The sequence below is a fragment of the Leuresthes tenuis genome, unplaced genomic scaffold (genome assembly GCF_036924035.1).
Source record: "Leuresthes tenuis unplaced genomic scaffold, fLeuTen1.0.hap1 SCAF_8, whole genome shotgun sequence".
Lineage (NCBI taxonomy): Eukaryota > Metazoa > Chordata > Actinopteri > Atheriniformes > Atherinopsidae > Leuresthes > Leuresthes tenuis.
The window spans coordinates 12,822,874-12,891,434 of NW_027325362.1; the positions used below are offsets into that span (position 1 = coordinate 12,822,874).

The 68,561-nt window shown below is 39.1% G+C and overlaps 8 protein-coding genes and 1 long non-coding RNA gene across 10 annotated transcripts; 4 read left to right on the plus strand and 5 right to left on the minus strand.

The window, feature by feature from the left end:
- Window positions 1-11,500: 11,500 nt before the first annotated feature.
- Window positions 11,501-12,885, minus strand: mia (MIA SH3 domain containing). Its single transcript, XM_072390358.1, has 4 exons — window positions 12,681-12,885; window positions 12,376-12,515; window positions 12,000-12,110; window positions 11,501-11,887 (listed from the first exon to the last, which is right to left on the minus strand). Exons 1-4 carry the CDS (start codon window positions 12,793-12,795, stop codon window positions 11,864-11,866), a joined length of 390 nt encoding a protein of 129 aa, XP_072246459.1. The 5' UTR covers window positions 12,796-12,885; the 3' UTR covers window positions 11,501-11,863.
- Window positions 12,886-14,502: 1,617 nt separating this feature from the next.
- gtpbp2a (GTP binding protein 2a) lies at window positions 14,503-23,084 on the plus strand. Its single transcript, XM_072390884.1, has 12 exons — window positions 14,503-14,884; window positions 15,691-15,717; window positions 16,071-16,255; window positions 16,491-16,599; window positions 16,682-16,879; window positions 17,050-17,224; window positions 19,531-19,750; window positions 19,894-20,029; window positions 20,104-20,162; window positions 20,258-20,429; window positions 20,631-20,795; window positions 21,036-23,084. The coding sequence occupies exons 1-12, from the start codon at window positions 14,684-14,686 to the stop codon at window positions 21,216-21,218; spliced, it is 1,830 nt and encodes a 609-aa protein (XP_072246985.1). The 5' UTR covers window positions 14,503-14,683; the 3' UTR covers window positions 21,219-23,084.
- Window positions 23,085-23,895: 811 nt separating this feature from the next.
- Window positions 23,896-29,182, minus strand: polh (polymerase (DNA directed), eta). 2 transcript variants are annotated; one of them, XM_072390885.1, is made up of 10 exons: window positions 28,896-29,182; window positions 28,162-28,296; window positions 27,823-28,076; window positions 27,543-27,721; window positions 27,362-27,465; window positions 27,105-27,224; window positions 25,781-25,904; window positions 25,491-25,556; window positions 25,211-25,383; window positions 23,896-25,116 (listed from the first exon to the last, which is right to left on the minus strand). In XM_072390885.1, exons 1-10 carry the CDS (start codon window positions 29,030-29,032, stop codon window positions 24,159-24,161), a joined length of 2,250 nt encoding a protein of 749 aa, XP_072246986.1. In that variant the 5' UTR covers window positions 29,033-29,182; the 3' UTR covers window positions 23,896-24,158. The 2 variants fall into 2 exon arrangements, with proteins under 2 accessions (XP_072246986.1, XP_072246987.1); XM_072390886.1 differs by lacking the exon at window positions 28,896-29,182 and having other exon boundaries at window positions 28,152-28,241.
- A 1,646-nt stretch (window positions 29,183-30,828) lies between these two features.
- On the plus strand, window positions 30,829-31,768 carry LOC140312581 (uncharacterized). The gene is made up of 3 exons (XR_011916985.1): window positions 30,829-30,855; window positions 30,961-30,995; window positions 31,704-31,768. It is a non-coding gene; the product is annotated as an uncharacterized lncRNA (long non-coding RNA).
- A 2,255-nt stretch (window positions 31,769-34,023) lies between these two features.
- LOC140312580 (polymeric immunoglobulin receptor-like) lies at window positions 34,024-35,928 on the plus strand. The gene is made up of 4 exons (XM_072390359.1): window positions 34,024-34,209; window positions 34,409-34,729; window positions 34,917-35,210; window positions 35,318-35,928. The coding sequence occupies exons 1-4, from the start codon at window positions 34,164-34,166 to the stop codon at window positions 35,395-35,397; spliced, it is 741 nt and encodes a 246-aa protein (XP_072246460.1). The 5' UTR covers window positions 34,024-34,163; the 3' UTR covers window positions 35,398-35,928.
- A 4,594-nt stretch (window positions 35,929-40,522) lies between these two features.
- On the minus strand, window positions 40,523-47,560 carry LOC140312979 (histone-lysine N-methyltransferase SETDB1-B-like). The gene is made up of 8 exons (XM_072390887.1): window positions 47,393-47,560; window positions 45,406-45,483; window positions 44,664-45,080; window positions 44,359-44,532; window positions 43,412-43,613; window positions 43,214-43,287; window positions 42,324-42,514; window positions 40,523-41,565 (listed from the first exon to the last, which is right to left on the minus strand). The coding sequence occupies exons 1-8, from the start codon at window positions 47,400-47,402 to the stop codon at window positions 41,452-41,454; spliced, it is 1,260 nt and encodes a 419-aa protein (XP_072246988.1). The 5' UTR covers window positions 47,403-47,560; the 3' UTR covers window positions 40,523-41,451.
- A 3,768-nt stretch (window positions 47,561-51,328) lies between these two features.
- vdac2 (voltage-dependent anion channel 2) lies at window positions 51,329-56,182 on the plus strand. The gene is made up of 9 exons (XM_072390888.1): window positions 51,329-51,446; window positions 52,628-52,699; window positions 52,790-52,839; window positions 53,339-53,491; window positions 53,580-53,632; window positions 54,295-54,522; window positions 54,754-54,904; window positions 55,036-55,093; window positions 55,200-56,182. The coding sequence occupies exons 2-9, from the start codon at window positions 52,633-52,635 to the stop codon at window positions 55,289-55,291; spliced, it is 852 nt and encodes a 283-aa protein (XP_072246989.1). The 5' UTR covers window positions 51,329-51,446; window positions 52,628-52,632; the 3' UTR covers window positions 55,292-56,182.
- Window positions 56,183-58,762: 2,580 nt separating this feature from the next.
- Window positions 58,763-63,073, minus strand: LOC140312982 (uncharacterized). Its single transcript, XM_072390889.1, has 3 exons — window positions 60,969-63,073; window positions 60,765-60,889; window positions 58,763-60,471 (listed from the first exon to the last, which is right to left on the minus strand). Exons 1-3 carry the CDS (start codon window positions 61,896-61,898, stop codon window positions 59,187-59,189), a joined length of 2,340 nt encoding a protein of 779 aa, XP_072246990.1. The 5' UTR covers window positions 61,899-63,073; the 3' UTR covers window positions 58,763-59,186.
- Window positions 63,074-63,160: 87 nt separating this feature from the next.
- comtd1 (catechol-O-methyltransferase domain containing 1) lies at window positions 63,161-67,144 on the minus strand. Its single transcript, XM_072390890.1, has 7 exons — window positions 67,037-67,144; window positions 66,829-66,947; window positions 64,968-65,073; window positions 64,223-64,341; window positions 63,722-63,776; window positions 63,505-63,638; window positions 63,161-63,419 (listed from the first exon to the last, which is right to left on the minus strand). Exons 1-7 carry the CDS (start codon window positions 67,077-67,079, stop codon window positions 63,267-63,269), a joined length of 729 nt encoding a protein of 242 aa, XP_072246991.1. The 5' UTR covers window positions 67,080-67,144; the 3' UTR covers window positions 63,161-63,266.
- Between the last annotated feature and the right edge of the window lie 1,417 nt (window positions 67,145-68,561).

Sequence of the window (68,561 nt, forward strand, 5' to 3'; positions counted from 1 at the left end):
ATTGAGCCACATTCTACTCATGTTTGATGTACATGCGAACTTCATTAAAACAAAATGCTTTTCACTGTGAAAAAAACAGAAAAAGAAGAAATAATTAGTGAAACACGTTATTCAGCTTATAACAGCTACATATGACTAATAGATGACTGATGCATGTGTCCACAGATTAATCATGTACCTGAAATGAATTACTGCAGTGTAAACCAGAACCTCAGGTTGTGAGGTGGACAGGGGACCCATATTTTGGTACCACAATGAAATATGGATAAATGCTCCCTTTTATTCCATCAGTGTGATGTATGTAATGATCAAATTTATTCTGCTTTCACAAGAGGAAATGTTTGCAGGTGTCACGTGTTGATGGTGGAGGCGAGGAAGGAGGACCCAGGTGCAGACACTGACCGGGAGCCAGGAGGCAAAAATGAAACTAAACTATTCATTTTACAGACGCTGAAAAGCCAGAAATACATAAAACTAAAACATGGGGAAAAAAATTAAACTGCTGAGAAAAACGTAAATGGACTAGACTGACAAAACAGACACAAGGACCTAGGAGTCGCAAGGTTCAGTGTCTGGATGGGGAAATATGTGCTGTAATAACAGTGGAGTGTTGTTTTCCCAGAGACTGAAAAAACAATATATTGCTGCAGCCTGTAGCCATGCAGTGCTCACGCAGCTTTCCTCAGAAACAGCAGCGGAGGTGTAAGACATGCCACCTGGTTGGATATTCAGAGCGTATTCTGATTAAAAATTTAGTCTAATTGGAAAAGAAAAAACAACAGCGCGAGCACAGATTGTGCATAATCACAATAATTATTCCCCTCTGTGTATTACTTACTTTGAGGTGAGTATTCAGTTCCTCTAATGAATGCATCACCTTGGAGGGAATAAAAGGACATGTAAATTAGCCTTAGAGATGAATCACATTTAAGAGGGAGAGGATGGAAAAGATATTCACTCTGATTTGATTAATTAACAAACTCATTGTGACTTTGAAGGAAGTAGCACCTTTCACAGATGGCCAAAAAAACATTTTCTTGTGTGTTATAAAATCGCAGGGTTTTCCTATTAGTTGCCAGTCATATGTTTCTCATTATGACATTTTATGTTCCTTGGGTCGTGTGGCTTATCAGCTCAAAAGATTTAGAGTATGGATGATGACAGGAGGACCTTTGTTCTAAAGATCTGAGATTCACTCCATTGAGAGATCATTGTTAGCTCTTATCTCAAGGAGAAAAATACAAAACAATGATTGACACAAGAAAAAAATTAAAGAGAGCCCAGCTTAAGTAATTACTTTGATCTCTGGGGAAACCTGGGATATTGCATCTTATCTGGGTAGATGCCGGTCAGTCGTGCGAGTGTCTTTGCCCACTCTAACCTGACACAGCATGTGTCGTGTCATTTCAGTCTTTTCCAGGTTGAACACAGATCTTAAAGTTGTTTCAATACCAGTTGATAATAAGTCCTCCTCTAAAAGAGGACTTATTACCTGAAGCGAGTTTATGAACTAGAATGAATCTTGTTTTTTTTAACCCATTGTTAGATTAGGTTTAGACCTCAGAGTTGGGCACCAAAACTACTAAGTTTTGATTAGAAAAAGTTGTGGCCTGCTTAAAAATTCTAAATCTGATTCTGACAACGCAACTTTTAAACCCTACAGGTCCATACTGTTGCTTTGTCACAGGTTGGGAGTACCAACACTTAAATTTTATAAAATGTAGACTCTCTATGGTATTTTGGTACCAAACTGCTATAATTTCATTGCTGTCTGCTGTATTCTCAGAATAGCAGCTTGGAAACTGTGTTTTGCTCCTGAGTTTGTAGTAGAAAGTACACAGCAATGTTGAATTGCTGTGTTTTTTTGAATTGCAATGTTGAAAAATTGTAATTTCACTGTAACCTATTTGCCACCAGGCTCTGCTCTTTGTCACATAATGGGCTGCTTTGAGAAGAGCAAAAGCAATCAGTGATATTAGGGGATGCTCTGAAGTTTGCAGCAAGTTTGTGTGTAAACAGTTCTCATCACTGAGACAGCGCTCAGCGTGTGCTCAGAAATGATGTCGATGTCATAACTGCAGTAGTTCAATTGCTATTATTAATGTATCATGCTGAGTGCCCCCAACATACCAGAACCAAACACCTCAAACTAATTTCTTTCTGATGATCTCGAATGGACACTTGAAAACAATTACCCCAAAGTAAAAAAAAATTCTGATTAATCCTCCAGAGCTGGACCTGGTCCTTATCTACACAGAGTTCTGCCAACTTTTCCATTTGCTTTCATACGCTCATTAAGTCCTCAACAAAGTCAGCCATTTCCAATCTGATGTGTGAGCAATTATCAGCTCTAGTCGGGTGTGACATTTAACAGTGCAGAGTTAGACAATACTAGCCTTTTTAGAATCTAAAGAAACACTCTGAACTTTAAGGCACACCAGGAAACAATCCCACTTTAGCTGAAATTAGTGTTAACCCCATTGAGCTCCATGCATGGCATATGCATACACAATCACACCTAACTGGAAACTGAAATTCTACAAAGGAAGGTCGTCCTTCCCATAAGTTTTCAGACATTATAGATACAGTGTGCATGCAACCTTAAAGTACACATTTCAGATCTACATTTATTCAAAAATCTAAATAATAGGCTGGGAGAATGTCTGCAAAGCTAAGAGTAGCTCAATAAAGTCAACAAATGTTAGGAATGGAGTGTAAAATGCTAAACATTAGCCCATCAGCTTATGATAAGTTTTTCAATAAGACTAATTTGTAATGTGTCTGTGACCACAGGAGGGGGCAGGCCAAGTGACCTTGGCAGGATATGATGACAAAGCGGTTGTATCAAGCAAACAGCAGACACAGCAGTCTTTCTGTGTGTGTGGGCTCTGCTGCTCTTTCCATTTCAAAAGGACATTAGGGCTAATGGTCATGGTATCTTAGAGATTTCCAAGCCTCTTTCCAGTGCAGTCCTATGGACCTTCATAGTCCATTAGGAAAGCAAACACTGGATGTTTTTTCCGAGGCCACACAAGGCACAGAGGGAACATGGCAGCACTAAAAAAGATGTACAATGATGTACATGTACAATGTGTTTCAGGCATCTAATGCTCAAAGTTCTGATTTTAATGGTGCAAACCTGCAGTCAAAGTAATAGCTAGGAAAGAATAAATCAAAAACAGGATATGTTTGGGAGAAAAAAAAGACAGATTCAAGGAGTCACAATTTGCATTTACCATAATTCTTTTAATAATCAGTTATTGGCAGCAAATATTAGAATGACTGCACAGAAACCCTTTGTTAGAAAACCCATTGTATCGGCACATGACTGTTATGCATGCACCTTTTCCATGTTGCTTTGCCGAGAAGGGGTGTTAGGATTATGCCCTCGGTGCGTAAGCACAGCAAACATAAGATGTTGCAGTGACTCTCATGGAAACATGCAGTTCAACACCTCCTCTCAGACTCTTAACACAGAGGTGAGACCCAGCATCGTTTGATCCAGTCTGGGATTACTGATGGCTACAGTTCATTTTCACAGAGTTGACAGCATCCAAGCGATAAGCCTGCTATTATGTCTACTGACTGTGAAATCAGCACAGCTTAGCAGTTTAGTCCAGTGCTGATTAATTTACTCAGCAGCCTCATGTATTTAATCCAGTAGAGGTCATTTGTTTGAATATAGTTTTTTAGTTTTCCCATCACAACTTTACTGACCAGAGCCAATACATTATTTGAATTGATAAAAGCTGTTTACCTCCAATATAACCAATGAGCTGTGCAATGGGTGATGTGTACTGCTTCCTTCAACACCTCCCTCACAGATCCATCATGTCATTGTAAAAACAGGCTGTGAGCAGTGCATGTAATAAACCCTGTATTGGTCGCTCCATGAGGGTCAATAAATGAACAAGCTGAAATGCATTTAGAGATCCTGAATGGGCATCTCAGTGGTTCTTCTATCCCTGCTATTTGTGAGGATACTCCAAGCAATCAATGCAAGGGCCATTAGGCTTAACCAACCTGGTTTGTCTTTTAACTGTCCGCAAGCTTTCTGGGACAGCTTGCCTACCTGTAAAAGGTTGGTGGCAGGTGGTTTACACAAAACAGGATGTTTAAAATTTCACATTGATGTACATGGAGTGACGCAGATCGCCCCTTAAAACATCAGATGTGCGTGTATTCATGTGCTCATGCTCCACCATTTGTTGTGATTTCATTTAGCAAATGGAGCAACACTTGACTGTTTTTCCCATGATGAGAAGTGCTGTCACAACAGTTTTTTTTTTATTTTCTTTTTTATCACAGTCAGTCATTTTATTCTCTGGCAACAACCTTTGGGCAGCTGCGAGACTGAGATATGGGACTTGAAAGAAAGCTAATAGATGAAGCACAGCTGTATGCAGCATCCCCGTGCAGCACATCAAGATCTGACATTCAGAATGAGAGCTATGCTATGTTTTATAAGCCGACCAGAGAGATAGTTCTTCGATAATCATAAGTCATCACTTTTAAGTGACAGTGACAGTGGAGCTATGCAGTTTAAAAGAATGTGTTTTTCTGTAAGTATGTTTATTATATTCTAATCACTGTTCATTGGAAATGTATATTGAATTACGAGTTACTTTGTTGTGTGGGAACAACCAACATTATCTAAAAGTCATAAGCTAATGGAGAATATTCCTCCCACTCATGCACAACAAATCCCATTTTTCTTGCCGTCAAATTTCTCAAATAATGAATTAATCCAACAGACACCATAAATATCCCTATATGAGAATCCACATAAGGACATTTTGCTACCCTTACACATGTGATTGTGCACAAAAACACACAGCAACACGTGATTTTATTTCACCACTTAATTGCCTTACTTAGCCGTGCTGCTTTTGTAATGGGTAATTGGTTGTCATGACAAACACTCAGTCTATTCATAGCCCACAGACTTGAGTAAAAAAAAAAAACCTCTGTAAAAACATTTCAACACAGGATGTGAAAGATTTCTGATGGAAGCTTTCCTTGATATATAGTGAGAAAGAAAGGAAATGATTGCATGTTTTCTCTCTCTCTCTCCATCTCCTCCATTAATAATGCATTGGCCTGATGTAGGAGCATTCCTCAGGACAAAATGAAATGACTATAAGTTACATAATGTACATAAAAACAGTCTTTCACACCTAAAACATCTAAAAGACAAGTTTTATGAAAGCAAACTAAAAGGCTTGATCCCTTTTCAGTCTTTATGTACTGATTTATATACTGATATGAATATATAAACATTCAAAGTGAAACATTTTCATCAGTATCATGCTAATTTTATAAAAACACAGTGGGAAGCATCATTCTCCGAATGTCACATTGTTCCCAAACATGAGAAGTACTTACACATGAGACATTTGTGACCTCAAAGTCAAGGAATGAGTCAATCTGATCTGACATATGAAATACCACACTCTGTTGATGTGTTGAAAGTACTGGTGCCACAGGGTTTGAGCAGCCCAACCTTAACGTCAACCTGGTTATCTGGGGCAGGAATCGTTACCCTGGTAACCGGGGAGGCTGGTCTGTAGACGTAGGTTAAAGGAGCACATCTCCTTCAAGTAAAGTTTTTTGCTTTCCGTGACACAAGAACTCAATGCAATGTTAACAAGTCATGGTAATTTCACATGTTTATGTGAGTCATGTCAGATCATTGCAGATCCTAGCTGTGTACGCTACACTGTAGCTGACAGCATTGCGTCCCCAAAGCCTGACCTTCCCAGTAATGCAGCTATATGGTATACCCCTGCAAATCTGTGTATAGACTCATCAATTTAATACATGCACATACTGCCCTGTCCTATGGTACAGAACATCCCCTCTCTCTGTGTTGCAGTGATTTAAAAAAAAGAGGCTGTTAAATATCAGTCAGTTCCTTACATTCCACCTGAGTTACACCCAGCAATTTGTGTTTTCAAATCATATTAAGAAACTCAACACAGCACCACAGAAACCCCAGAAGCCCTTTGGGAGGTCCAAGAGCAGATCGACTGAGACTCACAATTGCAAATGTTTAAAAGCTCCCAATGATGTGGAACACTTGCGTGGGCTGCAACATAAACTCAACTATTGATCCAACAAAGAAGCATAAATCAAGTTTAAACCAGCCTGTGTTTTAACAGTGCTTAAAAGTGAGAAACTGGAAGGAAACCCATACAAACATGGTGAGATAATGTTTTAGAGTCACATTGCTATAGATATCATACCAATTTACCAGATACATTTACATATTCTAAACATTCGTTTCCATCTAAAAAAGTTAAAGATACATAATTGTGAGGGTGTAAAGGCTCAGGGCTTGTTTGTCGTTTCAAGAATACATGGCATTGTAGGACATACAAAATCCTCACACCTTTTTTTGTGCTTTACACAGCTAAAAGGTGTTATGCAGCGCTTGAATTGAACATTTTTCTTTTTCTTTTCTTTTTTTTACATTCAGGTGAAAAGATATAGAAATATTTATGCAAACATGCAAAAATATTATAAAAGGCAATCAATAAAGGCAGCAGTGTGACTAACAAGATAAACCTTAGTTTATTTATGTCATTTGGTGCTGTACATACTATCTAATTATCTAATTGAGCAATATATTGGACGTCCTTTGAATATGCAACATTCAAAATATGTCAAAAGGATAAAATCTCTTGATTTGCATTTGCAAATTCTGGGCTAATATCCTCACAGCGCAATTAATTTCCTGTTTTTTGCCATTCAGTTGAATGACCTTGAAACCTAACAGAACTTAACTAGCCAAAAAGGGATTGTTACACATTTCCCCTATTGACCGATTGACATCACAAAAATGCAAACAAACCTCCACCTGAATATTTCTGGTAACCATAGTGACAGGCAAAACAAAGAGGTAAAAAAAAGAAAAGGAAGTTAGTTTTCACAGATGGAGAAGGTGATAACAGGGTTGTTCTTGAGAAACAGGTTTATTCAGATGTGACAGAAATGTGAGTGAAAGTTGAGTTGAGAAGAAATGTAAAAATCCATCATTACTAAAACTGTCCTCTTCCACTTGGCAATCCTTTACATGCACAATCAATCCTTGCTGGAGACATTAAGACAATTTCATTGGAATATGCATGCACACTGACCCTAAAGATGATTGAGCAGTGAACTTATTTTACCTGTAGTTGTTCGTCTTTTGTCGCAAAATGTATGGTCTCTGATATCTTCTTTTCCTCGATATTGGAATTAGGCAAACATTAAGTAATTGAGTCCTGGATTCTTTGGAAGGTGGAACTCACAAGAAATTAAATCAGCTGTTTCTTTTGTGTGGTTGTGTGTGAGAGGTAATGGGGGAATTACACTAGCTTGTGCAATCAAATGAGTCAGAGATATAACATAGAAACAGAGAGTGAACAGCAGTGAAGGAGAAATACTAGCAGAAAGAATTTTTGTTGTAGTTGCACTTTTCCTCTCAGTGAAACACATCCATTGTCACCTACCCTTTGAATATGGCAACAACCCACATAACAGGCCAGCTGATTGGGCCCACACTATAAACACAAATGTAGACTGACAAATGTATTTTGACGTGTCAACTACATTAATCAGATGAGGAGGAAGGTGCTAATCCTCAGGCTTCAACAGTGACTGATTCATTTGGACGTATTGATTGATCAGTTCAAACAAACAGTGATCTGGCATTTTCTGAAGAAAATTAGAGACAACAAACTACATTGTTCAAGCACCTCAAAGACACTACAGATTAAGTTCGATTTGGCCTCTAGTCACAAGTAGGCACACAAAGCAAAGAGTCTTCATCACATTTGAGAATAGCAAATTAGTTTTCTGTTTTGTTATTGTCCTGAGCAAATACTTTTTTGCCCAAGAGAACAAATCCATATGGTCATGGAATGAAATTAGCTGCTTCAATCAAAATTATTCAACCTGAGTCAATCAATGTCTGGGGAGCAATACAGCATGTTAGCCCATCCAACGTCCCTCTTCTCAATATTATCTTTTTCAGACCCACCCCAGTTCTGTTCAGCCTAACATTATGGAATTTTTCAAAGGCTAGACTAAGACATTATTTCAGCACAGTGCTCTGGGGTGTTTTTATTTATCCTAGTTATCCACACACACAAATGCTTATGGAATTATCTTTTACTGATTATCACACACAGAGATGGGCCAGACATGAGTTCTGGTTTTATGAAATACAAGACCGTGTAAAATAAAAGACATGTCAGTCTCAGATGCTAACCAGACCTACTTCTCTGTCAGCTCCACGGGGCGCTGTGCTTCTGGCTATAGAGGTGTGGGAGTGAGCAAGACATTGGATAGGAAGAAAAACTGTAACCTGCATGTGGTGGCTGCTTCTTTAAGCTTTAACACAGAAAATGCACATCTACTCCAGAGCATAGACGTACATCAATCTCCTCTGACACAGTATCTCGGCCCGTCACCATGGTAACACACAAAAGCAACAGCTGTCTTCAGTAAGATTGACTGAACTTATTATGTATTTTTCATACAAAAACCTACACATGTGCACTCAACTTCAATTGGTAATCAGTTGAAAAAAGCTGAGCTCTAGACCTCTATGGAACAGCGATGATAACAACCACTGAATTCAGCTGTCAGTTGCTCTGTGGATATTGATGATAATGATCCCACTTTCTTTCCAGTATGACCACATTTATAAGACAGAATTCATTTTCAAAATGGCGTCTCCTCCACTGCTTTATCAGACTCCTTAGACGTGCCCCAGGCATGTTCCTCCTGAGTGACATTTTGTGGTAGAACATTTGATGCAGGTTATCATTGATTTTAGCAAAGAGAGGACAGGAAGAGATTGATTGCATGCGTGACAGCCCTAGTTCCTAAACTTGTAAGCATACCTTTCTAGGAATGCCTCAGGTCAGTCTGGCATAAACTAATGAAAATGACCTGTTAGCAGTGGCCTCAAAAATCCCAGCATTCAGCTGTCATCTACCAGTTGCCCAGTGATGGCAGAGAAATTTAGTTGCAGGCTCAGAGGAACATGGCTGAGCATTCCCTTATCAAACTGAATTTGAAATGTCTTTCATAATCCAATGTTTCAAATGAGGAAGATTTTAAGATGTGATATTCACAATCATATCTGTGTGTGTGTGTCGTGACACAAAAATATGGAATACTGGTGATTAAAAACCAATCAAAAAAAGATTCAAATGATCCTTTGGAAAGAGCCTTAACAGTGACAATATGTTGGCCATGTTTAATCAAGACAGTTCTTCAGGAGCTGTGTGTGTGAGTGCGACTGATCCATGCAGTTTGCTTATATAATCTCCTGTCTCGTTTAACTTATATTACATTTATATTATTCTCATAAGAACATATAGTATATGATAAAAGACGTGAATATATAATATTTTAAGAAGGTCTCTAGAGTTTTAACAAAGGAAGTGATACAAAGCAGCCTTTGGAAGCTTTTAAGGAGGTCTGGTCAAAGCAGTGAATGATACATGTGCAAAAAAACAACTAGATTGTGTCCATTTTATGATTAAAACAGAGAGTACATAAACAAGGACACCAAAACAGGTCCACAGATAGCTTTTATGAAATCCACCTGTCTTACTCCAATGGCGCTGGAGATTTTGATCCTGATTACTGTGGTAATGAGATCAGTCAATCATTCGATCAATTGCTGTCCCAAACACTCAAAAAGTAAGCCTCATAATCAAATACGAAAGAACACTGACTTCAAGGAATTACAATGTCGATAAACTCATGTGGTTGAAAGAAAGGAAGCTGAGTAATGTCTGAAGAAAGAGTAATGCTTCAGATGTGTATCTAAAAGCTAAAGCCTTTAAAGTTACACATTAGATTAACTGATCTTGTTCAATTGTTGGTTCCCCTTATATCAATTTTGGTGTTGCAATGCAGCCTGTATGATTTTTCAGATATAGCTTCCAGGCAAATGGGAATTGTAGATGATGAATTGATTTTAATTCACTTTGTGTCATAATTTGTACGTTTGTTCTTGCCCTTCGCCATATTTCGACTTTCCACTACTTCCCTGTCACCTGAAGCCGTTTTACACTTGTCCTGCAGAAATACTCTTTTTTCTGCCATTTCCATACTTCTTCTTCAACTTGTTCCCATTAGCAATGCCGCTTCTTATACTTGTCCAGCTTCACTCACCCACTGTCAGTTTTTCAGAGTCCTTTTTTGGGTCTTTGTGCTCTAGCCTCTATCTGTACCAGAGACTGCCAGTTGTACCTGTCTGTCGACTTGTAAGCCTGTGACTGTATATCATTAACATCACTCGGCTCATGTTCCTGCCTGATTCTGTGTCTGGACTCTGACCTTCTTTCCTGTGCTCTGGATGACAATAATGGCACCTCTGTGCACTTATTTCTCTTAGATTTCACAGATTACATCTGTCATGAGATAGAAAAGCAGAATACTTCATTCATTGCTCAATGAACCACATGGCAAATCATCATTTTTGTGTGACATTATTTAAAGGTTAAAAGCGTCAAGCAACCTTTATATTCTGATAAGAAGACCCTATTAGCATCACATAGTGGATTTGATTCAGTTCTTTGCATCGTATCAGGAAAAATATTTTACAATCCCTCTGTCAAAAAGGTTGGGATGCTGTATAAAATGTGCATTAAAAACAAACTGCAATGATTTTCACATGTCATAAACCAATACATTATTCATATTAGCACAGAGAAAGCATCAATAGCTGAAAATGAAAATACTATTTCACTGAAAATGTTCTTCACTGTGTAGGATCCTCTCCTTTTAACAAAGTCCCTCAAAATCTGGGAACTGTGGAGACTTATCACTTGACCCTTCAGAGAAAAATATTGTCCCTGTTTCTCTTATATGGGATTCTAGTTACTCAACTGTACTGGGTTATCTTTGCCATGTTTTGCCTTTTCATGATGCTTTAGCTTGGTGAACAGTCTGGACTGCAGACAGGCCAGTCCAGCACCCAAACTCTTCTACCACAAAGCATTGTCGTTGTAATAGATGCAATAGGTGGATCAGCATTGTCCGGCTGAAAGGGCTTCCCTTAAAAAAGAAGTAATCTGGATGGGAGCATACGTTGCTCTAAAACCTGTACTTATATTTCTGCAGAGATCAACGCTGATCAACTCAACGTGCATTTTTGGACAGTGAACTGTGTTCACAGACGAGGACTTCTGGAAGTGTTCCTGAATGCATGCAGAGAAGACAGACAGCTGATAAAGTTGTGTCTGTTTTTAAAGCAGTGCTAACTGGTGGCCTGAAGATCATGGGCATCCATTTCTGATGTTTGACCATGTCCCTTGTATACAAATAATCCTCCAAATTCCCTGAATGTTTTAAAGCTATCATACACTGCATATGGTGGAATATTCAAAGTTTCTCCCACCAAAATAATTTTTGAGACAAGGTTGTAGCAAGTTGAAGATAAGCTATTATTTTTTATTGAAATAGTAAAATGTCCAAATTTCAATATTTTATTTTATGTTTTCTGTGTTCTACTGTGTTTTTAATCTCTATTATACACATTATCCCATTTCTTTTTTTAATTCAAGTTGTACAATGAAACACATCCAAAAACACCAAAACAGCATCTAGGAAACCAGTTCTTGTCTTTTCATTTAAACTTGACCAAGGTTTATTTAGCAAAAGATCTTGAGCAACACACATGACTAGGTAACTGAAAATTGGGTGTATTTAAGCTATGGGGGGGCTAAAAGATTGAAAAATTCCTGCTGAAGGCAATCAAATATGGTATAAATGCACACTGTCTGAAACTTGGACTCGACAAAGCAACTGTCTGTCCTTTATAAAAGCAAGCATCACGAAAAGGAAGATTAGAGAAGCCTTAATCACAGTAGAAGTCCATTTCCTAAAAGAGAGGGAAAGCATAATGTTGGCAACTCCTTACTAGTCCAGAAAATTATTTTAGAATTAAATTATTCATCTTAAAAATATCTGATAGAAGACACAAATATACTCACAGTTGTTTGCATATCAATTGTGTTGTCGCTGAACTTATTTGTCTCCTTCACCACAGTTGCAGGGAAATATCCGATTCTGCCCATCTGGTCTACATAGCGCTCACTGTAAACCTGCCCATGAAAATAACATGAACTATGTAGCAAATTAACATGCAGCACATTGCATGTTTTTGTATGCCCCCTCTATGCTCAACTTGATCATATCAAGCTCATTCACATTAATTGAAAACGGATAATTAACTAAGCGTATTCAAAGACATTCCGAGACATTTTGCTCTATCAAGGCAGCATGGAAAATTGTTTATACAAGCTTTAACACATTCTCTATACCTTTTGTAAGTGCTACTTTCAAATGGGACAAGAACTATGAACATACACTTCCAGACCAGAAGACTCCAGTGCCCTCTGCTGGTATGAGTTTAGAATACACATAGACAGTCTGACCCTTCTTGATGTTGATGAATCTGCAGTCCGGAGCTATGAAGTCATCCAAAGCTGTGGCCATGGAAAGAACATCTAATAGAGCAAAAACAAACAAAAAAGCTAAAGGAAGTTTAAGCATATGGCCTACAATTTTTAAAATGTTATCTTGGACATGCATTTTATTTTCTCTATCTTATTGCAGGACAGTTTTCAGGATACAGTCTACATACTGCGCAATGCCTTAATGTTCTCACTTACTTGAACATTCAGCATCTCCACAGATCTTGCTGTCTGCAAGTTTATCCATGAGGATGGCCCTTGCCGTCTCATGTAGTAGTCCCACACAAAGCAGAATCACCAGTGGATGACTCATGTTGACCGAAGGAGCAGAACCATGGGAAAGCTATACGGGAAGGAATGAAGGAGCTTGAGGCTATAAAATCCCCAAAACTCTTCTTTCAGCCAGGCTGAAACCCGTGCATCAGAGGCTGTCTGACCAATCAGTGTTAAGTTTCAGAAATGTCTACAACTATTCATCCCCCACAAGGGAGTTGGCTGACTTTTCTCAGATCTCATTCTCTTTGCAAAGACAAGTAGTCACAGTTTATGTGAACTCTGTTTATGTGAACAAATTCAGATGCAATTCAAAATGGGAAGTGATCTGGAAAATGTTTTTGCTTGTGTGGCAAACAAAGGAGCTAAAATGGCTATCTTAGATGGAATAAACTGTAGGTCAAACATAAAAAAATGTTTTAAAAAATACAATTAATAAGATATATTATAAACAACTGAAAATATTACAATAGTAGCAGAGACAGGCATATACGTTGTGTACTGTAAGTAAGTGTTAGAACCAATTGAGCAAACAGTTCATTAACATAGCAGTCTGGAGATGATTTTAGGAGTAAAATACAAATTAATAACTATGTAGAAAAAAAAAGTTGAACCAGTTTAAGTTAAAACTTTTGCAAAATTAGTTAGACAGTACAACATAAGCCAACATCAGCCAAGATTATTTTGTAGTTCATATATATTTATATATATATAGATATATAGAGATATAAATTACTTTCTTGCAATCCAACGAGTTGTTTTCTTAAAAAATTGTTTCAGTTCTGTACTTCTCTCTCTCTGCTTTGTGGAAAGCAATTCTTTTGTGTTTTTTTTTCCCGATGGGCAATTCCAAAGAGGAGCCTTTTAAAAACTTTAACAACTGACATCACCGTGTCTTAACTAATGATGACTGTGAACAAGCGTCGTGCTTGGTGTGCCTTTAATATTTTTTTTCACTTCCAAATGTTCCATCTTTGCATTCAGTTCATCCCCTGCTTATCTGTGAAATAAACTGTTACCAAACTCCCCTTGCACCCTAACCGATAACTTCGCTGTCCTCTCCAGGGGCCCAGTGGAGCTCAGTTCAATAAGGAAGACTTATCCTTAAGACACGCCACAGCTTGAACTCCAGATGGTCAAGAAAAGCTCCACTTTATCTGTTTTTGTTTTCTTTGCCTTTATTTAGAGGTTTTATTTAGAGGACGGTGACAAAAACAAGCAAAAAAAAGGTCATGCTCATACTGTTGCACGATGAGCTTAATCGAAGATAACTGTTTAGAAATTCATGACTAGGCTAAAGTGGCTAATGTTAACAGGGATTAAAACAATTTTTAACAGAAAGATTACAGGACTATTTCAAATTGTCACTGAAAACGTTATTTGTAATATTGAAAATGAATCTACAAAGGAGTCACTGAAGCCTATTAATGCCAAACTTTTCATGTCACAAGAGAACGTAGGTTTTCGATTTTGTGAAATCTATTCTTAACAAACATTTCATGTTCGTTGTAAACAAATACGTAATTCCTTTTTCGTCTGATGCAAAGGCTTGCAAAGCGATTTGCGTTTGTATCGATGCCGAAAACACCTCGATTGCTAGCTGGGCGGAGTTTAAACATACATTAATTCAAGTTCAAAACAGAAATCAAAGAGGACCGCTCACTCGCGCACTGCCGTTGAACAAATCACACACATCCTCTTGCTGACGTAAGCGCACTGTAGCTCAAAGCTACAGCCTCGGACGGTGGTGTTATTGTTCGGTTTCATTGGGCTTTGTTTTGCTTTATAGGGGATATGAGCTACCATTAGCTGGATATTTTGACATAAATATCAGCACATACATGTCTGACCCGGGGTATATTTCGATATTATAGCAAACCTTTTAGGCAGGTAGTAGTAAGTTAATAAGTTAGGTCCCAAAGAAGCCGATGGATGCGCGGGTATCGGAGTTGTTTGGATCAGGAAATGGACACAGCTCCTGTTCTCAAGGTGTTGCGTCAAACAACAAAACGGGGAATGGCTATGGACCTGCTTCGAAAAAGGCATTTGCGAAGAACAACAAGAAAGCAAAAGCCCGATGCTCTCGTAACTTCAAACCAAGCAACAACACCCCATATCTACCTCCGGAGGTAGGACTGAAATTACGCTCCAAACCACAGCTAGCGCAGTCAAGCCTTTGTTGTTCTCGAAAGACGACAAAGTCTGGCAACATAACCATTGTTTTAATTGCATGACGTGTAAAACTAATGATAGATTTGTCAAAGGCTCTCTTGTCACCGGGGTTAGCGGATTTGTGTCTGTAGTGACACGTAGCAGGTCGGCGAGGGAAGATGAGGTGGTCCTGTTAGGCTGAGATTAGGAAGATCTGCCATTTGTTACAGACTTATAATATGCCATTCACTTGTGTTTCCCAGCACAAGACCGAGTGTGTGTGAAGTGAAAGACCACTTGATGTTTTGGTGGCTAATATTTAGCTAGCTAGCAGAAGCGGAACAGCTGTGTGTGTTTGTAAATAGGGGGGCGGGTGTACGGGGAGTGACGCTCTGTCAACTCTCAGGAAATAAGTGTGTTGCTGTGCATTGCGATGACATTTAGATTCTTTTCAGTCGTTCGAACTTCAACTCGCGCAACAAGCTCACGCATATCTAAAAAGTTGCAAGCCAGTTTGTCCCACATCCTAATAAATCTTGAGCGTATTCACAACGGCTGTCGCGCATATGTGTGCTTTGCCTAATAACACAGACAGTGGCTGCGTATTAAGGCTAACTAAGCAGCTGGTCACTTTGTATTGCTGTCAGTGAGTGCCTACCTATTCACAGCACAAGCTTAGTGCTCATTCAGTCACATTGCTCTTCTTTTTTGTCTTTAAACAAATCGTCAGCCTGTTGTCACCTCTGTGCTGTCTGACTGCTGTTGTTTCTCTCCTGTCTCCTAGGCTGAAGAGGGGAATATAGAGTACAAGGTAAGCAAGTACGGCTGCGAGTATGCTCCCATTTCCCTCAAAGAGATGCGGTTGCATCATACTGTGGCCATTAGATGTTATTGCCACATTGTTATAGTCAGTCAGCAACGTGTAGGTACAATGTCAGAGCATATAAGTGCAGCCTCCCCCATGGAAATTCAACACCGCTGTGGATTAGCAAGAACACTTTTAGTACCTGAACAGCTGCTTCCCAGCATCAACCTTTTTTAATCATCCAAGTCCTACAGTAATCCTGTTTAACTTTGGTTACTTGGATCATAATTAGTTGACTACTTACTAGACCTGTTCAACTTTCGGCAGTTTGGGTTTCTAAATGAATTGCTTTGTTCTAGCTGAAGCTGGTGAACCCCACGCAATACCGCTTTGAGCACCTGGCGACACAAATGAAATGGCGGCTGCAGGAGGGTCGAGGTGAAGCTGTCTATCAAATAGGTGTCGAGGATAATGGCATGTTGGTGGGACTGTCAGAGGAGGACATGAGGGCATCGCTGAAGACGCTCCACAAGCTGGCAGAGAAGTAAGTCCAGGAAGTGTCTTTTTGCTTTTTGTTACTTGTGTCATCCTGATTTGAAAGTGACTTTAACACGTCTTCCCTCTTTAACCCAAACTAAATTAAGTGGAAATTAAAGCTTAGCAAAGGAATTAGAGATGTTTGTCTCCAGTATGAAACAAATTGACTCCATTCTGTATTTTTGCAATGCAGTTCAAATACTACAATTTACTGTTGTCGTCTTTTTTTTTTTTTCGGACAGAGTTGGAGCTGACATTACTGTCCTGAGAGAGCGGGAGGTTGATTATGACTCTGACGTGCCTCGCAAGATTGCTGAAGTTCTCATTCGGAAGGTGCCAGATGACCAGCAGGTTAGTTTGGCTCCTGTAAAGGCGTCCGGTCTGTTTCACACTTTTGTTGATATTTTTTTCCCCTTTGCTGTTTTTCCTTAAGTTCTTAGACCTGCGAGTGGCGGTGCTGGGTAATGTGGACTCGGGCAAGTCCACCCTGTTGGGTGTTTTGACACAGGGCGAGCTGGACAATGGACGGGGAAGAGCGAGGCTCAACCTCTTCAGGCATCTGCATGAGATCCAGACTGGACGCACCTCGAGCATCAGCTTTGAGATCCTCGGTTTTAACAGTAAAGGAGAGGTGAGGGAAACTCCTCTGCCACAGAATAAATAACGTGCAATCAAGGTTTTTTTGTTTACGTGATTATAGTTACAAAAAAGCTGTTTAAACACCTGGTTTCTGGAGCTTTCAGTAAAATACTGCTTCTGCAGCTAACGTTGATGAATGTTTTACCCTTATTTTTTTTCTAGGTTGTGAATTACAGCGAGTCTCGGACAGCAGAGGAGATCTGTGAGAGTGCCTCTAAAATGATCACATTCATTGACCTGGCGGGTCACCACAAGTACCTGAAAACCACCATTTTTGGCCTCACCAGCTACTGTCCAGATTTCGCAATGCTGGTCGTCAGCGCAAACACCGGCATGGGTGAGCACTAATAGATGAAGCTCCGAGCATACATAACAAACCAGCCGTCCAAATACATCTCCCCCCCGTGTCTGCTTGGCACTGCGAGTCCCAAAATATATCAAGATAGCATCTGATCACAGCAAAGCCAGGTGACACACAGCGCCTGACCCGAATCTAAACCTGATTCTGCAAATGAATTAGTAAGCAAGTCCCAAATACTTGCAGGCATTGGCCTTTTTGAATTGAGGCTTGTTGTTCACCAGGCTCGATTAGTGTGGTTTTCTTTAGAGTAAAGAGATCATTTACACTCAGTTTCTCAGTCATTTAAAGTCTCCACACATTCAAAGTTGAAAACTAGTAACTTTGCCCCAATGTTTGTCAGTGTTTTTTTAAAATTCTTAAATCGTGTGCATTGCTTCAGGCTTTATAGTTACAATGATGCAAAAATCACTCCAGGTCATAATGGGATAAAGAGGAAAATGCAAATAAGTCTTCTGATGTAAAAAGAATAAAACAATAGTTTACATATTCTTTTGTTTTGTATAAACAACAAATAGGACTGTGAGCAGGGAGCTTGGATCCAGCAACGACGTACCCTGAGCTGATGATGCTAACGGAACGGGCAGCTATCCGCTTTACTTCCAAAAGGCTTTTGTTGCTGTAAACTCACATTTCAATGTAGCTTGCAGCAGTTTGTGGTTAAAATACTTCCGAACAAGGAGACACTGCAGGCTCAGATAGTTCTGCCATTTTGACTCACATTATCTCCGTCTCTGCAAAGTTGAAGGTGAGGCTTTGACAGACACCATGAGGGGACAGAGATAAGGCATTTAAAAAAAATAAAAATGCAGTGGCAAGCAGACTGGTACAGTATATGAAACCCGAGACAACACTCAGAGGCTCAGAGTGGAGTTATATGTGAACTATATTAAGCCTCTGTCAATGTAAGGCACGTCTTGATGAACAAATCATAAAAGATTATGATATGCTTGAGAAACTGTTGTTCAGTTCTTTAGATTTACAATACTATAGCACTAAGCAAAAGGAGTTATGTAAGTATTGTATCTGCTTATGTCGGTCCGTAAACAGAGTTTTTATTCTATTTCATCAATTGATTTTGAAATCCATATATGAGAAAAAAAACTCAACATTTATTGCTTGATATCCTGTTAAAGCCTGTACATTCAGCTGCTTAAATTCCTTTTTGCTTTCTGTTCTCGGTACACTGCAGACGTTGCTGTGTTTATGTCTGCTGTGGGAAAGGTTGTGCTGTGGAAAAACGGGGGTCAAGAATGCACACCGTGTTAGCTATGCCATAGACGGGATAGGACATGCTGCCTGGAACCCAAGAGCTACAGCTTTAATTATGAAACGGGGTAATGGATAGGTGTAATTCATAGGGCTCGTCTTCAGCTCCGGCTGACCGGCCAAAAAAAAGCCAAACAGCAAGTGGTCTTTTTGTATTGCGTTGTGATGTTTTGGTATTTCACTCTACTGTGAAACATTCATATGACAATTAACCAGCTCTACCTTTGAAAATGCTCAGGGAGAAAATCATTTTTTCTCATGTTTATTTACCTTCGATCTGCTTAAAAGGAAAAAAAACACAAACTGCTGCCCAGAATTCAGGGTATTTAAAATCTCTGCTACACTGTAATACATCCTATGGGCCAGTACCATCAGCATTTTTGGTGATGTAGCACAAGTCGAGACCCATATCACAACTGTGATATAACGTACTAAACATATCTCTGGAATACAAGAGCCAGCTTTGTTTACAAAGAAACTTAACCCACCAGGCATACATCCAAGACACTGTCGTCTGTGGGAGACATCCCTTAGTTTAGAAGAGTTATTGCTTTGCACCGTAAACAACCCAAACATTGAGGATACTGATACTGTATAGGCTTGAATATTCCCTGCACTGCTATCCCATCTGTCTCATTCAATGACATAACACTCGCACGTCATGGGAAAATCTACCTGGCCTTATCGGTCTGTGTGCCTGATCTTCTGCTGCAATTTACTGCCAGCATATAGATAAGAAAGGTTATCTTGGGTCCCAACAGTGTCTGAATTGATTTGGACGAGTCGTTTGACATGGAGCAAGAGGCCAATCTTATGTGCTTCTGTAGGAGACTTGATCTTTTACTGCTTGTTTAATGCAACCTACCCCACAAAAGAGCACCAGATAAACATTGTCTTTGCATGCTTGAGAGTTTGTTTTAGTTTTTTCTTTTTGTAGTGACCTCATGCAGTAAAAGGTAAGATGAAACTAACTGCACTGCTGTGCCCTACTTTCTGTGCTTCCCACCCTCTTCCAGCTGGTACAACACGGGAGCATCTCGGCCTCGCCATGGCCCTGAAGGTGCCCATCTTCATTGTTATCAGTAAAGTGGACCTCTGCACACGGTCCACTGTGGAGCGCACGGTGCGGCAGTTGGAGCGCGTCTTGAAGCAGCCGGGCTGCAACAAAGTGCCCATGGTTGTAAGCAGCACAGATGATGCCGTCACAGCAGCACAGCAGTTTGCCCAGTCACCCAAGTATGACACTTATATAAGTACATGAGCCTGTTTCAGTGTATTAAGTTTTTACATTGTTAGTCAGAACACTTAAGAGCAGAGGCTAGAACCCAGGTGGTTGTGTCTTTGATACCCGTTTTCTGTGTTTGCTCTCTTCCTGGCAGTATCACACCTATCTTCACCTTGTCCAGTGTAACTGGTGAGAGTTTGGACCTGCTCAAGGTCTTCTTCAACATCATCCCTCCTCTCAGCAACAGCAAGGAGCAGGAAGAGCTTATGCAGCAACTAACCGAGTTTCAGGTAAGTCTGAGTTGAAGTACGCGATCAGCTGGCTATGATTTGGACGTCATTCGCACCCGTGTCCATCATTACAGGTGGATGAGATCTACACAGTTCCAGAGGTTGGGACAGTGGTGGGAGGTACTCTGTACAGGTCAGTGTGTTGAAAGCCTCATTTCATTCAAGATGCAATATTTTGTTTCTTAAGCTCTGTACCTCTCTGACCCTCTTGTCTCTTCCATCATTCAGCGGCATTTGCCGTGAGGGAGATAGTCTTGTAGTAGGGCCCACAGACTCAGGCCAGTTCCACGAGTTGACTATCGGCAGCATCCAAAGGAATCGATCAGCATGCAGAGTACTCAGGGCTGGCCAGGCTGCTACGCTTGCCCTGGGAAACTTCGACAGATCATTACTTCGCAAGGTCAGACTCTTTATGTTCTGCTACAGTGTGTACCTCACTTTTAACGGAATCGGTCTGATTTTGTACTCGATACTTGATGCTGGATATTTAATGTTCTGGTGATACCATAATACATTTATGCATTTTAAATTCACGGTTTCAATCCCAACCACATTATCATGTTACACACACTGAAGTCTTACCTATGTTTCAACACCGCAGGGCATGGTGATGGTGAGTCCAGAGATGGATCCGACTATCTGCTGGATGTTTGAAGCAGAGATTGTGCTCCTCTTCCATGCCAAGACCTTCCACAAGGGCTTCCAGGTTACTGTTCACATTGGTAATGTGCGACAGACCGCCACAGTGGAAGCTGTTTATGGCAAGGTTCGTTCAACCAAAGTAAAATGGAATCATTTGAATCAGTTTCTGTTTAATTGGTATAATTTTGGCTCAAGCAACGCTCATTTGTGAACATGTTTTATCTTATAAAGGAAAAATCCATGGGTTACCTTGATTTCTAAGAATTAAGAACAACATGAAACAACACTATTTAATTCCTCCGTACTTTACCTCGATTCGTAATGCAGCCTTTGCTTGAATCCTCTTCTGATCTCTGCACCACAGGAGGAGCTGAGGACAGGCGAGAAAGCAGTGGTCCTCTTCAAGTTCATCAAGCACCCAGAATATCTCAAAGTTGGGGCTAAGGTGCTCTTCAGGGAGGGAGCAACTAAAGGTATCGGTCACGTCACCAAGTTGAAGCCCCTGGCCCAGTACCAGCCATCCCATGTGGAAGATGAGGAAGCCTAAAATGTAGTTCCACGACCACAGCGTAAAACACCGTCCCGCCCCGAAAACAAGGTGCTTTATAAACGGCTTCCTGCTTTCTCAAGAAGCCGCCCTGCCCTGTCCATGCACAGTAAATCCCTTCTACAGGACTGTGGTTTTACCTTTTTCCTTTTTTTTTTCCCCCACCAAGCCTTGTTATCACATGTCCTCTTCGGCCTTTTGAATAACTGCTGATATTTTAACCTGCTTTCTGGTGTTGAGTTTTAAAGAGTGTCACCTTTTCTTGGCACTGCTCAAAGGAAGCCCCTCAGCTGTCTGCACAGCACGCTAACTCAGCAACATCGACCAAAGTGATTTTCAAAGCAAAGCGCAGATCAGTAAGTAGCAAATGGGACATTTTCACATCTACGTTGAGGTGCTGCCTGCTAAGTTTACACCTAAATGTACTCCGAATTCAAAATCGATTCGCACACTCATTTGCACTGAACTTCAAATGTTGATGTACCTTTTAGCAGATAACTTTTCGCTAAGTAGGAGATGCTTTGACTTGAAGGTGTAATCGGTATCATCTCTGTGATACATAATCAATAACCCACAGCAGCTAGTCTGTGTTACCAGCATAGTGCCTAAAAAAAACCTTGGATCTTGCTGTTTGAATACTTCTGGATCAGATTGTCTTAGTGACTGCTTTTGCGTTATGTGTGAGAAGAGCAAAAGCAACGAGACGCATTTGTGTCAGGCGCAGCTCGTCAGTCAGGGAGAAGCTTTGCTTCAAGCTGTGCTGCAGACAAGGGCGCTTTTAGATTGTGATGGGGGTGAAATGGGTACGGAAGTATGCAAAGGAAGAACTTGACCTAGTTCGTATGCCAAAATCCCTCACATAGGCAATCACCGTTTATCTGTCACATTTGTCAGTGAGACTTATTTTTTTAGTCACAAATAATGCCTCACGGAAGTGCAGCGTGATTGTAACTATCTCGCTGGCTATCTTTCAAGTGCTTTAGTTACTCAGGTCAGCGTAGATCTTGTATTAGACGGCATTCCACCTTCACAGAACCACTCCAGCAGAGGTGTCTGTTGCTGATTTTGGAGAGTTGGGGGATTTGAAGAAGAAAAAAAAAAAAAGAGAAAAAAAAAAAACCAGACCACGTTGTTTGTCCCAAAGGTGTGTGTTTGATTGTGCCTACTGATGCAGCTTTGTTTAAAAGCAATGATAACGGAGGTACCTTTTGTTGTCTCTTCACTTAAGTTACTGATGTCACAGGTTTAGACGTGGTTTAACACAGTGCCTAGTGGAACTACCATTTGAGTAGCCTTCCAGTACAGCCCAAAGTTTTACAACTTAGGAACGAACATCTACTTAAGTTGGTGCTATCATTCGAAACAGGTTTTGTTATTTAAAAGAAAAAAATTTGAAGGTGAATATTGATTCATAGTTTTAGCCTCACCGTGTGTCTTACTACTGCATGTTGACCGGATTTCTATACACGTTACACTTTTACTCTGTGGTCTTTGTAGCCCCTGCAGCATCAGTACAGTTTATATGCAAAAGACAGGGACTTTAGGATTACATTTCAACCAAATTCTTTTATAAGCATCTATGAAGAGTTCAGGAGTCAGTTTGTTTTAATGCATTAGTTGTATTTTATAGATTTCTAGAAGTTTCCGATTTTACAGTTGACTCACATCTTTTCACTGTTGCAGTTTGAGACGCGGGCACATCTTCACTATATTCAAAACCCAAGTTGAGGGCCTTTTTTTCTCTCTCTCTCCTTTGAATCGAAAATGTAATATTTTGATCATTTGTTGGGTAAAATGCAATATTTATGTACAGATCCAATTCGTGTGTCATGGTGTACATGAATAAAACTTTTATTACCTCCTCAACAGTCATTTTTGTTTTGTTTATTTGAATGAAACCAAAAAAAAAAAAGCTCAACCATGTCATCGTGCACTGTGTTCGCATTACGGCTCTCGTATCACAGAGACCCATGACTCACTACAAAAGGTGGGGTTTAGAAGAGGCAACATTTCTCTTTTTATTGTTTTGCCCCTCCCTATTCTATACCCCGTCTGATGCAATATAGTGCAAGAATGATTTGGGTCAGGTCAGGCTCATGTACTGCTCATGAAGCACTAAATTAATCAAGCTTTTTGACCAACGTTTGCCTTAACATCAAATGTTTTTATAGGTCCACAAATTTGTACTGCACTAAATATTGGTTTGACTGGAAAAGTGAAGGAAGTTCCTAAATCAGCCCAAACTACTATGCTGTTAACAAAGTCTCCCCAGTTAAAAACTCCATTCAATAAGCCTCTTATCTGTGAACCAGATGATGGTAGTGATGGTTCAGTAATATTAGACAAAAAGGTGCAAAATACTTCAACTGGAGAAACCTTAGTGAAATTTCCATATTACATCCTGCGAGTGACTGGTGCTCAGTTTGTCTGATTAGCTTAAACACCAAAGCGAGTTTAATACAGTTGTGCCTAAATACTCGCCAATACAGTTCAAATTTAACCGTATTTTGAAGAAAATTATTGTCATTATTTCGAGTAATTAAGAAGCTTCATACCAAGTGAGGACTGCTTTTTTGACAATTCACCACTGCCACCTGCTGGTCAGTCAGAATATTACAACAATGTAATGTACACTGTTAAGTTTTGTTTTTTGTTTTTTTTTAATCAAAAAGCAGGTTTAAAGTATCACGTTCCCCTTTATAATTTAAAACATAGGTGAACTAAATTAGATAAATAGAAACTTTCTTTCATTTGTACACATTGTTTTTAAAATACAATGACACCAGTGACTTAGAAAAAAACATTTATTGTACATAGCTAAGATGGCTTTTCATTCTTCGAGTGAATACAAGATCACTCCGTCTTTAAATATGTTTGATTTATACAAACATAATTACAAATTATCAACATAAACAGCAAATGCAGGCCTGTCTAAAATCTTCAGTTCTTCTTGAAAAAAGAATCCAGGGTACCCGTATTTGCGCCTTGGGAGCGGGGTCTTTTCGGCGCAGGTCCTGACTGGCCCCGGGTTTTTGTCTTTCCCCGGGAGGACTGGATTGTGCCCCCTGCTCCTACCCTAAGAGGAGTAAGAGAGGCACTGGAGGAGGGAGATACCAAGGAGGCAGAGGGGATGGCTGCTGAATTTGTGGACGAAGAGAGTGAATTTTGGAGGTCCACAGCGAAGTGATAGTCATTGTGTTCAGGCATTTCCCAGACCAGCACCTCCCGACCACAGCGGTCGCAGCTTAACATGTCTTCTCCAGCCACATTGGGAGGATGGTGATCGAGCTCCGCTTCCTGCCTTTCCTCTTCACATGGCGTCTGACAAGATGTGAACTCTGAGCTACGCTGCGATTGTAGCCTAGATGCAACAGCATCAGAGTCTTTATGATCATCTTTACCCATGAGCACAGAATTTTGTCCACATTCAGGTTTGTCCAATGATGACACTGAGACCTGTGAGTTTCTTTCAAGGTTCTTCTTATGGAAGAAAGAGGAGATGCCAGAGGAAGGGCTTGCTGCGCCCTTTTTAGAGTGAGAAAAACTTTTAGAAGAGGATGCAGGGGAGCTGATTTCTGTATCGGTGTCAGATCCTTTGTCATGGGTAGAGGGTGGGGGGACTTCTTTGGCACCTACACCATCATCTTCCTCCTCTTCATGCTTTCGACCCTGTTTTTGTTTCTCAGCCGCCTTGTGAAAGAAGGACCGAATGGTGCCGGGTTGTTTGCACGGAGAGCCATTTTTCAGTTCGGAACGTGGCTGAATAGATGACTGAGAGGGGGAGAAAACACTCTGAGATGAAGTAACATCACTGCAGAGAAAGCCAGCGATCCCTCCAGCTGATGGCGCATCGTTGAATTTGCTGGCTGAGAGGTGTAGCAGGGTGAAGGGTGGAGTCCTGGGGATATAATGCAAGACAGAGCATCTAAATCACACAGCATTCCTTTCACCAGTATTTAACGCCTCTTACAGTGTTATTCCACATTAATTACCATGCTGCCTGGTGGTTTCCTGCTGTGTTTAGACTCTTGATAATGGCAAAGCTGTCACTGGCTATTTTGGTTGCCTCATAGCGAACCAACGCACAACATCGAGAAAAGCTGCTTGGCCTCTTATCACCAAGCTGACGCACGCCGACTGTCAATAGCTTCGCGACTCGACCATTCTGTATGATGGTAAGAAAACACTGATGTGAAAACCCTGCTGAGGAAAGCAAAACTGCTGCAAGAAGTGAGAAGAAAAATATTACCCAACCGGGCCACTTTCTCTTACCACTTCTCTGTCTTTGGTCAGCCTCTCCTCCAGTTCAAGAGCCAGCTGTTGAAGCCAGTACTGTACCTAAACAGAGGTTGAATTTTAACATACGAATACTTGTGCAAATCAGGAGTAAAAACTAGATTATATTAAATGATACAGTCTCGTTAACATAATTACTGCAGTATGTCTTCATTTCACATCGAGAGGATTAACATTTCAGGCAATGTGAAACTAGAACTAAAAGATAAAGTAATATTTTAGACCTCCTGATTTAACGCAGTAAAACAGCGACTGATGGCCTATACCTGCTCTTTAGTAGCCAGCGATGTCTTCCCAGGGAAGTTTTTACTGCAGCCAATGGACTTGGGAAGCTGTCGGGGTTTCACAACTTCAAACTCGATCCCCCGGCACAAGTCATACAGCCACTGGCTGCAAAGTGGAAACATTCAACAAGTGCTTTTGGTAATAAGGAATTAAACAAGAAAGTGTTCACAGTTCAAAGTGCAGATGATCTCTGAAGTGCAGATCATCAGACAGATGAACGGTCTGCAGCCTCCTATGTTGCCCGGGGTAACATACTGGCTGACCCAATGACTGGCGTATTCCTCTGCACTTTCTGGCTCATTTACAGGCTGACTTTCTGTCTGCAATGGTGGATCATACGGTAGTAGTAGGCCTTTGAAGTTTGATTATCTGCCACATTTTCTCTACCGGAGATCTTTAATGAGGAGCCAAATCTATTTGATGCTGAGACATGGAGAATAGAATTTAATGTCCCACATTAGTCCTGACAGACAAAGTACATCAGGAGACAGCTGGTTATAAAGTTTCATTGCCACCATTTCTCAGTTGCCAGTAATGGCGTTCTCAATCAAAACTAAGCCGATTCCTACCTGTTTTGACCTCATTAACAATACAGACCCACAGGTTTGGTAAAAAACGACCCGGGTTTAAAAATCTTTCAATTTTCCTTTAAACAGGATTTTTTTCCCCAGTGATCTGGTTGCATTTACAATACCAGACTGAAGTGTCTCAAACCTGATTTTCTTGTGTCAATTTTGTATTCCTGTATCAGGTTTTTCTTTTTTTTAGAGCTGCGAGAACACAACTGCAACCATAAATTCAGATTCTTTAATCCAATTTGTGTCACTTCAGTATGTGGTCCTAGATTATATACAAACACACACACACACACACACGTATACATAGTGTGAGGACGCTCATAACTGATTCCATGCTGCTTTTTGCTTATATATGAGCTGAGTGTTGTTGTTAAACCTGTAGCACTACAAGAGGACTGCTTGCAGCAGCTGCTAAAAAGACAAATTTTTGCCGTCCTATAGAAGAAAATGTCATCCCTAAATTACCTGCGATAACTTCCACTTTGTATATCTCAATCTAATCTCCCAAGTTCTCTCATAAATATGTTTTCTGGTACAACTGTTCGTGCTAATGATGCATGCAAATAGGCATTTAATGCACACGTGTACTAACGGTACAGTTGCCCGTTGTTTTCAAGTGAAAGTCAGAAGCGAGACATTTATAGTTGTGTCTATGAACCATCAAATCTGATCTGTACTGATCATGAATGTAGCTGTTGATGTGAACTTAGCCTCTTTCTTCACTTACCCTGTTTTTTCTCCAAAGTGCTGTCCCAGCTGGGCCTGAGAGAAGCGAGTAAGATCTCCCATGTTCTCTACAGCCAGAGTTTCTGTAATCGAGGCACCCAGCTTTCCGCCCAGGTTACGGCTGCACAGCAAAAATAGTTTTTTTTCAAGAGTACAGAGTTTGGTTAGTCCACTTATACTGTTACACTTATATATCAGAACATAAGTGCAAGTTGTGAGGAATTGATTCTCTAAGGTAGACTGATTCTTTCAACTCACATCTTGCTGATGGGCAAAGAGTTGAAAAGTTCAGTCACAGAGTCCAGAGGCAGAATAGTTTGTCTGTTAGGTTTGTTCAGACCACAGGCTAGTTTTGACAATACCTTAAAAAAGTAGAAAGTAAACGATTAGTACTGCAAAGGTTGTTCATAGATAAGACTTACAGTAGAGTCTGCCCTACCTTATTGTGGGATATCCCTGCTGAACAGCTGAAACCTGTGTGTTTCTCCACGGCTGCTCTCATTTCTTCCACAATAAGCGCTCCCATGGTTAGCTGCAGTTCTGCAGAGCTCTGCTCACCTAACAAAGGAGCAGGTAAGGATGCCAACCACTGCTGCAGACCTCTGGACCTTTGCACCTCTGAGGACCAAAATGATATTTAATGATAAGTTTGGAAAGTATAAGTCTTCATACAAGCTTACTGTAGACGGGAAATTCTTAAAAGTTGGGTTATGGCCAACCTTTATCTGAAACAGAGTCTTCTGTCAGGTCACCTGGACTGGAGCCGTCCGCAGTGGAGGGTTCCAGTCCACTTTGTGGGTACCCCTGGACGTACGTGGTCTTGAGGCAAGCCTCTACTTGTTTGTCAGTTGTGTTTTTTAGCCTCTGCTGGACTGCAGCAGTCAAATCCATGTAGGCCTCATCAATGCTGGCCCTCTCAATCACTGCAAAGCGCGACATCACCTCAATCACTTCCACACTTGCATCCCTGTAACTAAAAAATAAGTTATAAGCACCAAAACACACAGATTGTTTGCCAACAAGACAAAGTGTGGGGATGTAACATTACCAGCACTTACTGTGTCAGGTCAGCCTTGCCATGGGACTCGCGCACTCGTGCCACCTGAAGATCCGGGCACAGTTTTTTGGCGTCATCCACCCACATGTTCCTGGTGACACCATGGGCCCTGGCCTCGTAGCTCACCGCTATGATGCTAAAACAGAGGATAATATTTCATGTGCAACTAGGTTTTCACAAGTCATGCCAACCGTACAAACTGCAGTAACATGTCAGCAGTACATCCGGTGGGTTTAGTGGCTGGAGATGCGGGCGGGTGAGTTACCAACACAGAGACAGCAGTTCAAATGGTCAATGCAACTGAACAGACACAAACTGTGTGGATACACAGTGCGTGTTGAAGAAAGAAATGTCTAGTGTGTGTTAGTAAAAAATTAAGTTAAAAATTCAACGCACTGTTGGTTGATGATGTCACAAAGGTGTCTTTCAGCAGGAGACCTGAAAGGCGTTCACGATCTGGGAAAAACATATTCCTTGAACTCCTGAGCCCTAAAGATCCTCCACCTCCTCATCATCATTAGCAACGCTGCTTATACTTGTTTATGAACTGTAATGCAACCAGTTGATGTTTGACTTAACCCACTACACTCACATGACACATAGCAAACTACAGCAACTGGATAACAGCCCTAAGTTCAAGTAGAGATATTTGTTTGAGTAGGTATCCAAAGGCTGAGCAGCTTGTGTTTAAGTTGCGTTGATCAGAAAAACTGATTCTCTGTGTTAGTAACTCACCTGCCTCCTTTCCATGTTTTGTACTGTGCCACCACGCAGGGAGTGTTCCTGAGAGCCGGATTCAGCCGCTGCTCCACCTGGACGTAAAAACAGTCCATGTCAACCAGCGCCACCACTCTGTCCTTCCCATATTCCATCAGCAACGACGAGGGTCCGAGAAATAAACGTCCACTGACTGACAGAACAATTATTTCATAGCTGTGAGAAGATTTACATATTAACTGAACTTGAACCGAGCGCCAAAATAACACAACGCTGTCGCTCCGTAATTGGCGCAGAGAATTGCAGTTACATAAAAACGTCATCAAAAGTCGACGGGATGTGAGGATTACGTATGAGCGTAAGAGCCAAAACATCAGTAACAGCTGGTCATTGTAAAAGCCTTTCCGTTTATTCAGTTATTACTTTGTAAATTATGGTATGCTATGTTTTGCCAAGTGTTAGCATGTTGTAAATAGAGTTACTGTATATAATCCACAGGCTAATGTTGCTTGCTTATTGTGTGGTTTATGGAGTTAATATCTAAATGATCTACATAATGTGCACTAGAGAGACACCTGCTGCCAGATCCTTTTGTGTGTTAATGTAATTGCCCAATATGCTATAGCTGATTCTGATATTTAACTATAGTATAAATAGGAAGTAAATAAAACTCAATAATTCATGTATCTTTTTATATTTATGTAATGTATGAGAGGATTCAGGTTTTGATAGCCATGCGAAGTACAGCAGGTTTACTCACTGCTGGACCCTAAAATAAAACTATATAAGACTATAAATGATGTGACAAATACAGACAAGTATTTTTTTATGTGATGTGAGGATTAAAAAGAAAAAAGATGTTCGACAGCATTTTGAGCTGTCTGTCACCTCAAGTACTGTGAAAATCCCTTAAATGTATTACACAAACATTCTTTGTGAAGCGCCTACTGTGTTTGAAATATCTCAGTTAAGCTATGCTTCTTGTGCTTTTTGTCAGGTCTGTCAGGTCTGTACGTGACACACAGGAAATAGCAGGATTTGAAAGAGGAAGTGTGACAGTTACATGTCACTATAAAAATACAGAAGTAACCCAGTGGTGCAGACTGGGCAGCACCTGTGTAATAGATGAGATTGGCTTAATAGATGGAACGACTGTGATGATAAACACAAGTATCTCTGGTATTTTCAGTGTGACTTTGAGTCACCTGAAGACAGAGCGCAGTGGCTGGTATTGGTGTGCCAATGAAAAATGACAGATGCCAGTGCATATAACTGTTCACAAAGCCTTAACTACAACTATGTAGACTATTACATCTCCAGTCAGCCCGAATCAAACAAGTAAGATACATGTATCACTTTTATTTTTTCTATTATAATTTCTTCCACTGCCTGTAGAAACATGAAGGTAAATTAAGTAGGTGATCACAAAATAAATAAAAAATGCAATTTTAACTTTCAATTTTGAGAGTATGACATATTCATTTGAATAATTACACATTATTGAGGACAATTACCTTGAAATATAATTTCTTTTCACATGAATAGCCTTCACGGGGCCTGTTGAACCATACACAGATCCACTCATAAACTCCACTGTGACTGAACCAGGTGGTAGTAACATATACAAGATGAACACAAGAGGTCAGTGCTTTATTTCATTTTACTTTAACATCTGAAGTGAAACACATATAACTGTCCTTGAAATGATCTGCAAACCAGAAATCAAATATGGTTACATTCTTTACTTAGATTTTTCTGTTAAGACATTGAAAAGGATATCATAACACAAAAGCACATTTTAGACAATACAATGAGTTGTGCAAAGAGATTGAAATGAAATGCTCCTGTGAAAGCCTTACATAATCAAACTGATGTCTTATCCCCCAGTACCACCAAGGTTACAGTAGTCATCACCACCCTGCTCTTACTGCTGTTGATTATGCTCTCTGCCTTTTTGGCTGGAGGATGACGAAGCACAGTAAGTCATATGGTAACTCAGCTAAAATAAATGAAGGAATAAAATGTCAAAGAAGACATTAGTTCAAAATACCTTTATTCAAAAAGGTTTTTCTTTTTTCTTTAGAAAAGACCAAACCTGAAGCTTGTGACGTCACTATGGTAAGATCTATCTTATAATGCTCTTATGACCGATGAACTTTCACGGAATTTGACGAGCTATTATAGCAATAATGAGAATGAGTTGTTGATATCAAATATGTAAGTTTGCTTCAGTATCACGCAGAGCTGCAAAGTTTAACCCTGAACACATAACCAATCCAGGCCCCCAGTCCATCTATGGATATTACACACTGGGTTTATATTCAGCTCAGTACAGTGAAAAAAACAGAAACAGGGAATTTACCTTAATGATTCAAGCCTTGATGGGGTTAAACTGCTAAAAGATTATTTTTTTATTATTATTATTATTGTAACAGTTGCATTATGTGACATGTGAAGCCAGTGCATAGCTATCGGTGTCTGTTGAAATACTTGGTTGACAATAATTGCTAATAATTGAGCTTTTAACTGTGGGATTATGACAGTGAGAAACATATTGGGAAGTCAATTCATCTGTAAATCTTTAACCCAATAGCCATATTCCATGAGAATCAACATAGGTCAACAATGCAAGAGAGAAGAAAAAAAATAAATATGTGATCTAGTAATCCTATAAAGTCTGCATGTTGGTAGCTGCACTTTAATTTTCGGATTTATCATGTAACCCTGCATTTATTCAGTATTCAGATGTACAACTGAACAGAATAAAGCATACATATGAAACATAATGTAAATCTAATGCAGGTATTTTAAATCACTCTACTGCAGGCCTCACAAACCTTTGATCCCGATGTGCTCTACGCTACCACTGATGATGATCAATGTGTAAGAGCCCTGACAAAGAACATTCTTCCATACTGTTTTTTCTATAACTGCCCTCAAAATTGCTTCACTTGACCGCAAATGTCATCGACAGGACCATATCCTCACATATGGTTCTGGAGAGGGGGGAGAGTCATTCTTTGGTGAAAAACATTGATCTCTGATTTTGTTCATATTTCAAATTATACTGAAGCTTTGGTGAAAGTTTATTAAGAGAGATCTGTCCGTTTTGTTCACTCTTCTTTGCCAGTTGGGCTCAGACCGTGCACTGCCCATTCCACCTCCCGCCCAACTCCACCTTCAACAGTTTCCCAAGATGGAGCCTCAACAGAAGCCCAACTGTCTAGACTCCAGGGCCTTTCCAATCATCCATCATGTCACTCTCCACCATAACGTCTACAGCATCGGAGTCTAACTGCCAAACTTTATTCCAATTTTCTGTACACCAACCTTTTTATTAATTATTGTACACCAATTAATTTGTGTAAACCTTTAATTTAATCTCTCCTTATTGAGATAGATCTCTTGTAAGGAAGACTTTCTATATCAAAGAGCATCTCTGGGGCATTAATATTGGGAATCAATGCATTTTTTTTTCACAAATGGTTCAGATGATGCTTCATAGTAAAAAAACAAAATTAAAAAGTAACAACAAACTTATTTTTAGCGCCGATGTCCAATTCAAGTGGTGGACACGGCTCAGGCAGGTTAACTTCCACACATTTTTGATAAGATACAGTATAGTGATTCAAAATGTGGTCTTCCAAACAGCAGATGAGGATATTATAGTTCCAACTGTATCTGCCCCAAAAAGTAGGAGGACAAGATTTTGCTGATTATATAGATGACATTATTAGGCAATATTGGGTTTTTGAGGGGGCAAGAATTCACAATATAACCAGTCATTTGCATTTAAATCTCTCAAATGGACTTTTGATTGTAGTTTTGATGTTTGTTTTACTAAGTTGGGCACACTTACTACGCAGAGTATGTTAAATTCTCTGAATGACCTATCTTTGTTTTGTGTGTCCACCCGTCATACATAACATCCTCTCACAAATCAAAAGCGTATCCAACAGTTTTCTCATCTCGTGTTTTTGTAGGTGAAGATCAAAACATTTGTATAAGTAAAAAAAAGAAAGAATGTGGTTTGTTTTATTTCTCAGGTTAGCGGTGTTGGTAGTGTTCATTCCCAGTCAGATTGTGATGTGAAGTGTTTGTCTGAGAGGAGCCTTCGGGTGCTCTCTGAAAGCTGAAAGATTGGTCACGGTCTGCAGTTCTGCTGTGAATCTGGTGGATTCTTGATACAAGCTGTCCTTCGATCAGAATGATGTTTGAACTGCGGAGGTGTGCTCTCTGCTGATTTGTTTGTTCAAAATCATTTTTAGTGCCTGGTCATCTTCTGTTTGGGAATTAGAATTCTGCATTACTGTTCCGCATCTGGTATGACATTTTGACTAAAAGAAAAACAAAAAACAACTCAGAGAATTAACTTGGGGTCAATATTATCTCTCCTGAGACTGTCCAGCGCTCGCAGCATATCTGCTGTATTGTGCTGGAATATAGGCTATCCTTTTTTTCAATAAAGCCATCTTCACCAGACAATCTGCTTTTAATGATAGAAAAATATACTTGACAAACAAACTTAATACACAGTTTATGCAGATATAAGGACTGATTACGAACATGCAAAATTGCACTATTTCTATCCATATATAACTTGGCTACATGTTTCATAGTGTTGTTTTGTTTATACTTTTACATTTAGATTTCTTATTATCATACTGTAGACAAAATTCTACAATGATAGCACTGCCATGTACCTCAGTGAACAGTAATAAACTTGATTCCTCAGCTAGTGTCAGACGTCACCTGAACTATTTGATAGTTTCCTGTGGGTAATACAATGCTAAGTTTTTAGGTGATTGAGAAAAAAAACTTCCTCCAAACCTATTACAAAACTCCAGCTCTCCTACCTCAAACAAACAAAGATCTGGTGACGCTGCATATGATTTGCGCACTCTATAGATGAAGGTGTGATATGAGAAATTACGCTCTGAGAGCTCTGAAAGAAGTCTGGGTCTGAATTAAGGAGCTGACTTTTACCCAAGAAAGGACATTTTGACACAAACAATAGTTTTCAAACAATATCAATTTTCATCTGTTCGCTCCTTTGTCATTTACAGCATGAACAAATATTTCCATATTCTCTTAATTTGCCTGATTGAGTTGATTTCCCTTTTTCAATTTAGATTTTTAATGTGACTGCAATATACAAATTCTCATCAGCCAGCCCACATGAAGCCACTTCCTTTTAGATGAAGAACGATTGCATCCAGCACATTATTAGGAAGTAGAGCGTTATTATTGCAGTGCGCTAGTTCATGGTGTGCTTGCTCACTCAACATGACTCTTACTCTCAGCATTCTTCTTATTCTTACTGGAATAACAGGTGAGTGGCAATGGGTCGTTTTAAAGTGGTTAAGTTTATGTAGGCATTTTGTTATCTTTGTGCTCTTCGTGTCTGATAATGATACTGGTTTCCATTATGTTGAAGTTACCCACTGATGTTCTATTCCCTTCAGAAAAACACGCAGTTCATAGACACTGGGAGTGAGTCTACTCATTAAAACACTGTGTTCTTCTTGCAGGAATTCACAGCATAACTACAGTTGATAAAGTATCAGTGAAGGCTGGAGCTTCCATCTCTATCCCCTGTCTTTACAGCTCTCAATACAGAAACCATGTGAAATACTTATGTGCAGGGTATTATTGGCCCACCTGCTCATATGCAATTAAAACAAATCAACGGCAAAGTTCAGGAAAGTATTCAATCTCTGATGATAAAACCCAAAACATCTTCATTGTGACTATAAAACACCTGGCAGATGGAAACACTCACTACTGGTGTGCTGTGGAGATTGATCAAGGGCCTGATGTGCGTCAGTACTTTCAGCTATTTGGCACCAGAGGTAAGAATTCTTTTTCATGCACATTTTCAAATATTTCCTGAAATTTTAACACCGTAAAAGTCTCGCTTTTGCAACAAAGATTGGTTGCATTCTACCTTTATATTATCAATCACAGCTAATAAGAATAAATCGAATGTCTGAAGGCTTCCAAAGATTTTCTGTTGAGTACTCTTTGTTTCCTGTCAAGGTGAACCCAGGGTAAAAGTGGCTCAACAGGAAGTTACAGGCTATAATGGAGAAAACATAACCATCAACTGTCAATTCACTGACCCTGGAAAACTGAAATGGTGCAAGCTGGGCAGGACGTGTGTGACAGAGAAACCCGGATTAATAGATGGAACAAAAGTGTCCATAAAGAGCAACTCTGATGTATTCAGCGTGACGATGAGTGGACTGAGGCCAGAGAGCGCTGGCTGGTATTGGTGTGTCAAAGGTGACTTTCAGATGCCAGTGCATCTAACTGTTACTGAGAAACCCACAGGTATGTGAATGTAGACTCTGTGTTACATTAAATTATATTGCTGCACTACCCTACCAGATATTAACGGTTAATGATTGTCAGAATGGTAATCCTGTTTTGAATAATAGCCACACCTGATCCCGTCACTGCAGACGGAAAAATGACCACAGTTAATGATGAACCAAACAGGTCAGAAAGCTTCCACTGATATCTTGCGCTTATTGAACTTGGTTCCATGTTGTGTTCACGTCAAACTGACATCAAAGACATTATCTTCACTTAGCTTAATGCTCACAATGTGTCTTGCAGTGCTTCTTTTGACCTAATGAGCCTCGTCATCCCTCTGAGTTTGTTGATCTTGGCTGTAGCCGTGGGCCTATTAGTATGGTTTATATTAAGATGCAGTAAGTCTGATTATACTGTCATGCCCAACTGAATTTTAAATAATTTTCTTTCTGTTGAAATTTAACAAGTTGTGCTTTATCTCACTAAGTAAGTAACAGCTGTTTTGTTTTAACAGAAAAGGCTAAAATAGGATCAGAGGTCACAAAAGAGGTAAGTAGAAATGACCAAGTATCAGTTTCTGAGAATGATAATGTTGTTTTCTGCTAATTTGTTGAGACTGATCTATAATTTATCATGTGGACGGCGGACAGAGAATACATTTTGCAAAACATTTTCACGTTTCTGAGACTTATCAGAGCTCATTTGACTGTGTATCAGATTTTCCATTGATAGCCATCTTTGTCAAAGAAATTATGTAATTTCTAACATTAGCTACATCAGCTCAGACAGACTGAAATTATCCTTTTGTACTTAATTTGACTTGTTGTTTCTTTAAGTGCGGATGAAAATCCACTAAAGCTTTTGTTCAATTCCCATTTCCTACCTGCAGAGATCATGTGCTGAAAGTGACACAGATGTGACATACAGCTCTGTGGTTATTTCAACGCAACAAAGAAGGAAAGGGGTAACTAAGGGACATGAAACATCACAATGCTTCTTACTGTGGGACAGGTCCTCTTTTGACAGGGGCAGTGCACATTTGATGTACTGTGACGTGTTGCTAAAAGCTAAATTTAAGACATCAAAAGTCAAACAGCAAAGATACAAGACTAACATCAACAGCCAGAAGATCACTTTTCAGTTTATTCACTTGAATAAGTGGATTTGTGGAGCTTTCATCTCTTCTCCTCTCTAAGTGTCTTCTTATTTTCTTTTCCTCCTCCGACAGGGTGAAGCAAAAGTGGACGATGTTACATACAGCACATTAACTTTTCCACACCAACGCAGCACTTAAGCTTGAAATCTATCTACCTTCAGGTCTGTATCTGTTAGCTGACTTACCTTTAGTCATGTGTTGCATCGTGTTGTCTGCTGTTACCATCGGTTTGTAAAGCAACTTTTCACTTGTTCTTTTTTTGTTTTTGATCAAATCGTGTGAGGCACAGTTGCGCTGTTGTACAGAACTGTTTGTAACATGTTTGTAACATGTTTGTAATGACCACTGACAACATATTTCTGTTTTCTATTATTATTGTTAAGCCTTCACCTAATCAATGAATACTTCTGATACCTATTAGTTTAGTCTGATCGATAAGATAAGAAAAGTTTAGTTCCATTTGTAACACGCAAAGTTCAATGTACAGTGAAATGTCTGTATAAACTAAACGGTTTTGTCTTCGTTACTCTTTTTGATGGTATGCTCATTGTTTAAATTGACGTGTGCATTTCAAGCTCTGTGCAACTTAGTTATGAAAAGATTAAAAACATTTCCAGTTGTTTTCACTAACTTGAAACTGTTGGGTTTCTTCACAATGCTATAGACTCTATGATACTGAAAAAGTGTTGACATTACTACTTTGAGGTGACTTATTTGGCTCAATAGATAAACTAAAACAGCCACTGGTCCTTATTGTTCACAGTGTGTTCATGAGATGAACTCAACTCTGGCTTGCATTATGTGCTAAAGGAAACCATCTAAGATGTTATCTTTTATTAGATGTAACTATTAACTTGTAGCAAAAGTATAAAGTAAAACTATAAATATCTTATAGCTTTGACACAATCGCCATGCATGACATTATTATTTTCCTGAAGTAAAGCTAAGGATCATCACAGTGTCTAATGCACCTCATGTCCAGTGTCATATGTATAAGACTAAAAAGAGCGTTTGGGCTGTGGTTGATGTAAAGCACTTTTTCACGTGAATCTTACTGCGTTTTTAGGTTTAGTGAAAACAACTTACCTTTGTGGATTCAGTTAACTTAAAAACCACCAGCTTTCCATCTGAAATGAATGTTCTACCCTCAGTCAAAGTTAAACAATTAAGTTTACTACAAATCTTTAGTATCATACATCTGACGTCATGACACTTCTCTCCAGACCCACACTACCTTTTGCAGTTCAACTGCCATCTTCTTTGAGCATCAACTGCCCACGAGATTTTCTTTTTGAAGAGGAGTTGTGTAAAGTACTTATGAATAGTCAGTATTTCGTTTTCATTAGACATAATTTAGAACTATCTCAGATTGAAGAGTCGGGAAGGATTTCTGACAGGAAGCCAAGCTAAAACTAACAGCTATTCAGAAGGCAGCCATGAAAAAAAGTCAAATGTCATAGCAGTTCTCTATATTCTTTATAATTATGCTGAATCATTCTGGCAACAAACTGTCTGTATAACATAATCTGGGCAGCAACATGGTTATGCAGCACAGATGCTTTGTGGTAAAGAAAATATAGTTATAGGTTGAAAGTGAATGTTAACTTCCACTCTACGCTTAATTATGCAGTTGGAACGCTTTCATGCCTTGGCTTTTCTTATCAGGAATACTCCCCGATTCTCCAATCTAGCCGGTTGCTGACTAAAACCAATAAAAACTCATAAATACTCATAACCCCACTTAAAGGGAAGTTTAAAAAGAAACGGTCACAGCTTCTTTTTGTTAACGCATATCTTTTTGTGCTAAACGATTTAAAGAATTCTAATGTTTTCACAATAAAATGTAAAAGTTTCATTAGTGCAACGGAGATTTCTTTATTAGCTAACTTGCAGGCCGTGTTTCCCAGCATGCTTTGTTAATTCTGATTATAATTACACAGCAGTTGTCGTTAATTTATGCAGTTTGGTTTGTGACACCCTTAGTTAAGTTTGTGTGTGTGAGAGTGACGACCCCTGCGTAATCTTCCATAATCCATGTGGGATAAGGGGTCTTGCGTAATGAACTTATCATTAGTCATAACTCTTTGATCTACAAATCTGAAGTAAAGTATGATGTGACTATTAACTTAGTTTTGGAATCAACAACTGTAAAGTTTTTTTATTGTCTTTCAATAACGTTGAGTCGCAGTAATTGAAAATTCTTGTATTGAAAGAAACTAAATTATTTGAGTAGGTCTGACTTAAAATTGTTGAGGTAAACAAGCTTAATAAATGAACTTGGATAAATGTAATTCAATTACTTGTTACAAATTTTTAAAAAAAAATCACTTGAGTTGGTTCAACAACTCATTTTTTCAGTGTAAAGCAGCTAAGCGATTGTATTAAACTCATTGTAGACTTCCACTGACTGTCAAATTCAATTCCGAAATCACAATCCCCCATTGTTTTAACAACAGTGTTAGTGTAATAGCTACTGTACTACATTATAACCTATTACAAAAGGTACGCATATCGCAAAATGTAGTCAATCTCCACTAAATCAAGATGAAGTGACAACTTAATTCAAAGTGTATGACAATTTGTTGAGTTTTTACATAATATGTTGTTACAAGCAGCTTAAAACATTGACACCAGATTTGACACCAGAGCAAAAGCTATTTGAGATACCGCAATTTAGAACTCCTCATGTAACGGTATGAAAAAGTCAGAAAAAGACCAGAGAAGTGAAAACAGGATATGGCCAATGTAAGCACATATTTAAAAAAAAAAAAAAAAAGAAAAAAAAAAGGATCCTTTCTGTATTTCTAATTAAGTTATTAGGTCTGGTTATTTCTGCTTCTGGGTGAGACGACAGTATGCTCGAGTTTGTCACATATTGCAACATTTTGGAAACGGGACCTACATCCTATTTCAACGTGCTTCCTCTTTCAGAAGTGAGGCTGTTAAAACAGCATGCAACCTCCCGACATTCTGTGTTATTTAAAACTGGGGTTGTTTACATTACCAGTCAAATAATTCTCAATACATTATGATGGGATACGTCTTTGGCTATTAATAACACATCATCTATATATCAAGAAATACACACTTATATGATCTGTGGAGTAATTTTCACAGAGGGAGAGGGAAATAAAACATGAATATATTAAAGATATAATAAATGTGACTATGTACGTCTCACTAAATTGACAAAAATAACTGTTAATGTAATGTAATGCAAGATAATATTATCCTACACACATTTAGCTGACTATATCACTAGGCTGAAATAAGAAAAGGTTCTGACAAGAACTCGTAATATACGGAGGCACCCAGCACCCTGTGACAGTATCTTAAGTAGAAAGAGGGAGGCCCAGCGCTATAAAAGCATCAGAGCCACTATCTAGGATGAAACAACAAATATTGTGCATTCCAGCACATAGTAGAGGCCTGTAAGATGCAGGCAGGTAAGACATGGCATGGAACGCAATAAGCAAGTGGTGGGGATAGTGTACAGGAACATCCGTGCCGAACATGGATATGGAAAGTCCCAAAGTCAAAGTGGGAGATCCCTCAAAAGGTAGCAGAGAATGACAGAGCTAAGATCCTGTGGGACTTCCAGATCCTGACTGATAAACAGGTGATGGCTAACAAACACATTGTGGTGGATAAAAAAACTGCAGAAGGCAGTAGTGATAAATGTAGCAATTCCAAGTGACAGCAACAACACGACAAGCTTGAAAAAAAAAAAAAAAAAATGAAGGTCTGAAGGAGGAAGCTGAAAAGATGTTGGAATTGAAGGCAGCAATGGTACCGGTGGTGATTTGAGCACTTGGGGCCAAGACTTTCAAACCGGGAGAGTGTCTCCAGCAGATCCTGGGAACAACATTAGTGATCTCTGTGTGGAAGAGCGCAGCTCTCAGAACAGCTAAGATACTGCATAGAACACTCAAGTCCCCTGGTCTCGAGATAGCGGACCCGAGCATGAAGGAAGGGTACCGCCCACAAAGAAGGGCGAGTCGGGAGGAACCTTCATGTTTCTAAAATGTCCTTTTTCTTAGGTTTTTCTAGGTGAAAATAGTAAATGGACGTCTGCAGAACTGTAGGACCCGACTGTACTGAAGAATGGAAAAAAGGCTACTTGCAAAGGATAAATTGATACAAACTAAAACTTTATTAGTTTTCATGACGACAAACATTATGGACATGCAAATCTAAATAATGCACAGAAACAATTGGAAATGAAACTGCATGGCATTAAGAAAAAAAACAGGCACTTTTCAAGCTGAAAGAAAAAAAAATGCACCAGGGGACTTTCTGGTGCATTTGTTTTTATTAACCTGTTCACACATCAACTTTAGAGGTTAAAAACAAGGAGCTCCAATCAATATAAAATTATCATTATTTACAAATATTCTGCAAAGTCACAGGACTGCAGAACACCACGAATTCTACTTCATTTCCAACTCATGCTGAAAGATGCAGATTCTCTCAGGACCTAAAATCATCCCACCCACCTCAAGTATTTTACTTATCCCAATATAACAGCGTTATGGCGGCAAATTTTAAATGATCGCCATAAAACGTTCTAAAACAAGGTCGGAGTGCTAAAGTTCAAATTAAACAAAATATCTGAATCCAAGAGTTTTCAATATTATTGTTTATCGTGTTTGTGCCCAAAGAAACTGCACAACTTCAATCAATTCAGCTTGGGCTTTCATCTCGTTAAATAAAAAAAAGACTGAACTGACAATCTTTCTCATTTGCCTCTTGGAACAGCTGCTTGAATACGCTGCAGTGATTGAAACCCGTGTAGGATTTATGGTTTCTGTGTGAGAAAACGTACAAATGTGTTCTGAAGTGAAATAATGCGAGTAACTGTATCTGAACACTTGTGCTGTTCATTACAGTAAAACCAGAAGAAGAAAATCTACGACAGGTCGCAATAGACGTGCTTGGATGGCTCAGGAGTCAAATTCCATTCGGGGTTGAAACGACTCTATTCATTTTATATCGGGTGGTAAATAATAAATGCAGTTTTATTTGAGTTTTTGATCTAGTTTTTTTTTTTCTTCATAAACTTCTTGAGAAATTTTAATGTATCGGTGTTGTCTCTGTAAGCTACTTGGGCTCTGTGTTTGCTTTCTTTTCTTGCAATCCTTTCAACTTCAAGAATTTGGCCATGTGCTCCAATCGCAGGGAGCCTCGATGGATCCACTCCTTGTTCGGATTATCCTGTGCGATGAACAAAGATATCAAAGATGAATGAACATGACAGCAAGCCACAGCAGAGCCAAATATTTCTGAAAATCTTTTGAAAATAGATCATGAGTGATATATATATATTTTTTTCTTTCTTTCTTTTTCTAAGCTATATCGCCACCTACTGATGACAGATGGTAGGAATTGGAGGAAAGTTCACTGATTTCCTTCAAATCAAACTGATTGTTAGATTGAAAAAAAACAGCATTCAGGCTATACTAAAAGACCAATCTCAGATTCTCTTTAATCCAGACATGATTATTCTAATTACTGAAAGAAAACTGGTATTTGTATATTTCATCCCAGGTCCTAAAATTAGTTGAATACAATCTTAAATCCCTACAACACCTAAAATGTCAACCTAACCTGAAGCATTATTCATTATTCATCTCTCACATTGTTGTGGAAGATATTTGGCCCGATATTCTTGTCAAGCTGCTTAGGTTCATTTAGGTTTGCGACCATTTGTTTACGCACAACTCTTTGAAGGTCTGGCACTGCTTTTGCATTTTGGCTTTGTTTTTGTGAAACAAGCGATGACATGGTTTAATTTATCGTGCGTTGTCTATCTGAGGTTTTATTTGCCTCATCTGGGAAGGACCATACAATTTCATTTTGTCCTGACTCATTCAGACACATTTCCCCATCACGGCGTGAATGTATACTATGAAGATCTATTGAAAAATGATCTAACTACGATGAAAATAAAAACACACATGAGAGATACTGACCTGAAAAACAACCTGTATCAAACTGCAATCGACCACCACAACCTCGCACTTCTGCTGGGCGCCATTTACTTCAACGTTGATGGACTGCCCGACCTTGTAATGGGTTAAATGGGGGTACGGCCAGTTCATCAGGTATTGTTTCATGAAACACTTGTGAGGGCCGTCTGGGATGTCGTCTATAGTATCTTCCACTGTAGGAGAGAAAAGAAAAGAAAAAAAAAAAGTCACTCTCCTCTCTGTGCTCTTACTAATTTGAACCTTACAGGCTCTGGTAGATGAAAAGAAGATGTAAGAATTTGTGCCCTTGATACTAAGAGGAAAATATGGGCATATTCTAAGATGACAATTCCAGTGTTCACTGGGCTTAAAAGTGTGTAAGAGTGATTCAGGGAGCATACAACATCTTCTCCACACATGCATTTGCCACCGCGGTGTACGAAATTTGCCTTAATGGAAATATTTGGAATGTGACGGAGAAGACTTTATGCAGAGGTCCGACTCTCTAATCATCAACACAAGATGTTGCAGAAGAATTCATGCAAACCTGTCTGGAAAAGAATGTTGTGACATTGCATAAGCCTATCAAAACAATAAGATGGCGAATTAATGCCATAATCAAAGTCAAAAATGGTCTAACAAAAGATTAGACAACATTTTTTTTATTTTTAATTATCATTATTTTTAGACCAGACAGCATACGGACAAAAACAGAAACTAAAAATACACGTCTCTAATCTGAGAACGTTTGAAATGAAAGACTGTCTCTCTCTTTCAATACAGATGCAGTATTTATTTGTATTTCTTAATATAACTGGTCCTGCCATCGCGAGCAGTACACCATGCAGGTAATGGAGAGTGTGAGTGAGTGTAAGCAAACAAGTCACACTTACATGGTCTGCACACAAGGTGAAGTGAAGGTAAACCAACATAGAGCGGTGTGTGATCATCAAGAAAGACCAAGAACCTGGAAAGGGAAAAATATATTTCCATCAAATCAGACCTTTAGGGATGCGTTTGGATTTTCTGTCGAAAAGTGTAAGGCACTGATTACATCTTCGATGCAGTGACAAACACATTCAAACACAGACCTCAAGCGGTTCTTTCTGCTGGGGAGCTCGGCCAAAATACCAGGTATGAAGCAATGGGTGTCATCTGAAGACTTAATAACAACACGGGCACCGACATGCAGCTGCTCCAGCTTGGGTGTGAAGTCGGAGGCTATATGATGTCCCGATACGAGGCTCTTCCCTTTTTCTAGAAAACTAACTTTGTACTTTAACCGTCCATCTTCTGCAAAGATTAAAAAGTCAAGACAAATGGGTCAAATCTCTCAGATCATCATTAACCATCTTATTGCAGTTCAAAAGTTATTGTGAGAAAAGGAAAGCATCATTCACTCTACAGGATCAAGGACACATCAAAAACACTGAAGGGTGGGCAATTTTCCCCTCTGAAATCTTAGGCTCTGGCTTTCATTTGGATATTACATTTACACAAACCACCCACATAAACATTTGCTGCTGTTAGACCAAAATTAACGAAATCAGGACTGGGGAGCACCCCAAGGAACAATGTACCATTAAAGTTTCCCTCGCCTTTAGCCGTTAGAAAGGCAAGGTGAGAATTATCCACGTAGACTGTTTGGAGAAACCAGCGCAAACCAACTGTGGCTACTTGTGGGGTGGAGCTTTATTAGCTGGGGCTATAGCAGGTTGTTGGAGAAGCTTGCACAAGCTAGGTTTGTTGTTTTTGCTAACATTAACATTTGAACTCATAACAACATGAAATAATATTCTGTAATGTCTTTTAGTCATTTATGTGGGATGCTGTTCCAGCCAAAATACACAAAAACTGAGATCAGAAGTTACTTATAGGGTCCAAGGATTATGATTTGAAAAACTGAATCAAAATACACATTACTATAATTTCAAAAGTGATCGACTAATCATCCATCAAAGTTCTCAGCCAGCTCTATCATTTATAACAATAAATACAAGATGTCTTTCAAATTTTTCTTTTTTTCCTTCCGTCTTACCTTTCGTAACTATTTCCACTATTTTCCCTCGTTGCCACCTCATGGCTCTCCTCCTGGCCAGCACAGTCATGTCTAATTTGAGCTCTACCTCTGGGAAAACAGGGCGGATCTTTGTGGTTTCAGCAGAGCTGTGGGCAAAAGCTGCAGATACTACAATGGGGCCTCTTTCTGTCACTGTGGGGGGGGAAACAAAACAGATTCACGAGAAATGTGAAACTGACAACTCAAATCTTGAGCATTTTTTTTTTCGCCACCGCTTATTTGTAGATGAAAGTGCGTGTCACAGTGTCAGTGATCAGCCTTACCACTCTTTTCGTTTCTGCATGTTGACGGCGGAGGCGTAGCTTTTGCTGATGGAGGCGTAGTTTTTGCTGATGGAGGCGTAGTTTTTGCTGATGGAGGCGTTTCTATTAAGTCACTCTTTTTGGGTTTTAAAGTTTTCTGTTTATTGTCTGCAACCGAAAAGTCAGAATCGCCGGAATCATCTCCTGGTTCCCACAACATGTCGGAATCGGAGCTGCCGGGGGACTCTGCCTCGCTGTTGAACTGCTGCGGCGTTGGTGGTTGCAGAACATTGATCGTACATTCAGGGAGCCTGGTTAATACTACGACCGCTCTTTTTTTTGGATCGAGAAAGTAAGGGCTGTTTTCAAATTGTCTCATTATCCTGGAGGTTTCATTCGCGGAGGGAAAGGTCCCGTATGACGATTCAGACGTATTTTCTGGGGAAAAAAAAAAAACATTAGCAAGATTGGGATATACGACAAACAAAAAGCACACAGCAGACATTATTGTGTATTGTCAAAAAGAAAATTAACATTCTATCAACCAGAGATTACTGTTTTTAAGCAAAATGCCAGAAATTTGCAGGTTACAGTATATTGAATATGGATTTGGAGCTAATTTGTAGCCTTTTGCATAATAAGGCCATCAAAATTGTCAAAAGATAATAAATCATGACTAAATATCTCCAGCAGACCCCAATTTGTTGATTTGTTGAGAAAATGCCACTTTTTTTTTTTCCTAGTCACGCAAATATGCACTCACCATTATGACTTTTTACCATCCTCTTGTACTTCTTAAGCTCCAGCGTTCGCGGATCCAGCTCATCCACTTCCATAACCACTGCAAAACACAGCATTTATGTAAATAAATAAATGAGGCCCTAAAAAGGCCAGTTGTAACAATCAGCAATGAAGATGCCTTCCATAAGGATACATTTAAAGTTTTAACCATGCCGTCAAAAACAACCATGTCCTGAAACAGCAAGACACAGTGACGCAGACGTGTGTTTGCTCCTGTGTCATATGTGCGTGACTGCAGAGCGAACATAAGACTCATGTCATTAAAAAACAAAGTGAAGCGAGCTGTCATTAGTATCTAGTGCTTCCCTCACTCACTTGGTCAATACTGGTTAATTTTTCTAAACAAAGGATCCCCGAGACCCTCGTGTGCCACAAGAGCACACACATTTCTGATGTTAGCGAAAAGGGCATTTCTACTCAGAATAGAGCAAGACCTTCTCCTCTCCCGACACATCACAGTCACACAGTTAATAAGATAAAGATGTTGCAAAGCGAGAAATTATCATTTTCTCAGAGTATTCCCACATTTGTGTGGAAAACTAGTTTCCCGAGTCAACCACAAACTTTATCCATGAAGTCTGTCTTCGTAAGCAAATGTAAACAAGGGAAAGTACTAATGGATCTGCAGAAGGAAATAACAAGAGTTCAAAACATCAAGACACAATGCAAACGGAGATGTGCCATTCACTCATTAAATGGGTCAGAGTTTAAGTGAATCTAACATGAATGAAAGACACAATAAGTGTGTTGGAATGCAATTACAATTCATGGGAAATCAAACTGTGGATTTAACACTTAAAGGAAGGGTAGGAAGGGATTGCAGATTTTTTTTTTTAGTATTTCTTTAAATTGTCTGTAAATTACCACGGCACCTTTAGAGATGAAGTCAAGGTCTGAAAGATGTGAAACTTTTGCATTAAAGTAGTGCTGCTGATTTTGTGCTGGTGCTCCTGAAATGTTAGACAGGAGCCCTGCTTTAAGTGTCTATCATTGACCTACAACTGTTTTCTGAATAAATTGCTACCTGGTCAAGTAATCTGGAACTTCAATTTTTCTTTCAACTTTAAAGCTGACAGTATCTCCAGTATATTTCTCCATAAATTCATCCCACAGCCCGTCTCGCTTACTTCCATTCCTGGATGTCTCCATACCTCTTAATGATGTACAACACCCCTGTTCTTGCAGTGATTTTGTGTAGCGCTCAAAATTGGTTTAATCCTCTTGTTGGTGTTTTTCAAAGCCTTGCCCCAAGTGGCATTACTGACCTTTTCACCTCTTCGATTCCTGCCTGTACCCTTAGATGCAGAGCCACCATAATCTCCTCAAATAATTTTTTCTGCATGGAATTTAATCTTAAATATTATTATTTTTCATTATCGCTTTTAACTTGTTTTCTCTCTTGTATTTCTTTGTCTTTAAAAGGTAAGATGCAAATCAAGTGTATTGTTTTCGATAGCATTAACAAATCTGCAGGATGTTCTGCCAGTTTTTCTGTCTTTCTGCTGAGTGGCATCTTAAATCAATAAGTAGATTAAACGTTAATCATAATAATAATAATAGGAAATGCAAGCTCATTCATCAAGATCCCTCAACCTACTAGAATCAATGATTGGCAAATCATAAAGCTAGAAACTCTTACTACAACAAAGACATTTTTTCTAGATTAATGGTTGCTACCACTAATGCTAGATGAAGATGAAACTATAGGCGCCGAAAAAAACAGAAAGCATGAAGATGTAATTATTTGAGACGTACACAAAGGACTGTCGCGAACCACATTAACTTAGTCACATTAATTTGTTTGTTTTAAATGTTTAACAGTCACACGGGTTGTTGCGTTGTTAGACATAGCATTAGCTTATATGTCTAGCTAATGTTTGTAATTTAGCATAATGGACCAAACTTACACATGCTAATATAGCAAAAAAAAAAAACACATCACAGCTTACCTATTTCCATGTTTTGATTTTTTGCATCAAAACAACAAAAGTCTTGTCAAAACACGACTTTAATATAATTCAAGTGTAGTTGTAATAAAAGCTACAGTGTAGCATTGGCTAGAAATTAAAATCAAGCTAGTGCCGTTTCCCTGGCTGCCGCTACCGTTTCTTCTTCGTTGTTGCTTAACTGCAGTTGGTAAAAAAAAGACATGTCGCATTACCGCCACCAACTGGAATGTTATACGAATCAAAACTAAACGATTCTAATCATTTTTTTTTTAAATTGTGAAAATGAAAAGAAAAAGTCATGTGAACACAACCATGTCTGTTCTTCTTTGACAAAAGCATATTACTTTGTATTATTTCTTCTTTTCTTCTTGATCAAATAATTCATACTTTCCTGTACTGTTTCTCTGTTTTTAATACAGATCAGTTATAAATTACTAAAATACAACTTGCAAATTATGGGTTCTCCCTGTCTTTGGAATCCGTTATTGTTCGTCTTCCCCCGTGGACCAACGTAGGTATTACACGCTTTGTTGTGAAACTGGGTTGATAATCCTGAAGTCCACATCACAAAAACTGGAAAAGATTCATGTCCATGGGAAGTGATAGTGGTAGTTGAGCTCTTATGACTGTTAATCCAAAAAAACAAGGAGAAGAAAAATTACTGGGCAATGACTGATCTGCATACTAATTACTTGTACAACTAATATACAGTAATCAAATATTATCATAATCAAGCATTAATTGCCTACCTCTGACTCTGAGGGTGCTGGTGGATCGCTGGACAGCAGGGCTGGTGGTAGTGAGGCTGGTAGATGGCTGGACTGCTTCATAAAATTTACTATCAGAAAGTTAATATGTGCTTCTCTAAAAAATAGTTTATAGTATATAGCAGTCGCATTTCCACCCGTAGGCAATGAAGAAAAAGTAAAAAGAACAACCAAGATCTATTAGAACTATTAAGTAGTAGTATAAATATGAAATTCAACATTTAAAATAGTAATATGAAAATAAGATTCATGTATAGAATATTGGATCCAACCAAAATGTACAAGTGTGCAGTATTAAAGTGTACAAATAAGCAGTATCTTATATAATATATATTATATTTAGAGTGTGTAAATATATATAAAGGGCATATAGAGAAGTAATGACCAGTGATTTTAGTTGTTATTGTATAGTGTGATGGCATGTGCCAGGAAATATTTCCTGTATCTATCCCTTCAGCAGATTTCACCTCATGTTAAATATCTGCAGATATTTCACCTCATGTTAGCCTTTTGTGGTTTACGACCCTCTTGACCTGATAATATTTTTCTCTACCAGATATCCTGTGACATTCTAAAAGAGATAAATAAAGTATACAGTTACAATGTTTCGCATGTTAATATTAACCCTCTTGCCAAAAATTAATAGTCACACACAGTGGATAAATGGACTAAAATGCTAAAAATGCCAAGAAACTGGGTTGGAATTTTTCACTTTAACATAACATTGTGTATGGATTCCCACAGGGTTTCTTACTGGGCTCTCTTCTTTTCTCCATTTGATATATATCTTCCCTTACCAACATGAGCAGAAAAAGTAACATTAACTACCATAATTATACCAATGAAAAGCGCTTTCAAAATTTCCCCTTGTGGGATTTATAAAGTATTCCGATAACAAGCCACTAATAATGCCGAACTCAAAATAAATTAACCACTAGATGGCAGCAAATATTCCATACATTAGGGAAAATTATTTTTGTGAATTAAAAAAAAAATCAAGAGACAGATAATCCCAATTTCTTGTCTTTCATATGAAATATTCCTGACTTCATTGTGATTTAATTCATGACTTAATGCTTGTCACTCCTTATGGGACAGATGACCAATCATTTGACATTTTATTATTATGTAAGTGATATGTTATGAATGAATGAGGGATAAAGTCCTAGTGCATGATAATTTCATTATTATATCAGTTTCAAAACCAGACAAGCAGTTAATTAGTAGTTGATAGTAAACTAAATATAAAATGAGTGAGGAACGAATCAGCAATGACTTGATAAATGATGATATATTATTAAGCATTTCCCTAATAATTCTTAAAGGATATACTGACAGGTTATGAGAGTTCAGTTACAATATCCTATGTACTGCCTGATACTTACCAGCTGGACAAGGGAGTTTCGGCACCAATAAGAAATATGTAGTGTCTGATACTTACCAGCTGTGTAGGGAGTCTGGGGAGGATGAGAGATAACAATAGTCTAAAATAAAACATTCTGGGAATAACCAATTCCTCAGTTAGTGTGTCCAGGGGAGGCTCAGTAGAGAAGTACACACCATATCCGGGCTTAATGCCTGATGATGGAAACATACAGTATCTTCAAGGTCACCCCAAAAAGCAGGGAGGTTTTACCCTAAGTAATGAGAGAAGCACCAACGGAGGGATAGAGATTACATGGACATTTGGGCTTTGAAGATCTCTCCAGACTTGAGAGATCTGGTTGGCAATAAAGGTTTCTGTGTTCGACCAAGCCTGTGTCAGCAGAGTTCTTCCTTTACCATCTACACATCAGCTGTTTTGAAGGCAACCATCAATAATGCACCACACCATCAAAGAGAATGTGACTCCAATGTCTCTTTTTACATGATTTACATTGTTTTTTATTAGCTGAATAGGTGGCATTGGTTTGTAGTGTGTCAGCTGAATAATTAAAGTCATAGGTTTACTTAAACTCCTGCAGGATTCACCACATTTACGGCACTAACCATGTCTGATCAGTCTTCCAAAAGCCGCTTCGCTTATACTTTTACAATAACATTATTACTCCACATAAAAACACTAAAATATGTTCATGAATGATTTTCTAGTGTGTTGGACGTGTTAATGGGCAGGTGATTTATTTCTTTATCTCAGTTGGTTTTTCAGAATAGAAGTGAGGTTTAATTTCCTTTAATCTTGTGATAAATTGATAAGAAATAAGCAAGGCACCCAATGAAATACTCATTTTCTACAAATGTACAATTCCAAGCAGAATCGGAGGGGTTTTATATGAAATTAAATACATTTTAGCCCGTTTAGCCTGCAGGCTCGAGGAATCAATGACTGTGGACGAAGACGCTAGACTGAGGCTCATGACCGAACACAACACACTGGCACAAGACAGGGGAGACGCAGACTATTTGAGCACAAGAGGAGCCATGGGGAACAGGTGGAAACACTGGGAATCAGGGAAGACAATCAGACACTTGACACAAGACGAAGGGCAAGGTACCTGAAACGAGAGGGAAGTAAATATTTCAAAATAAAACAGGAAATGACGAGACAAGACATGAATCAAAACATAAATCGTGACAAACTGTTGATTCTTGTGTAGATACACCTTACACTTAGGCTACATAACGTAGGCGGTAGGCCTATTTTGAACGTGAACTTAACCACTGGATTTGCAGAAATATTTTCTCAAAATGTTGTTTTTAAACTAAAATTTATTTTAATTATTTCCCGATATCAGTTCAACAGAAAACATATAGCCCGGACTATGAAAACAGTCTAAATATATATATTTTGTGGTCCTGTAAAATATGACGATATGCTGCTCTGGATTCTTTTAATTTTTTTCTCCATTTGATTGAAGCTTTTTCTTTGGGGGGCAGGGGGGGGGGGGGTGTCCCTACCATCCCCACCGGCGGTAAATCGCACTGCATATATACATATATAAATTGCAAGTAAGAATTTTTTATATTGTTTTTAGCATATGCTATAAACAATATAAAAAAATCTTATTTGCAATTTAGCTACTACAATCTCCATCATAAAAGAGCAAAAAATACAACATTTGTTCCTCTTCCACACAGAAGACGACATGTAACGTAAAATCTTTTCTGCTCAGGCACTTTTTTTTTACCACCCCGGGTCCTGAGCCGGGATATGATAGGTCAGGAATTCGTTACGGTGCAGTCTCCTTCAGTTCGCCCTCCAACCGGTGACGCCTGGCTCAGCCTTGTGGTGTGAGGAACATCTCCAATAAAGTCTATTAGCATTTCGCTAGCTCACTTTTCATCTGGTAAGGGTATGATTTATTAATTCTGACACAGTTGTTGTTCTTTACGACAGGAAATAATGAGAGTTCGCCACTGCTTTACGCACACCGGCTCTCTGCCGGCTACCAAAGTTAGCTGTGCTAATCGTATTAGCACGTTAGTCTGACACATGTCGGGCAGTAACCGACGGAGTTTCACGATATTCACATTCGTTGCCATAAAGCATCGTGTTTTCCTGTACGCTACCTAAGGAAATTTTTCCACTTATTACAACTTCAACTTTGGCGATGTTGGGTAACCTCCCTGTGGCCTAGTTCGCCACCAACTAGCAGACTCACATTGTCAGTAAGCAGGCAAATGAGCACATCCCGATAATTGGAACCGGCATATGCCTTATCACACCTTGCAGTGTCTGCCAACTAACTTGTAGTAATAATTTAATAATGGTCCCAGATCGTCAAAATAGCTTCTTTCCTACTGTCACCTTGTGTGTTGGCTGTCAGGCTACCCGAACCACAGAAACGCTGTAGTTTAGATAGTCTGTGTGGATTTTGAAAAGAAAAGTGAAAGTTCATGCTGCCACTTGCGTGGTAACGATTTAAAAAATCTTGATATGATCGTTTTTTCCTTCGTTTCGTTAACATGATCTAGAATTGAGAGAAGGGGCTTGACGGTGCGGAATTGGTGTCTGTATTTTCTTCAGGGTTGAGCATTATGTTTAGTCCGATACTTTCACGGAAGAATGACTGTGCAGCAGAACAGGTCATTCATTTGGTCATAAAAGTTTTATAATGCTTAATTTTATTGACAGCAGTGTAAACTGCTGTAATAATCTTGATGAATTTGATTTGCTCCTATGAACCAGCCTTCTTTTTCCTTCATAATGGCATCTGACTGTTCTCTGTATACTACATCTTAAAGATACAAGTGCAAAGTAACTGTGGTACATCACATCCAAATACCAGAACCTCTCCTATAATACACTTCTTTTTTTTTTTCTCCCACCAGCAGCTTCAATGGGTCTTTTTTTGGCTTTTGTTGTTTGTTTTCTAGCCTTTGTGCCTATGTCACATCCACACAATTAACAACTCTGTCATCTTAGTTTGCATGATTTACTTCTTGCCACATTTTTAATGTATGTAGTTTGATGAAAGTCCAGTTTCGTTGACTTTTTCTGTTATTTGTCTTTCACCTCTGTTTTCAGTTACCATGGCTGTGCCTCCTGCGTATGCTGATCTGGGCAAGTCTGCCAAGGACATCTTCAACAAAGGCTTTGGTACGGTTTCTTAGAGTTTGATCAAGTAGTGCAAAGATGCTGAAACTCCTCTGCTTCCAGATTTTTGAACAAAATAAATCTTCTCCTCAGGATTTGGCATGGTGAAGCTTGATGTCAAGACAAAGTCAGCCAGTGGAGTGGTAAGATTTGATTAATTTTGTTCTTTTGATTTATTAAAAAAAAGAAGAAGAATAGACTTACTAGAGTTTGCCAGAAACTGACCACAGCAACGATGCCAGTGCAAACTATTAACACCCAGCCACGTGGGTTAAAAGAGCATTTAAAATAAAATATCAGCAAGTTATTTCCAGAGCCCATTTTGCAGTTGTATGTTAAATCTGGCAAATTGTCAAAACTCAACAGATGTCGGTTTACTGTGATCTCTGCAACTGTGTGACGGTTTTTTGTTTATCTAACTGAGCATCAAAGCAGCTAATTTGCTATCAGAATGTATTATTTGCATAGACAGCTAAGCAATGCTTTCTTTTGTTGTAGCAGTTGTTGGCTTTAAGCTCAATAAATAAGAGTTGGTCAAAGCTCAGGTAGTCAGTTGATTCTTATTCATGCTTATTGAATTCGGTGCAACATTTCATGATGTTTTTCTTGTCATCGCTATTTCTCTAAAATTGTCTCCTGCAGGAATTCAAAACATCTGGTTCCTCCAACACTGATACCAGCAAAGTTGCCGGTGGCCTGGAAACCAAATACAAGAGGGCAGAATATGGCCTGACATTCACTGAGAAGTGGAACACCGACAACACCCTGGGAACAGAAATCACCGTTGAAGATCAGGTTGGGAACACACCAGAACAAGAAGACTCAACTTCACAGCACATAATTTATTTCTCTGATTGTAATATTCTGTTATTGCTTCTTGCAGATTGCAAAGGGACTGAAGTTGACCTTTGACACAACCTTCTCACCGAACACTGGGTAAGACAGCAGTTAAAATTAGCTTTATATGTTTTACTTGAGGACTTAACACATGAAGTCAGTGCTGCCTGTTGCGCCACTCACTGAGTAGTTATGGCAACCTGATCTTTGCTGCACATACTTCTGACGAGTGTCCTTGCCAGCCATGTGACACAAGTCCCAGTATGTAACTAGTATGGTGGAACACTTCAGTGTGATTGGATGTCGTTTGTCACTTCAAAACGGTGGGATAAAAATAAAAGCTCAGTTCGACCACGCTTTGGTTTCTGAGTGGTTTTGGTTTCTGAAGTAAAAAGAAAAAAAAATCATACAAATAGCAGAGCACACAGGCCGGGAGGAGCTTGTTGTTGTCCATGCAGACGTTAAAACCGCATGTTCAAGAATACAGTTTCATGCTTGGGATGAAAAATAAACATCAGTGCTTTGAGAAATATTTTTTAGTACAAAAACAAATGAATGAAATTTAAAAAAAAAAAAATAGGAAATTGCATTGTGTTGAATTAGATATTTAACTTCTGTAACAAAATAAACTGAGAATCCTTTTTGCACCCCTTAAATGGGCAAACGGCTTGTTGTAGGAAATATAACCCGACCCTGTTCTAGTCAGACTCGAATGCTTTTGAGTGTACGTTTTACAAAACCCCCTTTTTTGTCATCAACAGCAAGAAGAGCGGCAAAGTTAAGACTGCATACAAGCGCGAGTACGTTAACTTGGGCTGTGATGTTGATTTTGACTTTGCTGGCCCCACCATCCATGGCGCTGCTGTTGTCGGCTATGAGGGATGGCTCGCTGGTTACCAAATGAGCTTCGATACTGCCAAATCTAAAATGACCCAGAACAACTTTGCCATTGGCTACAAGACAGGAGACTTCCAGCTACATACCAATGTGTAAGTAATTGTTTTGTTTTTTTTTCTTTCATTAGCGGGATAAAACTGTTATTTTAAGACAACATATAGAGCTAAACAAAAGTGTTATTTATAGTTCTACAATGAAAGTTCAGTTCAAAGCAATGAAACATCTTAACTCAAGACACAGACAGTTGCACAGAAAGCATCTATGAACTGATGGAAAGACCTACAACTAGCTTGCAATGTCTCTTCATGTTCTGACCTTTACAGCAATGATGGAGCTGAGTTTGGTGGCTCCATCTACCAGAAGGTGAGTGACAAGCTGGAGACGGCCGTCAACCTGGCATGGACCGCCGGCAGCAACAGTACGCGCTTCGGTATTGCAGCCAAGTACCAGCTGGATAAAGATGCCTCCATCAGTGTAAGTAGTAGAGCTAATTTTTTTTTAGTATAAAGTGGATAAGTCTACAGATGGTTTTTATTATAGATTTTTTTTAAATTTTAAAGCCGCTGACTGACGCCTCTGACTTTTTTTTTTTTTTTTTAATATAGGCTAAAGTGAACAACAACAGCCTCGTTGGTGTTGGTTACACTCAAACTCTTAGACCAGGTAAGTCGCTAACAGTGACGCAATTTATAGCAAAACCCAGTCCAGCTCATTCCCTAAATGCTGACGAGTATGTTAAGGCTAAAGTCTGCCCGTCCTGTTTGTGCAGGTGTGAAACTCACCCTCTCTGGTCTGGTTGATGGGAAGAATATCAACGCAGGAGGCCACAAGCTCGGTCTGGGCTTGGAACTGGAAGCCTAAGCTGTCCCCATACTGCAAGGGACTAGGGAATATCAGAAGAATCTGGCCTTAAATGTATGTCCAACTCAAACCAGCAAGGGGGATATAATGGAGAGATTGGTTCAAAGGCTACAGCAACAAACTTGAGCGCCACTTAAAGTTGGTGCTTTTGTCTCTGGTACATTTTACCTTTTGTTGCTTTTTACTTTGTAGTTGCATCTATTTGGGAGACAGTTGTTGGCATATTATTTATAAATCATGTCATTGTTCCTGTCTGGCACTGCCATAATTATTTGATCAATACAATCCCTCTGTATGTCAACAACTCTGTGTGGCTTCATTGTGATGATCACAGACACTCCGTTTTTCTTTATGTGAGGACATTAGTTTGCGGATTTGTGTTTTTTTTTTTTTTCTCACCATCATCTGATATCCCTCGTCATCTTAACAGTTGTGACTTCCAAACAATCCGAAGTACACTAATTCTGCTATAATATTTAAATACAGCTTCGTCTTTCCTGCTCTTGCACACGAGGACACACGGCAGTTCTGGTTTGTGTCGGGGGGGTTTGTGATGTTCCTGTTCAGCTGCACACGTCCCTTAAACTGGGCAGTTTTCGGGTTGCTTACAGTTGGATTTTTATGTTTGAGAGAAACCTGCACACATGGTCGACCAAGCAGAACCAGTTTTTGTTTATTCTGTAATAACCGACAACTGGGGAGGGGGTGGGCACATAACTAATGTTCACAGTAATGCCAAACTATCCTTCTCTCTCGAGGTGGTGTGACGTAAAGTTGCACACGCTCTCTCGAAAGCTGCCTTCCTGTCCTGGGCAGAGATGGAGTCCACAGGAAGTCATGGAGGTCCTTATGTGTATGTAAACATTTTCAATAAAGTCTTTGAACTCCTCAGATGTCTTGTTAGTGTGATATGGTGTCAATAACATATTGGTTGACGAGATGGTTCACTTAATATAGACTCTGAAGGCATTTTAACAGAGGCTGGAAAGTGGTCATATGTATCATTATTGACCACCAAATTCTACCAGTGGGCCCGTCTGGGTTTTATTTTTGTTTTTTATTTGATGTCAGAACTGTATAAAAGTTGTTTTGACATCAACAGCAGAAACTGTTATTTAAAAAAAGAAAATTCTCATATTGGAGCATGAAGTCTTTAGAGTAACTGTTTTGTTTAGAGGCACCGCTTCGATTACGGTTTTAGCTCCGTGGGATGACATCAGCGTCTGCTAGAATCTCTTCAGAGGCTCTGTCAAATTAAATATTAAAATCAATTGGATTGTGTTCATTCAGCTTTGTTATTTTGTTAAAAAAAATTGTTTAGGAAATTCTGGCATTGTAAAACGTACAAAAATAATTTATTATATATATTTTTTTTGCCTTTTTCTTTTGGGTGTAGATTTGGGGGGGGGGTATACAGAATCATGAACTAAAACCAAAAGTCGCAGTTCCTGGGTTCATCTCTGTTTTATGACGGCATAATCCCAGCAGACAAGCCTGGAAGCTAGAACAACCTAAAGGGATGTCATTACACTACCGCTGGCTGTGTTGAAACCCCATTTGTGATAGTTCTGACTTTTTGAGACAATTAGCCTACTTTATCATTTCTGACTGGACCATGAAAGCCCGCCCTACACAGCGGGACTAAGAATTAGCTGCCGGCTGTCTCGAAAACAGCTAGAATTGATCAAGGTCTTCTCTTATCATTTGTGAATTGCTGCTGTTAGGTTCAGTGACTCGGTGTGAGATGTTTCTGTAATGAAAAAGTGAGCGGTGCCTACTCACAGAGTACGACCCAGAATCTGAATTGATGTTTGCACCTAGGTGTTATTAATCCATCAATGCTGATGAATAATCAATTTAAACAGGACAGATTAAACACTTTCCTTTTGCACAGATGTTAGGGGGGTTGCGACAAGTCCATAAATTACTTTTGTCAAACTGAATGACATTTTCTGTTAAGATTCACTTTAGAGACAGTCATATTGGTTTGCATATAATGATAATATGCATAATATTGGTTTGCGAGTGAAGTTGATATGCAAACCAATATTCTTTACAGATCTGGCTAAGACTTTTCTGTACAGCCGGTGAAAGATCAGCTTGTCAACCATTAATCTGAGCTCCAGACTGTTTGCTGTGTCAATGAGCTGATCCATCTGTACCGTGTTTCACTGCTATTTGACAAGATGCGGTGTAATCCGGAAAAACGGAATGAGAGAAGTGCCCAAAGTTTCAGTGTATTTATCGTAGAGGTAATGACTGCCATCCAACCCCATTGTTTCTTCAGTCAGTCACTCCTTTGTGCTTCATCCAACCTGCACTAAAAAAAAAAATCATCTGTTCCAGTGCAGATAAGTAATTAATCACTGAACATCACTTTCATCCAATCATTAAGCCCACTGTAACCCTGTTTTCTCCTCTTCAGGTGTTCGTGACGTTTTTTTTTTTTCTTCTTTGTTTTTCTTCATTTTTGTGGTGCAGTTTACATTTTCAGGCCGGTGTCTTTGAGTTATGAGGTCTGGTGTTTTTGCCATCTTTGACCTCTATGTTGTCCTTTTGCGACCTTCCCGTTCTGTTTGTACTTGCTCCAAACACACTGCCGTCTCGGGACAACCAGCATCTTTTACCACACTCGTGAGATGAATGACCATCTCGATGGAGTTTCATCATCATTTCCACTGACTGCAGTAGAAGATTATTCTGTATATTTTTGGGGTATTTTTAAGAACTTATCCTGAGTGGTTATGAACCTGATTGTCTTTAAAGCACACAACAGCAGGGTCACAGCCCTCATAAATGGGAGCTTCAGAGGAAGATGCTGTGAGAAAAGAGCGAAGGGAAAACTAATCGACGGTTAAAGGTGCATCAGAGATGCACTAAAATGTGCCAACATGCTTGATAGTTTTGACCACCTCGATAAGAGTGAAGAAGCCATTTTCACAGCAGCATATGCTGACCACATGAGGTTAAAAAAAGTGTAAAAGTCACTCAGACAGAACACTTGGACTGACAGAGATGACTTGGATACATTTAGAGTCCATGTACTTTTGTTTTTGTCTTTGCTCATTGTGTGCTGCTATTTTGCCTTTGTTTATGTCCCTTTATTACTCCTTACCTTTGGCCTTGTGCGTTCTAACCTCTGAGCAATGCTTCAATGGAACAAGGATGATACGTTTATAAATGTTGATTAAAGTTTTAGTGTGAGAACATTAGCAGGCCCCCTTGAGTGAAACGATTGTTACTTAGATTCATTTAATCAGTGGTCAACTGCTGTATTTTAGTCATTTAAAGGACAAACTCTTGTCTGGTTTCCACGGCTGATCACCAAAGTATAAATCAGAAAGGCGTGGCATAATCAAACAGGATGTTGGTGTAAGCACGTCTGCTGTTATCCGTTTCAGAAATGATAAGAGTGACAAATAACAGAAAAACAAAGGGAAAAGACCAGGATCTTTTGACATTGCTTTTATTTGACAGCACATACCAAAGCAGAAACATTCGATTCAAAATTCACTTTGTGTTTACATTCATAATTGTTTTAGTTTTTGTGGTGAATAGAAACACTTAAATGCATCACAGGCTATTTTGAAATTCAAAGGCAGAAATGCTGCAGATGTCAGAGGGACCACGTTCTCCCCTTTTAGAATAGTATTGCTGAAGAGAAATTGCAGCATTTAGCTTTTTTTTCCTATTTGTGCTTGACTCAGCTTGTGCCATAATTTAGCATCTGTAGTATAAGCCCTTTTCTATTTGCAGCTCCATCTCTGGTGTTTGCCAACAGCTTCCTCAATGAGTATAAGGTGGAATCCTCAACTTCTGCAGATATGCCAAGTTGTTTGAGTGCACTTTCTTTGAGTTTATCTGTATTTCCACCCTTTTAGTTTTACCTTGAGAATCATTTACTTTTTGAGTCCTCAGTTAGATTCGGTTTCTGACTGCTCTCTGGTGCCCCCTGAAGTAAGTCTTTCATTTCTACTGTCCCAGTCGTCTTTTCCTTTGGCAGCACCGTTTGGGTTTTATCCCCATTGTCTAGCTGCTGACCCTCCACTTCAGCAACACTTTTCTCTACAGACTGAGAAGATGACCCCTCGTCTTGGTCTTTACTGCTCTCATGTATGGTATCTTGAGTGTCTTTCCTCATTTTACCTTCATCTTTTTCACCGTTAACCTGACTAGTTTCCTTTGGCTCTTTATGGTTTTCTTCCTTTTCTTCACTCTTTGGTGTTGTACTAGAAATGACCTTCACTTTTTCTAAAGATACCTCTGTTTCTGTGGACAGACTGCTTTTTGTTTCTGCCACAGAATCCGTGGTTTTCTGAGCTGTTTCTGAAACCAACTGGTTGACATTATCTTGTATTTGAACAACGCCACTATTCTCTTTAGTTTTGTTAGACTCCTCTGACACCTGGGCTGAGTTTTCATCGGCAGGCTTATTTTTAGCCGAGATAAAATCTTCTTTCACAGCAGCTCCTTGCTTTTTATCCTCCACTGTGTTCAGAGATTCACCATTCACAGGGACCTCTGGCTTTAAATCTTGCAGTTTTGAAGTGCGCTCTGTCTGATCTTTTTCCAGCATCACTGCGGCTTTCTTCTCCTCTGTGTTTTCAGCTGCTTCGTGATACTCATTTGCTTCCTCATCAGGGCTCTCACTCAGTGAAACTTTGTTCTCATTATTTTTATCTGCGTTAGTGTCGATGTCATCTTGAAGTGCTTTGGTTTCCTCTGACTCTTCTTTACTTTTTTTAGCTTTGTCACCATCCTCCACCTCACCAGGCTTCTCTTCATCCTTGTCATCACCCTCACTCACAGACTCTCCAGCTGATGCTACTTGATTTTGCTGACTATCAGACATGTTGTCTCCATTTTCCTCTCCACTATCTTTATGATCAACCTCTTCCTGATTGCCCCCTTTCTCGCTTTTGGTACTCTCCTGCTCATCTTTCCCCATTTCTGTCTCCTCTGATCCTGTATCCTCAAATTCTGACATCTCGATTTCCCTGGTAGTTTCTGTTATGATCTCTTCTACAAACTTGTATTGGGGCTCTGCTCGTCTGTGCGGGCCACCTGGTCTGCTTGAGCAAGGGAGGGTGTAAACAGGGGACTGATGGTAGATGTGGGGCAAGGAGATGTGGGAGTCGGACACTGTGGACAGCCTAGCCTCCTCACCACAGAGAAGTTTCCTGTAGAATAGAAAATACCGATTTTATCTGCAAAGTTCAACAGACAGTACTTATATGTTCTTTGTTTAATCTATGTATTAACCATAAAGACTTGATACAGATACAAAACTACCCTAAAGCGCTTTAAAGGGGGTCGTGTCATATTTGATTTTGATGATTTCCTTCAAGTTGTTGGTAATGAAATTGTATTACTGTATATTATTATATAAGAAACAGAGTGATTGCATCCACCACATGCTGCAGTTAAAGCAGTTTCTGCACATAAATGGTATTATATGATGTTACTGTAATACCTGTAGGACATTATCTCCACATCCAAAGCCATCTTCACATTTAAGAGATCCTGGTACTCGCGCAGATAACCAGACATGTCAAATTTGCAATTTATGAGCTCATTTTCAAGCTCTTTGATTGTGTTCTGGCAAAAGAGCGGAAAGATCATTAGTTACTTGATAATGTATGCCCATGAACACTGCACAGCAAAGAAAAAGTCTTACTTGGTAGTGAATAAGTTCCTCCTTGTGGCGATCCTCGATATCATGAAGTTGTTTCTCCAGCGCTTCTCTAGTGCCTTTCGCGCAGTCCAGCTCGACGCTTTTGGCCTGCAAGCGCCTCCTGTACTTCTGAATTTCCTGCTGGGTCGCTTTTAACGCCTCTCTCTTTGCCTCAGCTGTCTCCGTTAATCTTGCAAACTGAGATCGGAAACTTTCTTCTATCTGCTGGACGTCGGACACGTTGTGACCTTCCAGCTGGGCCCTTATTTCGCGTAGTGCCGCAGTGACGCCAGGGTGGCCAAACTCGTGCTCTTTCACATTAACCTGCGCATCCTTGATTTGGGTAAACATCTCTGACACCTCAGCCTCATGGTTTCTCTTCAGGAAGTCGATTTCATCCACGAGAGACTGCGCTCTCTTATCCAGCTGTAGTTTAGCCTGATAAGCATCGTTGATGTCCTTCTTCAGGACCATGATGTTGCTCTCAGCGTCTGATCTGCTTCGCGTCTCCCGCTCATATTGGCCCCTCAAGCTGGAAAGCTCTTCCTCTAAATTCTGATGCTCAACTTCAATCTGATGCTTCTGGTGTGTGATATCTTGAACAAGCTGCCTCAGCCTCCTGAGCTCTTGTCCATACTCATCCTCTAAGCAGGATGCGGGTTTTGCCTTCCCTCTGATCTCTTCAATTTCTCTCTCCAGAATATGATTCTGGTGCTCCAGCTGGTGCACCTTCTCTATGAATCCGGCAAGGCGATCGTTTAAGCCATGCATCAGTTCTTTCTCATTAAACTTTCCGGATAACGGTGTAGTCGAATTCATGTCCGCGGAGGTCCTTCTAAGCACGACGTTTGTATCTAATCCCGTACGTTTTGGCGTGTGTTGGGAATACACATCTTGAGCGACTCTATGCGGGAAGTTGAACCTGGTATCCATGCTGTGACTCGTGCTGTCCACAGGGGTATGTTGTGCAGGAAGACTCGGTGCGGGCTTTTATATCCGTCGCCATCTGCCCGGTAGGCAGAATGTAGCTGTCCGTGGTGCTGAAAAGGTGTAGCATCAGCTGATGTTTTAATGAGGGCTTGTACCACATTTTGTCGCAGACTGCAGTGACGTAGGTAAACTGAATCCAGTCGTCAGTCCAAAAATAATTAGCTCTCAGTATTAGTAGTAGTAACTGTAGTGGTAGTAGTTATAGTAGAAGAGAAGCTTAAAATGCGTGACCATCCCGTGACATACTCTGTAGTCCTATAGTCTGGATGTTGCAAGGCTTTTAATTTGTAATAGTTTCAAATAGAGAACTTAAAACAACAAAAACTTTTTTTTTTCCACAACAGACACACTTACTATTTGCAAATGCATTGCTTGATATTGTGCATGTTTGAAATGCCATTGGTCACACGTTTTCCCAATGCATATAGCTTTATTTTTATTTTCTGGCTTATTTTTTACACATGGACATTATTTACCAGAACAGTCCATAGAAACAATGTTACAAATGTAAAAAACCTTGTTTTTTTTGTTGTTAAGCTTGTAAAGAAAACATTCCAAAATGAAATCATTGTGGTTATGTTTTAGCCTGCTTTTTTTTCCTTGTGTATTTGAGCACATGACTTCTGGACAGTACAGATGGGTTCTGCCTCTGGAATGTTGTAGGTCGAAAGGATAATGAGTTCCTGGTTTCTTCTTGTATTTGTTTTTTGTTATTTTTGTCATGTTTTGGGGCCTTTTCTTTTCCATGTGTTTTCCATGACCATGCTGATCATTCACACCGAAATGTTTATGAGATGACTGAATAGATTAGTAATTTCTTAAATGTTGCATCTGTCTGAAATGCATTTTATATCTTTTCACTTCAGTCAAGTATCAGTTAAATCTCCCTTTTGGCCCATTAAACCTGCAGTAATCATAATAACTGTGCTCATTCCAGGCCACAGCTTTCTTTGTAATGCAAATACTATACATTATTCTAAAATGGAAAATCTGCTTAGGTGAATTCTTATACTTTATTGTGTGAGATTGTCTGATGCATCTCTGAAAACAGTAACTCACATCAGCCTGTGAACAACATAAGACATTTTGTGTTGAAAGAAGAGCTTTATTTTGTCAATGAGATCCTTAGCTGTGGTGATACTGGTGCCTGAAACTGTATTTGCTGAGGACTTTGTGAGGGCATTTTTCATAAAGACAGTACAGAAAACATGGTGAGGAGGGTGTCATGTTTAATCTCATGTTGCATTTTCTAATAGAAGGATGTCCATATAATTTCCATTCATATAAGCGAATCATTGTGCAACTTAAAACTCAGCGTTTAATGGCAATGGTCAGCCCATCACCCACAGTGAGCATGCTGAGCTCAATCCTTTGGTCCTTGTGCAACTTCTTATTGAGAGCATCCAGACCCAAGGATGTTATGTCATTGGGAGCCGGATTCACAACCCTTCCACTCCACAGCACCTTTGAATACATTAACAGCTTAACAACAAATCTTTTTAATTCTGTCCACAGTCAAAACAAGTGTTTGAGCTAGAGGTTTACTTACATTGTCTATTGCAATAATGCCTCCTTTTCGTATGAGCTCAAGGGACTTTTCATAGTATCTGTCATAGGTAGATTTGTCAGCGTCAATGAACACAAAATCAAATGTTCCAGCTTGTCCGGCTTCTACAAGTTCATCTGAGGAATGGGAAGTTAAAATCAGATTACAAACCCAAATGTTTTAAAAAAAAATCATAAGCAATATTTATAAATGCACTTACTCAAAGTCTTCATAGCTGTTTGAAGCTGCACATCTATCTTATTTTCAACTCCAGCCTACAGAAAAGGTTAAACTGAATGAGCTGAGAGCTGTGCGAGGATTTTCTTCCATAGCTGCTTTTTTTTTAAAAGAGAATGTTTGGGAAGGTGTTAACAGGAATTGATTTTACCACTTGACTTTGCATCTTTATGTGACACACTTTCCTGAGCAGACACCTTTTAATTGTCCAGCCTGCGGGATTTTGTGGAGACATACTGACAGTACCTATATGTGCAGTGTGCTTCCTGCTGCACAAATTCGCTCTGACAGAGGCTACACTCAATCTACTAAAACCTGCAAATTGGCAAATTCTCATGTTCCAAATGCAATGAACTAGACATTTTATACTACTGTAATGTAACCTGCACCAATAAGGAAATAAGGTAAAGTCTTTTTAAAGTCTTGTCTAAATGACACCTTTATGGTTATCTAAATGCAATCCATGTTTTATTCATATTCTCACCTCTTTAAAGAAGGGTTTAGCAATCTCCACGTAAGTGTCTTCTATTTCACAAGCTACAACCCGTCCACTCTCTGGCATGGCTAAAGCCATACTCAGTGCATTGTACCCTGTGTACATCCCTGCACAGAGATCACAGATTAAATAGTTTAGTTCTTTCAAAAATAATCAAAAGGTTAGAAAGTCTTACAGTAGGCTGGACAGTAAGGATCTGATGTAAGGATGCAGTTGACTGAACCTAAAAGTTCAACATTGTTGTCAAATGTCCCCTATATCAGTTATACTGAAACATCTTTAAGTTATGTGGTGAAATTGCATCTTTAAAAAAATCCAATAAGCACTTGCAGGGAATGGAGTTGAGTAAAACTAGATCAATACTGTACCTCTATGTTCAAGTATTCAGTACTCAAACATTTTACTCAAACTGCACATTATTCAACATTTTCATTTTTAAATCTTAAAATGAACTTCAATCAAAAAATCATTTAATCAAATCAAAGTTCATTTGTGTAGTTTAAGACAAAAACTTTAACTGAGCATAGCAATCAAGTTGTTGACAACAACTGTGTCATTTGATCAAAAACTAAAAAATTCAAATTAATACCTTAAAAAAAAGAAAAAAGCTAGCTGGCAAACTTAAACTTAGACATTAAGTATTAAATATTCATAGTATAAGTTTAATTCCACAATAAGTCACTAAAATGATCATTCATTTTGTTTGCATTCGTGTCTTTTTATTTGATCTTACCAATTTCAATAGCTTTTGTAGCATTAATCAGTCTTATGAGATTTGCCATAAACTGGGCTTGTTCACTGGCCACCATCATGACATTATATGGATCTTCAAGGGTTCTCTGAAATGAAAACATAACACTATGTATCATTAGAGAGTCTGAATAAATAGTCTAAATGTGCTGACCGGATTCCTCCTCCTTTAACTTCAAGTAGTTGTTTTGGCTGGAACGGTGCTGCCCTCTGGTGACCAAAAGCCAGATTGCTATGAGTCTAAGCTTTACGCATTGTGTTGATTACCTACTTCTTAAGTTAATTGTAGTTGTACATGATGTTTAGATATTGTGATGGAAATGTGGCACAGAACAAACATGAACTAAACAAATGAAAATCTAACCAGGTACTTTTTAAAAGCAACCATCTTTAAATCTGATGTTAAATCCAGCGGCAGTGAATCCAGTGGCACATTTTAAAAGCCATGACATCAAAGGCTCAGTCATCTTCAGTTTTTGGCCTGGGGCACAAGATGACAAACCAGCCTTCATCGAACCTATATAGCCTGCTCAGGCCTTCAGCATAGGGATTCATTTTCGTGGGCGAACTGTCTGCTCACGCTAAATGAAATGTGCTTCAAGAGAATACAGATTCATCTAACAGCTTTTTCTGCTTATCCTTGAGGGTTGCATGACAGGGGCCACAGCCATTTCCTGCTGACAGGCTGCTGGTTAGTTATAGAGATCATACATGAAGACAGACAGCCACCCATGCTCACGTGCCCACCTGCGGGCAATTCCGAACCAGTACACCAAACATTTTTGGCCTGTGTGGGGAAACCTGAACTGAATTTAATTGAATTCACTTGAAACAAGCTAAATGATTGTAGCATGAGTTTTTTTTTTGTTGACCTGATCCTCGCACTGAAACTCTTACACAATATAAGGATGTCAATAATGTAACATGTAATAATGTAAATGGTAAACTTTACAATAAAAAAGACAAAATGCTGAGCTCTAACAAGACAAGAGAAGAATAAATGAATAAATAACTGCTAGTTAATTATCAGTTGATAAGTACCTCCCAACCAAAATTATAATAGTTAATGAAGAAACAAGTGAGAAAGAAATCAATATCAACTTGATTATTGTTAAATCATTATGTAGTTTCCTAATTATTCCTAATGGAGAACTATATTAATAATGAGTTACTAGGGAGCAGACTGGGAGATCACAGTAATAAATCATGAAGTAATCAATGGTTTTTTGTTTGTCTTTGAATGTGATCACATTCACAGAATTATAATGAATTATTTGTCACAATCTTTTTTTTGCTTTTCACTAAATCAAGAACCACTGATTAACAAATTTGTCAGAATAGTTAAATCAAAGATTTTCCAGATCTGACAATGCTAATTCATTCAAGACCTCCCCTTCTGTTCTGTAGCAACTCATCATTGCCCAATGTATAGTCTGTCATTAGGAGATATTAGCTAAGTATTTTTAACTCATTATTTTCTTTCTTTTCATTAATTGCAAAATGTAAAAATGACTACCCATGCACAGTTTTCTAACCCTCAAGCTTACATTTTTACTCCTAATCCTTTTCTAAAAATGAATTGATTTAATTAAATTAATCATTCATCATCATTCATCTTTTTTTTAACAAGCCTCAGACTAATCTTGAGCAACTTATCCAAACATTTCAGAAAGAGTTTCTCATGAACTATTTCATAATTAGCAGTAAGATTACAATTTTTTCCTCCTGTGTTCCACAATAACTATTGTGTAACCGTAAAGACATCACAAATCAATGAGTAAGTCATCATTCGCCTCAAAGAAGATGCTAGAGAGCAGGTTGTGATGGCTTTCTGGTTTCCTTACCAGTCTGAGTTTGGTGAGAACCGGCTGCTCCCTCAGTGAGTTGTTAACTACATACTGCAGCACAGGATCGTTCTTTCCGCCGCTGTGGCTCTTCCCTATAATGGCAGACTTCACTACACCTGACCAAGAAGAAATAGAACTATCAACTATCCAAATCTTCTCAGTTATCAAAGCACATATACACATATCCTTGTTTTACATGTCATACCTGTGAATACGAACACAAGTCCAACACAGAAAAGCATTTTCATGTCTGACGTTGGCTTGGGACTGTCAAGGACAACAGCTTGCGTTTGAGTCCTCTGAGTTTCTCTGTATCTGTCCCTGTTGCGCAGTACCGTCTGTGTTTGTTTGATTAACCTGTGGGGGTGGGGGCTCAGCTCATTGATTTTTCAGCTGTATAGCAAAAGTTGGGAAATCTTAATTAAGTATAACAAAATCACCTGAAAAGATGGAAAACTGTATAACAATAGAGACACTGACGTTTGTTTTAGAGTGTAGTTTTTAAAAAGGTCGGAATTCAAGAAACTGCTGATAACTGTAGATTCAGTCTGAATTCATGATATCATGAAAAAAAGCAGTAATACCTAACAGTGGGTCCACTGTCTTTACTTACTGAAGCCCTGAATCTAAAAATACTGCAGCCAGTGATTTTGTCATCCAAACTTTGATCAGCTTATCTGTGTTTGTTGTTCCACACTGTTATATTTCTTAGTACTATATATCACAAGTCACATTTTTTATAATGTCAATTTATTAAGGAACACATACATTATGATGTAATCATACTAAAATGAGGTTAAATCAGGTGCATCCTGCAACCAGAGAAGAGTGAGCGGACTTTGTACCAGTTTAACTGAGCTGCTGCATTTTGAGAGGAGCTACTGATGTGAAAAGCTGCAATAGTATCAAACTCCTTTTCAGATTTACTGAGTTAATTGAACAAATAGAATTTTAGTAAGAACATTTTACAGGTTCTATTGAAGTATCCAAAACTGATCCCATATTATTGACAGCAGTCTCTCACAAGTCAGACAGTTCAGATGTGCTCTATTATTTTCAATAAAAAGAAACGCAGAGAATGAAGATATTAAAGCTTCCGACTCTTTACAATCCATGTATGAGGTTAAAGCAGTGACACATTTTGTCACTGCTTTCTAAGCAGCAATGCTGTCACCTAGTGGTAGAAAGTTGGAACAGACTTTATTTGTTTATTAGTATGGAAGTAATTCAACTTGTGTCGTTTGGGCGTTTTCCACAGCATTCTTTGTAACTCAGTTTATCTGAGGAATATGAACAAAGGTTACAGCTAATGATAATCTATAGCAGTCTTCGCCCACTTTGAGGATCACAAGAGCAGATTCCAGCCTCACCACAAAGTAATCAAGACTGTCCCACAGTGTTCTTATGTCCTAAATGAAGCAGAAACATTCCCTGAAACTTTAAAAGTAGCTGACAAATACTGATGTCAAAAAGATCAGGATTTACAGTACTTTTGTTGAGCCTTTTTTCTTCTTGAGACTTTTATCCAAAGTGACTTACGAGTGAGGAACGCATTTGGGGAGCAATGTTGGTTTCAGTATCGTGTGAAATGTAATCTGGGGGATTTGGATATATTTTAACTAGCCTTCTCAGTGAGGCATGCCCACTCTGCATCCTGAGATTCAGATGCCTTTAGAAAAAAGACGATGAATAATCTCAAAACTGCGCTGGAAATTCTAAATATTTTTTTC

What these genes read in the sequence shown, in the direction of transcription:
- LOC140312979 (XM_072390887.1), bottom strand. An exon ending in GATGGTAAAAAGTCATAATG is followed by an intron (nt 45,081 to 45,405) that starts GTGAGTGCATAT and finishes TTTTTTCCCCAG; the next exon opens with AAAATACGTCTGAATCGTCA. An exon ending in TGATACAGGTTGTTTTTCAG is followed by an intron (nt 41,566 to 42,323) that starts GTCAGTATCTCT and finishes TTCATCGCACAG; the next exon opens with GATAATCCGAACAAGGAGTG.
- polh (XM_072390885.1), bottom strand. Translation starts at nt 29,032, where the DNA reads ATGGAATATGGGAAGGACAGAGTGGTGGCGCTGGTTGACATGGACTGT. An exon ending in AGACTCTGTTTCAGATAAAG is followed by an intron (nt 27,722 to 27,822) that starts GTTGGCCATAAC and finishes TTTGGTCCTCAG; the next exon opens with AGGTGCAAAGGTCCAGAGGT. An exon ending in TGACCAAAGACAGAGAAGTG is followed by an intron (nt 25,384 to 25,490) that starts GTAAGAGAAAGT and finishes ACCATCATACAG; the next exon opens with AATGGTCGAGTCGCGAAGCT.
- LOC140312982 (XM_072390889.1), bottom strand. Translation starts at nt 61,898, where the DNA reads ATGGATACCAGGTTCAACTTCCCGCATAGAGTCGCTCAAGATGTGTAT. An exon ending in AGGAACTTATTCACTACCAA is followed by an intron (nt 60,890 to 60,968) that starts GTAAGACTTTTT and finishes CTCTTTTGCCAG; the next exon opens with AACACAATCAAAGAGCTTGA. An exon ending in GTGGAGATAATGTCCTACAG is followed by an intron (nt 60,472 to 60,764) that starts GTATTACAGTAA and finishes TCTATTCTACAG; the next exon opens with GAAACTTCTCTGTGGTGAGG.
- gtpbp2a (XM_072390884.1), top strand. Translation starts at nt 14,684, where the DNA reads ATGGATGCGCGGGTATCGGAGTTGTTTGGATCAGGAAATGGACACAGC. An exon ending in CTCCACAAGCTGGCAGAGAA is followed by an intron (nt 16,256 to 16,490) that starts GTAAGTCCAGGA and finishes TTTTTCGGACAG; the next exon opens with AGTTGGAGCTGACATTACTG. An exon ending in GTGGGAGGTACTCTGTACAG is followed by an intron (nt 20,163 to 20,257) that starts GTCAGTGTGTTG and finishes TCCATCATTCAG; the next exon opens with CGGCATTTGCCGTGAGGGAG.
- comtd1 (XM_072390890.1), bottom strand. Translation starts at nt 67,079, where the DNA reads ATGAAAATGCTTTTCTGTGTTGGACTTGTGTTCGTATTCACAG. An exon ending in ACTTGTGTTCGTATTCACAG is followed by an intron (nt 66,948 to 67,036) that starts GTATGACATGTA and finishes CTTCTTGGTCAG; the next exon opens with GTGTAGTGAAGTCTGCCATT. An exon ending in CTAAACCCTTCTTTAAAGAG is followed by an intron (nt 63,777 to 64,222) that starts GTGAGAATATGA and finishes CCTTTTCTGTAG; the next exon opens with GCTGGAGTTGAAAATAAGAT.
- vdac2 (XM_072390888.1), top strand. Translation starts at nt 52,633, where the DNA reads ATGGCTGTGCCTCCTGCGTATGCTGATCTGGGCAAGTCTGCCAAGGAC. An exon ending in CATCTTCAACAAAGGCTTTG is followed by an intron (nt 52,700 to 52,789) that starts GTACGGTTTCTT and finishes TCTTCTCCTCAG; the next exon opens with GATTTGGCATGGTGAAGCTT. An exon ending in ACCTTCTCACCGAACACTGG is followed by an intron (nt 53,633 to 54,294) that starts GTAAGACAGCAG and finishes TGTCATCAACAG; the next exon opens with CAAGAAGAGCGGCAAAGTTA.
- LOC140312580 (XM_072390359.1), top strand. Translation starts at nt 34,164, where the DNA reads ATGACTCTTACTCTCAGCATTCTTCTTATTCTTACTGGAATAACAG. An exon ending in TATTCTTACTGGAATAACAG is followed by an intron (nt 34,210 to 34,408) that starts GTGAGTGGCAAT and finishes TTCTTCTTGCAG; the next exon opens with GAATTCACAGCATAACTACA. An exon ending in TCAGCTATTTGGCACCAGAG is followed by an intron (nt 34,730 to 34,916) that starts GTAAGAATTCTT and finishes TTTCCTGTCAAG; the next exon opens with GTGAACCCAGGGTAAAAGTG.
- mia (XM_072390358.1), bottom strand. Translation starts at nt 12,795, where the DNA reads ATGAGTCATCCACTGGTGATTCTGCTTTGTGTGGGACTACTACATGAG. An exon ending in TGGAGATGCTGAATGTTCAA is followed by an intron (nt 12,516 to 12,680) that starts GTAAGTGAGAAC and finishes TTGCTCTATTAG; the next exon opens with ATGTTCTTTCCATGGCCACA. An exon ending in CAATTGATATGCAAACAACT is followed by an intron (nt 11,888 to 11,999) that starts GTGAGTATATTT and finishes CCTCTCTTTTAG; the next exon opens with GAAATGGACTTCTACTGTGA.